Here is a 72089-nt window from a genome sequence, read left to right on the forward strand (position 1 = left end):
ATTAGTACCATCAAAGTAAGGACCTCTACGGTGATAATTTCCCTCGCTAGACGCCATACTCTCCTAGGTTGTGAAACCAAGGCTATGACCACCAAAAGCTATGGAGATCAAAGCAAATGGAGACCAAAGCTCTGATACCACTTGTAGGATCGAAAGTATGTCTAGAGGGGGGGTGATTAGACTACTTGACCAAATCAGATTTTAGCTATTGTAGGACAAGTCAAGCAATCATCACACAATTCAAGCAAGCATGCAAAGAGTATATTAGCAGCGGAAAGTAAAGCATGCAACTTGCAAGAATGTAAAGGGAAGGATTCGGAGAATTCAAACACAATTGGAGACACGGATGTTTTTCCCGTGGTTCGGATAGGTGGTGCTATCCTACATCCACGTTGATGGAGACTTCAACCCACGAAGGGTAACGGTTGCGCGAGTCCACGGAGGGCTCCACCCACGAAGGGTAACGGTTGCGCGAGTCCACAGAGGGCTCCACCCACGAAGGGTCCACGAAGAAGCAACCACCCACAAAGGGTCCACGAAGAAGCAACCTTGTCTATCCCACCATGGCCATCGCCCACGAAGGACTTGCCTCACTAGCGGTAGATCTTCACGAAGTAGGCGATCTCCTTGCCCTTACAAACTCCTTGGTTCAACTCCACAATCTTGTTGGAGGCTCCCAAGTGACACCTAGCCAATCTAGGAGACACCACTCTCCAAGAAGTAACAAATGGTGTGTAGGTAATGAACTCCTTGCTCTTGTGCTTCAAATGATAGTCTCCCCAACACTCAACTCTCTCTCATAGGATTTGGATTTTGTGGAAAGAAGATTTGAGTGGAAAGCAACTTCGGGAAGGCTAGAGATCAAGATTCATATGGTAGGAATGGAATATCTTGGTCTCAACACATGAGTAGGTGGTTCTCTCTCAGAACATATGAGTTGGAATTGTGTATGTGTTCTGATGGCTCTCTCCACGAATGAAGAGGAGGTGGAGGGGTATATATAGCCTCCACACAAAATCCAACCGTTACACACAGTTTTCCAATCTCGGTGGGACCGAATCAACAAACTCGGTCGGACCGAAAAGGTAAACCTAGTGACCGTTAGAGATTTTCGGTGGTACTGACATGCAACTCGGTAGGACCGATATGGTTAGGGTTTGGGCATAACGTAATCTCGGTGAGACCGATTACACAAACTCGGTGAGACCGATTTTGGTAATTAGCTAACCAGAGAGTTGGTCAGGCAAACTCGGTGGGACCGATTTGCTCTTTCGGTGAGACCGAAAAGTTACAAAAAGGAAACACTGAATTTACATTGCAATCTCGGTGGGACCGATCCGCTCTTTCGGTGAGACCGAAAAGTTACGAAAGGGAAACAGAGAGTTTGCAATCCCATCTCGGTGACCGAGATCCCTATCGGTAGAACCGAATTGCTAGGGTTTGGCAGTGGCTTATGACAAGTGAAACTCGGTGGCACCGGATAGAAAGAATCGGTAGGACCGAGTTTGGCTTAGGGTTTAGGTCATATGTGGATATGGGAAAGTAGTTGAGGGTTTTGGAGCATATCACTAAGCACATGAAGCAAGAGGCTCATTAAGCAACACCTCATCCCTCCTTGATAGTATTGGCTTTTCCTAAAGACTCAATGTGATCTTGGATCACTAAAATATAAAATGAAGAGTCTTGAGCTTTTGAGCTTGAGCCAATCCTTTGTCCTTAGCATTTTGAGGGTTCCACTTTCACATCCATGCCATGCCAATCATTGAGCTTTCCTGAAATAGTCATCTTGGAATAGCATTAGCTCAATGAGCTATATGTTGTTATGAATTACCAAAACCACCTAGGGATAGTTGCACTTTCAAGAACCTATTAAAGCTGAATAAGAAACCATTACTTAAAATGTTGATCCGGTTATTCCTACTACTTACATTGAGAAACCACCTTTTCCTGTTAGAATAAAGAACATGCTAAAGCTTCAGCTGTTGTTCATAAGAGTTATACTAGAGCACCTACACGCCCTGAACAAATTAAAGTTGAACCTAGTATTGCTATTGTTAAGGATCTCTTGGTCGATGATATTGATGGGCATGCTATTTATTTCTTTGACGAAGCTGCTAGAATTGTTAAACCCAATGATAAAGATAAACATAGACCTATTGTTGGCATGCCTGCTATTTCTGTTAAGATAGGAGATCATTTCTATCATGGCTTTTGTGATTTGGGTGCTAGTGTGAGTGCAATTCCTTTTACTTTGTCTCAAGAAATTATGAATGATATTTCACCTGCAGAAATAGAAGATATTGATGATACTATTAAGCTTGCGAATAGAGATACTATCTCACCAATTGGGATTATTAGAGATGTTGAAGTCTTGTGTGGGAAAATAAAATACCCTACTGATTTTCTAGTTCTTGGTTCCCCACAAGATGATTTCATCCCATTATATTTGGTAGACGTTTCTTGAAAACTGTTAATGCTAAGATAGATTGTGAGAAATAAACTGTTAGTGTAAGTTTCGGGGATGTGCCTCATGAGTTTAACTTCTCCAAATTTCATACACAACCCCATGATAAGGAATTTCCTAGTACAGATGAAAGTATTGGTCTCGCTTCTATTGTCGTGCCTCCTATAGACCCTTTAGAACAATATTTGATAGACCATGGAAATGATATGTTCATGAATGAAAAACAAAGAATTAGATGAGATTTCTTTAAGCAAATGCCTGTTTTGAAAAACAATTTGCCTATTGAGACTCTTGGAGATCCTCTACCACCCAAGAGTGATCCTTTGTTCGATCTTAAACAATTGCCTGTCACTCTGAAATATGCTTATCTTGGTGAAAAGAAGATATATCCTATTATTATTATTAGTGCTAACCTTTCAGAGCATGAAGAAAAGAAATTATTGAAAACTCTGAGGAAGCACCATGCCGCTATTGGATATAGTCTAGATGATCTTAAGGGCATTAGTCAAACTCTATGTCAGCACAAAATTAACATGGATCCTGATGCTAAACCAGTTGTTGATCACCAGCGACGGTTGAATCCAAATATGAAATAAGTGGTAACAAATGAAATATTAAAGCTTCTAGTAGTAGGTATAATTTATCCTATTGCTGATAGTAGATGGGTAACTCCTATTCATTGTTTCCCTAAGAAGGGAGGTCTTACTGTTGTTCCTAATGATAAAAATGAATTAATCCCACAAAGAATTGTTACAGGTTATAAAATGGTAATTGATTTTATAAAATTAAATAAAGCTACTAGGAAAGATCACTATCCTCTACCTTTTATTGATCAAATGCTAGAAAGACTATCAAAACATACACACTTTTGCTTTCTAGATGGTTACTCTGGTTTTTCTCACATACATGTGTCACAAGAGGATCAAGAAAAAACTACTTTTACATGCCCTTTCGGTACTTTTGCTTATAGGCGTATGCCTTTTGGTTTATCCAATGCACCTGCTACCTTTCAAAGATGTATGACTACTATATTCTCTCACTTTTGTGAAAAGATTGTTGAGGTTTTCATGAATGATTTCTCCGTTTATGGAACTTCTTTTGATGATTGCTTGAGCAACCTTGATGAGTTTTGTAGAGATGTGAAGAAACTAATCTTGTCGTGAATTGGGGGAAGTGCCACTTTATGGTTAATGAAGGTATTGTCTTGGGGCATAAAATCTCTGAAAGAGGTATTGAAGTGGATAAAGCTAAAGCTGATGTTACTGAAAAACTGTCGTGTCCTAAAGATATTAAAGGTATAAGAAGTTTCCTTGGTCATGTTGGTTTCTATATGAGATCTATTAAGGAATTCTCTAAAATTTCTAGGCCTCTTACTTATCTCTTGGAAAAAAGATGTTCCATTAGTTTTTGATGATGATTGTGTAGAAGCATTTGAAATACTTAAGAAAGCCTTAATCTCTGCACCAATTGTTCAACCACTTGATTGGAACCTACCCTTTGAAATTATGTGTGATGCTAGTGATTATGCTGGTGGTGATATTCTAGGTCAAAGAGTTGCTAACAAATTAAATGTTATCTAGTATGCTAGTAAAACTCTAGAAAGTTCTCAAAGAAATTATGCTACTACTGAAAAAGAATTTTTAAGCAGTTGTATTTGCTTGTGACAAGTTCAGATCTTATATTGTTGATTCTAAAGTAACTGTTCACACCGATCATGCTGCTATTAAATATCTTATGGAAAAGAAAGATACTAAACCTAGACTTATTAGATGGGTTCTCTTGCTGCAAGAATTTGATTTACATATTATTGATAGAATGGGAGTTGAGAACCCCGTAGCAGGCAACTTGTCTAGGTTAGAAAATATTCTTGATAACCCACTACCTATTAATGATAGCTTTCATGATGAACAATTAGCTGTCATAAATGCTTCTCGTAGCACTCCATGCTATGCTGATTATGCTAATTACATTGTTGCTAAATTTATAGCATATAGTTTCTCATACCAACAAAAGAAAAAGTTTATCTACGATTTAAGACATTAATTTTGAGATGACCCACACCTTTATAAAGAAGGAGTAGATGGTGTTATTACAAGTTGTGTACCTGAGCATGAATAGGAACAAATCCTACGGAAGTGTCACTCCGAAGCTTATGGAGGACACCATGTTGGAGATAGAACTACACACAAGGTATTACAATCTGGTTTTTATTAGCCTACTCTTTTCAAGGATGCTCGTAAGTTTGTCTTGTCTTGTGATGAATGTCAAAGAAATGTTAATATCAGTAGACGTCGGGAAATGCCTATGGATTATTCACCTATTATTGAACCATTCGATGTTTGGGGATTTGATTATATGGGACCTTTTCTATCCTCCAATGGCTATACACATATTTTGGTTGTTGTTGATTATGTTACTAACTGGGTAGAATTATTCAACCTAGTAGTGTTGATCATAACTGTTGGGGAACATAGCATTCAAAAAAAATCCTACGCTGACGCAAAATCTATCTAGGAGATGCATAGCAACGAGAGGGGGAGAGTTGTTGGGGAACGCAGTATTTCAAATTATTTACCTGTGATCACGCAAGATCTATCTAGGAGATGCATAGCAACGAGCGGGGAGAGTGTGTCCGCGAACCCTCGTAGACTGAAAGCGGAAGCGTTTAGTAATGCAGTTGATGTAGTCGAACGTCTTCGTGATCCAACCGATCTAAGCACCGAACGTATGGTGCATCCGCGTTCAGCACACATTCAGCTCGATGACATCCCTTGATCTATTGATCCAATTGAGGACGCGGGAGAGTTCCATCGGCCCGACGCCATGGCGACAGTGATGATGAAGTTACCGGCATAGGGCTTCGCCTAAGCACTACAATGATATGACCGAGGTGTGTAACTGTGGAGGGGGGCACCGCACACGGCTAAGAGAAGACTTGGTATGCCTTTGGGGTGCCCCCTCCCACGTATATAAAGGGGGGAGGAGAGGTGACCAGCCCAAGGGGGGGCGCCATGGGGGGAGTCCTACTTGGACTCCTGGTCCAAGTAGGATTCGCCCCCCCCCTTTCCTACTCCCTCTAGGAGAAGGAGGGAAGGTGGGGTAGAAGAGAAGGAAAGGGGGCGGCCCCCCAACCCTAGTCCAATTCTAATTTGGCTTGGGGGGGCATGCACCACCACGTGGCCGCCGCTTCCTCTCTTCACTAGGGCCCATGAAGGCCCATTAATTCCCGGGGGGGGGGGGGGGGGGGGGGGGGTTCGGTAATTCCCGGTACTCCGGAAAATGCTCGAACCTTTCAGAAACCATTCCGGTGTCCAAACATAACCTTCCAATATATAAATCTTTATGTCTCGACCATTTTGAGACTCCTCGTCATGTCCGAGATCTCATCCGGGACTCTGAACAAACTTCGGTTCATCAAATCACATAAATCATAATACAAATCGTCATTGAACGTTAAGCGTGCGGACCCTACGGGTTCGAGAACTATGTAGACATGACCGAGATACATCTCCGGTCAATAAAAAATAGCGGGACGTGGATGCTCATATTGGCTCCTACATATTCTACGAAGATTTTTATCGGTCAAACCGCATAACAACACATGTTGTTCCCTTTGTCATCAGTATGTTACTTGCCCGAGATTCGATCGTCGGTATCATCATACCTAGTTCAATATCGTTACCGGCAAGTCTCTTTACTCGTTCTGTAATGCATCATCCCGTGGCTAACTCATTAGACACATTGCTTGCAAGGCTCATAGTGATGTGCATCACCGAGAGGGCCCAGAGATACCTCTCCATTACACGGAGTGACAAATCCTAATCTCGATCTATGCCAACTCAACAAACACCATCGGAGACACCTGTAGAGCATCTTTATAATCACCCAGTTATGTTATGACATTTGATAGCACACAAGGTGTTCCTCCGGTATTCGGGAGTTTCATAATCTCATAGTTAGAGGAACATGTATAAATCATGAAGAAACTAATAGCAATAAAACTAAATGATCATTATGCTAAGCTAACGGATGGGTCTTGTCCATCACACCATTCTCCAATGATGTGATCTCGTTCATCAAATGACAACACATGTCTATGGCTAGGAAACATAACCATCTTTGATTAACGAGCTAGCTAGTCAAGTAGAGGCATACTAGGGACACTCTGTTTGTCTACGTATTCACACATGTACTAAGTTTCCGATTAATACAATTCTAGCATGAATAATAAACATTGATCATGATATAAGGAAATATAAATAACAACTTTATTATTGCCTCTAGGGCATATTTCCTTTAGTCTCCCACTTGCACTAGAGTCAATAATCTAGTTCACATCGCCATGATTTTAACACCCATGGAGTCTTGGTGTTGATCGTGTGTTGCTTGTGAGAGAGGCTTAGTCAACGGGTCTGCAATATTCAAATCCATATGTATCTTCCAAATCTCTATGTCTCCCTCCTTGACTTGATCGCAAACGGAATTGAAGCGTCTCTTGATGTGCTTGGTTCTCTTGTGAAATCTGGATTCCTTTGCCAAGGCAATTGCACTAGTATTGTCACAAAATATTTTCATTGGACCCAATGCACTAGGTATTACACCTAGATCGGATATGAACTCCTTCATCTAGACTTCTTCATTTGCTACTTCCGAAGCAGTTATGTACTCCGCTTCACACGTAGATCCCACCACGACGCTCTGCTTGGAACAACACCAACTGACAGCTCCACCATTCAATATAAATACGTATCCGGTTTGTGACTTAGAGTCATCCGGATCAGTGTCAAAGCTTGCATCGACGTAACCATTTACGATGAGCTCTTTGTCACCTCCATAAACGAGAAAAATATCCTTAGTCCTTTTCAGGTATTTCAGGATGTTCTTGACCGCTATCCAGTGATCCACTCCTGGATTACTTTGGTACCTCCCTGCTAATCTAATAGCAAGGCACACATAAGGTCTGGTACACAACATTGCATACATGATAGATCCTATGGTGAGCCATAGGGAATGACTTTCATTTTCTCTCTATCTTCTGTAGTGGTCGGGCATTGAGTCTGACTCAACTTCACACCTTGTAACACAGACAAGAACCCTTTCTTTGACTGATCCATTTTGAACTTCTTCAAAACTTTATCAAGGTATGTGCTTTGTGAAATTCCAATTAAGCGTCTTGATCTATCTCTATAGATCTTTATACCCAATGTATAAGCAGCTTCACTGAGGTCTTTCATTGAAAAATTCTTACTCAAGTATCCTTTTATGCTATTCAGAAATTCAGTATCATTTCCGATCAATAATATTTCGTCCACATATAATATCAGAAATGCTATAGAGCTCCCACTCACTTTCTTGTAAATACAGGCTTCTCCAAAAGTCTGTATAAAACCATATGCTTTGATCACACTATCAAAGCGTATATTCCAACTCCGAGAGGCTTGCACCAGTCCATAAATGGATCGCTGGAGCTTGCACACTTTGTTAGCACCTTTTGGATCGACAAAACCTTCTAGTTGCATCATATACAACTCTTCTTTAAGATATCCATTAAGGACTGCAGTTTTGACATCCATTTGCCAAATTTCATAATCATAAAATGCGGCAATTGCTAACATGATTCAGACAAACTTAAGCATCGCTACGGGTGAGAAGGTCTCATCGTAGTCAACTCCTTGAACTTGTCGAAAACCTTTCGCAACAAGTCAAGCTTTGTAGACAGTAAAATTACCGTCATCGTCAGTCCTCTTCTTAAAGATCCATTTATGCTCTATTGTTTTCCGATCATCGGGCAAGTCAACCAAAGTCCACACTTTGTTCTCATACATGGATCCCATCTCAGATTTCATGGCCTCAAGCCATTTCGCGGAATCTAGGCTCATCATTTCTTCCTCATAGTTCGTAGGTTCATCATGGTCAAGTAACATGACCTCCAGAACATGATTACTGTACCACTCTAGTACGGATCTTACTCTGGTTGACCTATGAGGTTCAGTAGTAACTTGATCAGAAATTTCATGATATCATCATTAGCTTCCTCACTAATTGGTGTAGGAATCACTGGAACTTATTTCTGTGATGAACTACTTTCCAATTCTAGAGAAGGTACAATTACCTCATCAAGTTCTACTTTCCTCCCACTCACGTCTTTTGAGAGAAACTCCTCTAGAAAGGATTCATTCTTAGCAATGCATATTTTGCATTCGGATCTGTGATAGAAGGTGTACCCAAAAGTCTCCTTTGGGCATCCTATGAAGACATATTGCTCCAATTTGGGTTCGATCTTGTCAGGTTGAAGCTTTTTCACATAAGCATCACAACCCCAAACTTTAAGAAACAACAACTTGGGTTTCTTGCCAAACCATAGTTCATATGGTGTCGTCTCAACAGATTTAGATGGTGCCCTATTTAACCTGAATGCAGCCGTCTCTAAAGCATAACCCCAAAATGATAGCGGTAAATCAGTAAGAGACATCATAGATTGCACCATATCTAATAAAGTGTTGTTACGATGCTCGGACACACCATTACGCTGTGGTGTTCCAGGTGGCGTGAGTTGCGAAACTATTCTGCATTGTTTCAAGTGAAGACCAAACTCATAACTCAAATATTCACCTCCACGCTCATATCATAGAAAATTTATTTTCTTGTTATGATGATTTTCCACTTTACTCTGAAATTCTTTGAACTTTTCAAATGTTTCAGACTTATGTTTCATCAAGTAGATATACCCATATCTGTTCAAATCATTTGTGATGGTCCGAAAATAATGATACCCGCCGCGAGGCTTAACACTCATCGGACCGCATACATCAGTATGTATTATTTCCAATAAGTCAATTGCTCGCTCCAATGTTCCGAAGAACGGAGTTTTAGTCATCTTGCCCATGAGGCATGGTTCACAAGCATCAAGTGATTCCAAAATCCCATCAGCATGAGTTTCTTCATGCGCTTTACACCAATATGACCTAAATGGCAGTGCCACAAATATGTTGCACTATCATTATTAAACTTGTATCTTTTGGCTTCAATACTATGAATATGTGTATCACTACAATCGATATTCAACAAAAATAGACCACTCATCAAGGGTGCATGACCATAAAAGATATTACTCATATAAATAGAATAACAATTATTCTCTGATTTAAATGAATAACCATCTCGCATCAAACAAGATCCAGATATATTGTTCATGCTTAACACTGGCACCAAAAAACAATTATTCAGGTCTAAAACTAATCCCGAAGGTATATGTAGAGGTAGCGTGCCGATGGCGATCACATCGACTTTGGAACCATTTCCCACACACATCGTCACCTCGTCCTTAGCCAATTTTCGTTTAATCCTTAGCCCTTGTTTAGAGTTGAAAATATGAGCAATAGAACCACTATCAAATACCCAGGCACTACTACGAGCATTAGTAAGGTACACATCAATAACATGTATATCAAATATACCTTTCACTTTGCCATCCTTCTTATCCGCCAAATACTTGGGCAGTTCCGCTTCCAGTGACTTGTCCCTTTGTAGTAGAAGCACTCAGTCTCGGGCTTAGGTCCAGACTTGGTCTTCTTCACTTGAGCAGCAACTTGTTTTCCGTTCTTCTTGAAGTTCCCCTTCTTCCCTTTGCCCTTCTTCTTGAAACTAGTGGTTTTGTTAACAATCAACACTTGATGCTCCTTCTTGATTTCTACCTCCGCAACCTTTAGCATTGCGAAGATCTCGGGAATTGTCTTATCCATCCCTTACATATTTGTAACACCCACAATGCGGCTATATCTCCCACGTGTCAGGGCACGACTTAGAGGCATAGCGCATGGTAGTTTTGTCACAAGAGGGGTAATCTTCACACAATCCATGTACTGAATAGAAAGGGATAAAGAGTTGTCTTACAATCGCCACTTCACACAATACATAAATAATACATACATCACCCAATGTACAATCAAAGGTACGACTACGGAACCAAAATAAAGGAAGACAAGCCCAAATGCTAGATCCCCGATCGTCCCAATTGGGCTCCACTACTGATCATCAGGAAACGAAATGTAGTAACGACCCAGATCATCGTCGAACTCCCACTTGAGTTCGGTAGCATCACCTGCATTGGCATCATTGGCACCTGCAACTGTTTGGATGTATCCGTGAGTCACGAGGACTCAGCAATCTCACACCCGTGATATCAAGACTATTTAAGCTTATGGGTAGGAGAAGGTAGTGAGGTGGAGCTGCAGCAAGCAGTAAGCATATATGGTGGCAAATATACGCAAATAAGAGCGAGAAGAGAAGCAACACACGGTCGAGAAGCTAGAAGTGATCCTGGAAACTTACGTTCAAGCATAACACAAGATCATGTTCACTTCCCGGACTCCGTCGAAAAGAGACCATCACGGCTACACACGCGGTTGATGCATTTTATTTAAGCCAAGTGTCAAGTTCTCTACAACCGGATATTAACAAATTCCCATATGCCACATAACCGCGGACACGACTCTCGAAATTTTATACCCTGCAGGGGTGTCCCAACTTAGCCCATCACAAGCTCTCACAGTCAACGAAGGAGATTCCTTCTCCCGGAAAGACCCGATCAGTCTCGGAATCCCGGTTACGAGACATCTCGACAAGGGTAAAACAAGACCGGCAAAGCCGCATGACTGTGCCGACAAATCCCGATAGGAGCTGCACATATCTTGTTCTCAGGGCACACCGGATTGTCCAGGCCAGCCCAGAGTTGCCCCTGGTGGCCACCGGTGGTTGACAGGTTGGACCAACACTCAGAGGAGTACTGGCCCGGGGGTTTAAAATAAAGATGACCCTTGAGTCTGCAGAACCCAAGGGAAAAAGGCTTAGGTGAAAAATGTTAAAACCAAGGTTGGGCCTTACTGGAGGAGTTTTATTCAAAGCGAACTGTCAAGGGGTTACCATAACACCCAACCGCGTAAGGAACGCAAAATCAAGGAACATAACACTGGTATGACGGAAACTAAAGCGGCAACCTTGGAACAAAACACCAGGCAAAAGGATGAGCCTTCCACCCTTTACCAAGTATATAGATGCATTAATTTAAATAAGAGATAATATGATATCCCAACATAACCATGTTCCAACATGGAACAAACTTCAACTTCACCCGCAACTAACAACGCTATAAGAGGGGGCTGAGCAAAGGCGGTAAAATAGCCAAACAACGGTTTGCTTGGAAGGTGGGTGATGGTGTCCTAGACTAGGGGGTACTTACCACATCGTCTCCCGACCAGGTGGATCGGGCCGAGGACCCCCATGGCGGTTCACTCATGGGCCACTTCGGGCGGCCCATGCCGCATACAAGGAGTATTCCACAAGACTTGGTGATCAAGACAAGGACTCCTTTCCACCAACGTATTCGGCTAGGACTCTTGTTATCCTAGGCCTCTGGTGCATTATATAAGCCAAGGCCAGGCTAGTCGATAGATTCATTACCATAGCCATACAAGCTAGATCTCTAGGGTTTAGCAATTACGATCTCGAGATAGATCAACTCTTGTAATACTCATATTCATCAACATCAATCAAGCAGGACCTAGGGTATTACCTCCATAGAGAGGGCCTGAACCAGGGTAAACATCATGTCCCATGTCTCCTGTTACCATCGACCATAGGCGCACAGTTTGGGACCCCGTACCCGAGATCCGCTGGTTTTGACATCGACATTGGTGCTTTCATTGAGAGTTCTGTTGTGTGATCGGCAAAGGATCAATGGCTCGACTGCAGATCAACTGTGATGTCGGCATGTTCGTCACTGGCTCGACTGGTCACCTTGGCTTGATCGAGGACTGCTCCCTACCTCTAATCGTCATGTTCGGATGAGGGCCTTCATCAACATCAACTCCGATCTCTATCAAGATCATGGAGGAATCATCCATGGAGCTCGGGGGCTCAACGTCAACATTGCCCTCGGGTGACCGTGCTATTTTTCTGGACAGCAAACTTGTATCCGCCGCCACCGCCTCCTTGAGTGTCGATTTAATGATTGCTTCGGTGGAATTGCGCGTAATTGAGTCTACAACAACCCTGGAAAATTTTGTCGAGTTCTAATGGAGTAATCTCTGGCAATCTACGATATACCGGAGCCCTGTCAAATCTGGACAAGTTTAGGGCGTGATCACCAGAGCCTAGATCGGAGGTCCTTTGGAAGATCCAACCGTCCATATGTTGCGGAATTACGATATCTACCATCCCTCAAAATTTCAGCTCGATCCTACCGTCCAATCTTCGGGACCTTCCGATTAGTGCATCACTTTTCAGATCTATTTTCTGTGTGAGAACGAATCCGACCCGAGTTCATCTTTTTTATGAATGGGATTTCGGACATCCTTTTTGAAGGAAGTTTTGTATGTGGTATTCTCTTTTGTTCCCAAACACATCCCGCTAAATTTAAAGTCTTTTCCAATATGATCTTCACCATCGCGCCGGTGTCAAACCAGCCCGACAACGTTGCTCTACGGCTGCCGACCTGCGCTAGACACGTTGTCGCTTTGTTACGCCGAGCTCAACTACTTTGGATCATCATCTCTGTGAATTGAACAAGAGTTCGGCATCGCAAAGGATAAATCATCATCAACATCGCCGCCCCACGGACTACACGGAGCGGGCACACCGGCATCGCCGCACAATCACTTCATCATGCCAGCATTGACCATGTCACGAGCTACGGCCTGCATCGGCATGGCCGCACTGTTGCTTCTTCAAGCCGATGTCCATCACGCCGACCTACTTCGACACCTTGGCTGGACCGGGGGCTTCGCTATTTCTTTGTCACCTACTCCGGAGACTTCGGCGTCACCAGTCGACCAGCTTCGTTACGTTAGCTGGGCCGGGGGCTTTGCCTCGGCGAGACAATCTTTGCCAGCATCGCCATGCCATCGCTTCATCACACATCAGCCAATGGGTGTGCGGATCGAGTCCCAATTTTGGGAGTAACCTTTCTCCGGACTGCTACAACAAATAAACCACGTGCTATTAATCGTAGTAATTTTTGTTTGGTTTGTTATCTTTTCCAAGGAATTATTACTCTGGTTTGTTCCATCATCTGTACATAGGTCTATCAAATGGTGGCCGCATTAACGACGGTTGCGTGGTGGTTCGGTCAGTTTCCGTACATAGTTCAGCGAACGTTGCATCCAGAGCTCGGGCCGACCTGTGAATTCGGCTTTGCCATGCCTTTACCGCATCAAGCCGACACCCTACATCGATATTGACTTCGGCGCCAGGCCACATATCTTTAAATAAATTATTTTTGCAAAAAGCAATTACGCAAGGATTATATATATATATTATTCATTTTGGACCACACTATTTTATGTGTGTAGGTGATCGACTTCGACTGCGTCACGTGGTCACTTCGACAAGCCAACGTCATCATCCCAATTGGCATAAATCAGCTCGCATGATCATCTTGTTGGTTGAATTGCCATACCGACATGATCGGTTGCCTCGGGGACTTCGGCATCATCAAGAGGGTCCTACCTCGTCGGGTGTTTGACGCATGGGCCATATTTCTTTTATTACTCACTTTGCATGAATTATTAATCATGCAACCTTTTTTTATTACTGTTATCTCCGGCTTGCACTATCTTCTATGCATAGGTAAATGATCTGGATTGGGCAACACTGTCACCTCGGCTAGACCGGGGGATTCGTCATCACTTCATTAACCCACACCGGGGACTTCAGCGTCACTCTGCCGGCTGGCATTGGCCGAGCCGTGTCACTACCTTGTAGTGCCGAACTCCTTGCTCAGACACCTCGGGCTTGGAGGCTGGGACCTCGGCCATGCCGAGGACTGCGAACCTTATTGGATCTGTCACAGATCAATGGGCATCTTCGTCCCGCCACAAGCCCGAATCGCGTCATCAACACCGAGCACATTAACCAGCTACGTCACTTTCGTGCTAAAAAACTTTCAGTTTTAAATTTTGTTCGGTTCGACCAAGCATTATACTTTTTGGCAAAAAGTTGTTTGTGACAAAATTCCTTGTCAAAACTTTGTTTGTGACACACAAATTCAAATACCCCGTTTATTTAGGGGCTTCCTTTATGAAAACTTTCCTCTTGCATATGATTATACTTGTATGGCTTCGTTCCTTGTTCGTGTATTACGCCACAATATGCACCATGTTGACTTAAGTGTTTCGCAAGCTGGGTTGCCTGGCTCCTGTGTTTACCCCTACGTTCCCGATTGTTCGGCTAGGTGGTAAAGGGAGCACCTCTGTGATTGTTACTACCGGGTCATCCGACTTAGTACCTCAGACTGGGTGAAGCCGAAAGCTAGCGCTCTTATTGTTTTCAATCATGGTCGGCACACAACGGAACTCATGAGTACAAAAATCTGTTCCACAAGTCTCATAGTAACAATAAGCAGCCGAAGAAAGGTATCGGTGAGGGTACTATTTTCTTCGAAGATGCTTCTTACACTTCGTCAGTAATATAGCATAAGTTTCCTGAGCGCGCTTTGTCTGTTACAACCTTATGGCCTAATTGCCTGGTTATCAGAAACATCATCGATATTCTCGACAGGTGGAGTACATAACACTTTTCGGCCCTTGACCGAAGAGGGAGAAGCCGACGGTCGGTTAAGACGCGTTTAAAGTTCGGGTGAACACAGATATGATATATGTACTTCGGTACATACAATCATTATACATAAAATTCTCTTACCCAAGTCACTTGGGGGCTCTTAAAATTTATATAAGTTGTTTTATAGTAAATGTGTTTTCTTCTTGGTCGTTGCAAAGTCTTTTTTCTAAACTAACCTCGGAGAAGTACTCCGCCTTTGGGATAACGAGCTTGAAGCCGTAGGCGGACCCGTGTGAAGTCTCGAGATCGGATGTGGCATGTTAAAGCACGACATAAGCACAATTTTTTCCATTTTTCGGATTGGCACCGAACACTTGATCTTGTTCGGACATCAAGTTTTTACTGACGTTTTTTGGTTTTCCAAGCTTATGGCACTTTTAAACTATTTGTGTGTTTCCAACATAAGTCTCGCAGTGCAACGCCGGACACCTTTAGGGATTCGGCAAAAACATTCTCAGATATTGCTATATATGCATCGGTTTCAAATTGTGTCTTCGGTCAAATAGTTGGGTTGCCCGGCTCCTGTGCTTGCCTCGTACGTTCTGCTTTGTTAGGCTAGGTGTGCCAAGAGAGAACCACTGCGATTGTGCTTCCAGCTCGCATGGTTAAGCACCTCAGTGGAGAAAGCCGAAAACTGACTGCCATAATAAGCGTAAACTGGTCAGCGATCCGATGACTATGTTAAATGATGGGCCGTTCATAACATTGGCCGAAGTGTTTATGGCTTGACCTCGGCTGTCGCTGAACACTAACCGGGGGCTCGTAGCCAGATTCCCCAGTTTAAAGCTCCTATGACTAAGTGAAAGTTATAAAGCCCGCATATCTAATTGCCTCGTTTCCGCTAACACAACTGCCTTTGGGCACCGAGACGCCGGCTAAGGGTTGTCTTGTTATTGCGGAGACACCCTGCGTAGTATCTACAAAGGGGTAGAAGCCGATGATGGGCCACTTTCAACTGATAAATGGTCGCAACGGAGTCAAAATAAACATATCATCGTCATTTGTATTTAATATACAAGGGCTGCCTTCCGTAATCATTGTTATAAAGCCATAAATATGCATCAATTTTACTTAAGATTTTTGCAAAGCTGGGTTGTTGGTACATGTGCTTACCCCTACGTTCCCAATTGTTTGGCTAGGTGGTAAAGGGAGCAACTCTGTGATTGTTACTACCAGGTCATCTGAGTTAGTACCTCGGACTGGGTGAAGCCGAAAGCTAGTGATCTTAAAGGATCACATTGGTCGGCAACGACGGAAGTGAAAATTTTGGTTCATTAATACCATAGAGTTCGGGAACTTTCCCCGAACTAAATCCTCAATATCTTCCTCCCACATTGATCGGAGATGAGGTTTCATGATCATGATAAGCATGATGACCCAAAGAAAGGAACCGATAGCAGGACTATTTTCCTTGGAAGATGTTTCTTAATATAACATATCTCTCCGTGTACCTTTGTTTATCAAGCCGTATGACCGGATTGCCTTGTTTGTCGTAAATCTTTCCTCTCATGAAGGCTTTATAAAGAAGGACAAACACTCCCCGGTTTTTGGCCGAGGAGGTGGAAGCCGATGGTCGGTCAACAAAGTTTTGTACAATGCGGATCCGAGCATTAATGATGTAAAATACTTGGATACATAGGATCATAAATTGCGAGTAAAGTCAATTTATTGCAGCTAATCTTTTAAATACCAAGCGAGCAACTTACACAAAGCTCTCCCAAATCCCAAGTGGCATCGATTTCCTATCTATTAAGCCCCTTGGGGCCAACCTTGGTGAGCCCAGCTTTCGCTGGCTCTAGCTCCTTTAAGAGATCTTTATTCTCTTTTCGAGAAGTTTGTGTTAAACACAACAAAAAAAATTCACACAGATATCGATCCTTAATTCGGCCACCCGTGCCCACATTAAGGCTCAGGGGCTACTGGGCTTCGCGCTCATTATTCATAAATATTAAAGGGGCACACCGATCCCCTAATCTGGTGTTGCCACCCGACCAGTGTCTCGGGGGCTACTGCGTTGCCTGTTCAGTACAGAAAATTCAAAGTGCTTAGTGTTCGGCTTGACCGAACAATGGGCAAATGCGTCTTCAGACAACAATAGGTACCATCTGGACCTATATGGAACCAATCTGATATATTGCGGAAACTTCTCAAAACCCTCTTTCAAGGGCCCATTCACCGATCACTATTATCTTTAATGTATTACACTGTGTTTCTATTCCTACGTATGCTGCCGAGCTAGGAGTTGATCCTCAGGACGATTTCGCAAATCTACTTGAGTATCAGGGGCTACCAGGATCAGTAGTTTTCTGTTTTCCTTTAGGTGCACCTTGGGTTTAGACCGACACACACCTTGAGGGCTACTGGATATACATATATTGGCTATATATCTCGGTAGAGAGTAAATTGCACCAATCAAAAATATTCACAAAAATCAGCCCACGGTCGGGGTGGTGCACCATCTCGGAAGCAGTCCGGCATAAAGCTCGGGCGCCAGTCGCTGGCTCCATAGAGGGCATTTCTGGCATTAAGCTCGGCTGAATTCGTTCAATCTTTTAAAAGACCGGGGTAGTTTAGGACACCTCGGACGCTGACCATCGCTGGAGCTCGGAAGTGGTCCGGCATAAAGCTCGAATTTGAATGGCTCGTTCCATGGAGAACTTTTCAGCATTAAACTCGGATAACCTCCTTCAAACCTTTTCAAGCCAAGGTGATCTATGACACCTCGTACATAGTCCGGTGTTGGAGCTCGGATATAGTCCGGTGTTGGTGCTTGGCTGCAAAAGATATCTCAAATGCAGTCTGGCATTGGAGCTCGGATGCAAGAGGACACCGTCGCACGAGAACAACTTCAAACCAAAGGTGTGGCGTAAAAAATAATCCTAAGGCATTGGTAAAGGCCGAGAACTTAAAGGGGCTCCTCAGATACCCGATGTGTAAACCCTTCGGATTCACTTCGACGATCCTCAAGATCAAAGACGAAAAGATTTGTTGAACCAGTTTTCAAGACCGACGACCGAAGATGAAGAATAGTTCGGGAGGATCGAGGAGCGTCTCCAACTTGAAGAACGGTTCAGGGGGCTACTGACGGTGTCCTGGACTAGGGGGTACTCACCACATCGTCTCCCGACCAGGTGGAACGGGCCGAGGACCCCCATGGAGGTTCACTCATGGGCCACTTTAGGCAGCCCATGCCGCATAGAAGGAGTATTCCACAAGACTTGGTGATAAAGACAAGGACTCCTCTCCACCAACGTATTCGGCTAGGACTCCTATTATCCTAGGCCTCTGGTGCATTATATAAGCCAAGGCCAGGCTAGTCGATAGATTCATTACCATAGCCGTACAAGCTAGACCTCTAGGGTTTAGCCATTACGATCTCGAGGTAGATCAACTCTTGTAATACTCATATTCATTAATATCAATCAAGCAGGATGTAGGGTATTACCTCCATAGAGAGGGCCTGAACCTGGGTAAACATCATGTCCCCTGTCTCCTGTTACCATTGACCTTAGGCGCACAGTTCGGGACCCCCTACCTGAGATCCGCCGGTTTTGACACCGACCATGGGTTAGAGGCTTGACATGGAAATATGGGAGGCAAGATATAACAAGTGGTAGGTAGCGCGACATAACGATAGAGCGAACAACTAGCAAGCAAAGATAGAAGTGATCTCGAGGGTATGGTCATCTTGCCTACAAAGTTCTCAGAGTTGTCGAAAGCTTGATCCTCGTTAGCATACTCAATAGGTTACTCGTTCACGTACTCGTCTCCCGGTTGTACCCAAGGCAAGAACACAAGCAAAGGAACAACAATCAATCACGGTGCAATGCACAAGCAACATGATGCAATACATGGCATGATATGCAAGATATGATATGCAATGCATATGCGTGCTCCAGAAGGGAAATAATGGTCAAGGCATCAACTTGGCAAACCAAGTATGCCGCTGGAAAGATGAGATGATTTCGGTTGAAATCGATATAAAGATCACCGGAAATGGATGACGGTTTGCAAATGGCAAGCAAAACAAGAATGACGCAAGACTGCGATTAACAACACGATCTCACTTAGAATGCAACAAGAAACTAAGCTACTACACTCCAACATAGCAACAAAGCATATGGCAGTGATGTACAAGAGATGCTTGACAAAATATGAACACTTAGCTACGGCTAAATCACACTAGAACAGGTTCAAACAAGCACGGCAAAAGTGCAAAAGATATCAGCTTGACAGACTTAGTGAAAACACTAACATGTCAAAAATAACATCAGGAAGCAACGTTTAGAGCAAGCAAACAACATGCTACAGGAACATATCATAGCAAACAATGGAATGTCATGATTCTACTAAATGCATAGATCAAAACTTCCTTACTGAAAATGAGCCAAAAAGGCACACAAGATATGATGGAACCCATGTAAACATAGCAAGTTTTATTAACAGTTTCAGACTTAGAAGAAAAACAGAGCTTGACATAAAGAGATTTGTGATAGCAACTTTGCAAGCTCATGCCACTCACCACAAACCATTAAATGACAACATAAGCATACCCATAGCAAGAAGCCATGTTCATGAAGCTAACCATGGTAAGGGCAAGTTCATAGGATGCATGGATCACTAGTAGGGGTGGAAACGGATCGGATGCGGATCGGATAGTGCTCTTACCACTTCCATTTTCATATTTTCAAAACGAATACGAATCCGAATACGGATGTTATCGGATACGGATGCGGCTCGGATATTATTCGAATACGGATACGTATCGGATATTTTCTTAATTCGGAATGGATACGAATAATATCAACATATTGCTTAAGTAAATTAGTCCATAGCTATGTGACCTGAAATAATCAACTTGTGACATACAATAAGTCAATGATAAATAGGTTTATGAATAAATACTATTGTAATGCATAATAATTTATAAGTTTAATCATATAAAGAGTAAAATTTGACCAGTTATTTGGCTTTTATGTTGGATAATTGGAATACTGGGTCTAGAATTTTGAAAATTATCTCCCATAATCTTATCCGGATATGGATATATCCACTTCCATATCCATATTTGTGTCAAAATCTCCTACCATATTTTATTTATTATTTGTTTAATAAATTTGGATATGGATAATTTCCATTTCCATTTTGATTCGGATGCGGATGTTTCGGATACGAATAGGCATTTTCTCGAATACGAATATCGGATATTTCGGATTATCCGCTACCACTTTCCACCCCTAATCACTAGCAACAACCATGGCAATATTGATTAACATGTTAACAATATGCTAGGAACATTTTATAGCAAAAGTAGAGGAAGAAAATGACATGCTAGAGCACTCCATAATTTCAAACAGGGGCATGAATGGATAGAGCATAACCACATGTTCAAAAGATCCTCACTGAAGTATCCCAAAATAAGCATAGATCTCAATGTAGCATCAAGTTTACATGGCATCAAAATAACAGCAGGAAAATGACGGCAAAATCCTAAGTCCCTGAAAACAGAAACATCACGGAACCTAGTTTGCATGATTGTGCTAGTCACCACATAGATCACAAAAATACAAGACTTGCACCCCTGTACCCTGTAAATATGGCATCTTGTAGTTCAAAACACATGTAGACCTTATCCTCATATGATGCACACATCAAATGCAACAAAAATGACAAATCACCATGATCTGATAAGTACCAGCAGTTAACATTTTTTAGCACCATTGCATTAATGAAAAAGGCATCATAATGAACAGTGACATGCATGGAAATGCTTCTAAAATGAAGAGCTCAACGAGACAAACATTTTGACATATCATATGCATGATTTGGATCAATGAGCATGGACATATGACATGTTTAACAGGGCATAAAAAATATCAGGGGGGGAAAGACTTGGGCGATTTTATCCCTCCGAAAATAAATCTAGGGTTTCGGTGGCGCGGACTTCGAGGATCGCCGGTGAGCTCGCTGGAGTTGGAGAGGGAGACGGCTGGAGCTGAGGGAGGAGGTCGGAAATGAGGGAGGACTCGTGCTCCGGTGAGCCTCCGCCGGCGCGGCGGAGGAGCGGCGACCGGCGCGGGAAGGCGAGGTGGCGGCGCCCGGTGGCGGGGACGGCGGAGCTCGCCAGATGGCGACGTGGCGAAGGCTCGCAGCGGCGGGGTGGGCGAGGGAGCCAGGGCGGCGCTGCGCGGGATCCGGCGAGGTCCGGCAAGGTAGATGATGGAGAACATGGAGGTTGTTTAGATGGGTTATTGGGCTGTTTTGGAGGGGTGTTGGGCTGTAACACAAAATAGGCTTTTGCGGTTACCCGGTTAACCGTTGGAGCGTCAAACGGCCTCCAAATGGAACTAAATTTGACAGGCGGTCTACCGGTGATGTACCAAGGCCACTTGACAAATCCCGGCCCATTCCAAGAACGTTTAACTCCCGCTCACGAAAAGAGACAAGAGGGGTGCGCCGGGTGCATGTGGGAGTGTCGGATTGCAAAACGGACAACAGGGAAAATGCTCGGATGCATGAGACAAACACGAATGCAAATGTGATGCACATGATGACATGATATGAAATGCATGACATGAACAAAATGCAAAACGAAGACAAAAACCCAACCACGAAGGGAATCTCATAACATAAAGCCGAAAATGGCAAGAGTCGGAGTTACAAATATGGAAAGTTACATCCGGGGTGTTACAATATTATAGTTCATCGCGAAGCTTTTGTAGCTTGGTGATAGTGATTGAAGAACTCTATCAATGACACTATCATCAGGAAGATTAACTCCCAGTTGAGTCAAGTGGTTGTGGTACACAGACATTCTAAGTATATGTTCACTAACAGAACTATTCTCCTCCATTTCGTAGCTGTAGAACTTATTGGAGACTTCATATCTCTCAATCCGGGCATTTGCTTGAAATATTAACTTCAACTCCTGGAACATCTCATATGCTCCATGACATTCAAAACGTCGTTGAACTCCCGGTTCTAAGCCGTAAAGCATGGCACACTGAAATATCGAGTAGTCATCAGCTTTGCTCTGCCAGACGTTCATAACATCTAGAGTAGCTCCTGCAGCGGGTTTTGCACCTAGCGGTGCTTCCACGACGTAATTCTTTTGTGCAGCAATGAGGATAATCCTCAAGTTACGGACCCAGTCCGTGTAATTGCTACCATCATCTTTCAACTTAGCTTTCTCTAGGAACGCATTAAAATTCAAAGGAACGATAGCACGTGCCATTGATCTACAACAACATAGACATGCAAAATACTATCAGGTACTAAGTTCATGATAAATTAAAGTTCAATTAATCATATTACTTAAGAACTCCCACTTAGATAGACATCCCTCTAGTCATCTAAATGATCACGTGATCCATATCAACTAAACCATGTCCGATCATCACGTGAGATGGAGAAGTTTTCAATGGTGAACATCACTATGTTGATCATATCTACTATATGATTCACACTCGACCTTTGGGTCTCAGTGTTCCGAGGCCATATCTTCATATGCTAGGCTCGTCAAGTTTAACCTAAGTATTCTGCTTGTGCAAAACTGGCTTGCACCCGTTGTATGTGACCGTAGAGCATATCACACCCGATCATCACATGGTGTCTCGGCACGACGAACTGTAGCAACGGTGCATACTCGGGGAGAACACTTGTACCTTGAAATTTAGTGAGATATCATCTTATAATGCTACCGCCGTACTAAGCAAGATAAGATGCATAAAGGATAAACATCACATGCAATCAAAATAAGTGGTATGATATGGCCATCATCATCTTGTCCCTTTGATCTCCATCTCTAAAGCACTGTCATGATCACCATCGTCACCAGCTTGACACCTTGATCTCCATCGTAGCATCATTGTCGTCTCGCCAACTATTGCTTCTATGACTATCGCTACCTCTTAGTGATAAAGTAAAGCAATTACATGGCGATTGCATTTCATATAATAAAACGATAACCACATGGCTCCTGCCAGTTGCCCATAACTGTTACAAAACATGATCATCTCATACAACAATTTATATATCGTCATGTCTTGACCATATCACATCACAACATGCCCTGCAAAAACAAGTTAGACATCCTCTACTTTGTTGTTGCAAGTTTTACGTGGCTGCTATGGGCTTCTAGCAAGAACCGTTCTTACCTACGCATCAAAACCACAACGATTTTTCGTCAAGTGTGATGTTTTAACCTTCAACAAGGACCGGGCGTAGTCAAACTCGATTCAACTAAAGTTGGAGAAACAGACGCCCGCTAGCCACCTATGTGCGAAGCACGTCGGTAGAACTAGTCTCATGAAGGTGGTCACATAATGTCGGTTCGGGCTGCATCATCCAACAATACCGTCGAATGAAAGTAAGACGTTGCTGGTAAGTAGTATGACTATTAACGCCCACAACTCTTTGTGTTCTACTCGTGCATATAACATCTACGCATAGACCTGGCTTGGATGTCACTGTCGGGAACACAGTATTTCAAAAAAATTACCTACGATCATGTAAGATATATCTAGGAGATGCATAGAAACGAGCGGGGAGAGTGTGTCCATGTACACTCGTAGACCGAAAGCGGGAGCGTTTAGTAACGCAGTTGATGTAGTCGAACGTCTTCACGATCCAACCGATCCAAGCACCAAACGTACGACACCTCCGCATTCAGCACACGTTCAGCTCGATGACGTCCCTCGATCTCTTGATCCAGTTGAGGACGAGGGAGAGTTCCAGCAGGACGATGGCGTGACGACGGTGATGATGATGTTACCGGTACAGGGCTTCGCCTAAGCACTATGATGATATAACCGAGGTGTGTAACTGTGGAGGGGGGCACCGCACACGGCTAAGAGAAGACTTGGTGTGCCTTTGGGGTGCCCCCTCCCATGTATATAAAGTGGGGAGAGGTGGCCGGCCCAAGGGGGGTGCGCCATGGGGGGAGTCCTACTTGGACTCCCAGTCCAAGTAGGATTCGCCCCCCCTCCTTCATATTCCCACTAGGAGAAGGAGGGAAGGGGGAGGAGAAGAGAATGAAAGGGAGCCGCCCCCCCAACCCTAGTCCAATTCAGATTGGGCTTGGGGGGAGGGCGCGCCACTACGTGGCCGCCGCCTCCTCTCTCTACTCGGGCCCATGAAGTTCGGTAACCCTCGGTACTCTGGAAAATGCTCGAACCTTTTCGAAACCATTCTGGTGTCGAAACATATCCTTCCAATATATCAATCTTTATGTCTCGGCAATTTTGAGACTCCTCGTCATGTCCATGATCTCATCCTGGATCCTGAACAAACTTCGGTTCATCAAATCACATAACTCATAATACAAATCGTCATTGAATGTTAAGCGTGCGGACCCTATGGGTTCGAGAACCATGTAGACATGACCGAGACACATCTCCGGTCAATAACCAATGGCGGAACCTCGATGCACATATTGGCTCCTACATATTCTACGAAGATCTTTATCTATCAAACCGCATAACAACATACGTTGTTCCCTTTTTCATCGGTATGTTACATGCCCGAGATTCGATTGTCGGTATCATCATACCTTGTTCAATCTCATTACCGGCAAGTCTCTTTACTTGTTCCATAATGCATTATCCCATGGCTAACTCATTAGACACATTGCTTGCAAGGCTCATAGTGATGTGCATTACCGAGAGGGCCCAGAAATACTTCTCCGATACACGGAGTGACAAATCCTAATCTCGATCTATGCCATCTCAATAAACACCATCAGAGACACCTGTAGAGCATATTTATAATCACCCAGTTATGTTCTGACGTTTGATAGCACGCAAGGTGTTCCTCTGGTTTTCAGGAGCTGCATAATCTCATAGTCAGAGGAACAAGTATAAGTCATGAAGATAGCAATAGCAATAAAACTAAACGATCATTATGGTAAGTTAACGGATGGGTCCTATCCATCACATCTTTCTCCAATCATGTGATCCCGTTCATCAAATGACAACACATGTCTATGGCTAGGAAACATAACCATCTTTGATCGATGAGCTAGTCAAGTAGAGGCATACTAGGGACACTCTGTTTGTCTGCGTATTCACACATGTACTAAGTTTTCGGTTAATACAATTCTAGCATGAATAATAAAAATTTACCATGATATAAGGAAATATAAATAACAACTTTATTATTGCCTCTAGGGCATATTTCCTTCAAGAGTGTGTCCATGTACCCTCCTAGACCGAAAGCGGAAGCGCTTCACAATGCGGTTGATGTAGTCAAACTTCTTGTTTTGACCGATCAAGCACCGAACGTACGACACCTCTGAGTTCTGCACACGTTCAGCTCGATGATGTCCCTCGAACTCTTGATCCAACAAAGTGTCGAGGGAGAGTTTCATCAGCACGATGGTATGGTGATGGTGATGGTGAAGTGATCCACGCAGGGCTTCGCCTAAGCACTACGACAATATGACCGGAGGCGTAAACTATGGAGGGGAGCGCCGCACATGGCTAACAGATGTTGTTGCGTGTTCTAGCGGTGCCCCCCTCATATATACAGGTTGAGGGGAGGAGAGGCAGCCAAGGGGCGCCCCAAGTAGGAGGAATCCTACTTGGGAGCCTCCCAATTCGGCCTCCCGCCTTCCATATTCATCCGGAGCGAGAAGGAAGGAGGAGGGAGGAGAGAAGGAAGGGGGAGGCCGAATCCCTCCCCTACCTTTCTCCCTTCTCCTCTTTCCTTCCCCTTTATTTCGGCCTACATTGGGCACACCAGCCCTTTAAGGGCTGGTCTGTCCCCCTCTTGGCCCATTAAGGCCCATATAGTTGCCAGGGGGATGCCCGGAACCCCTTCTGGTGACCCGATATGCACCTGGTACTCCCGGAACACTTACGGTGTCTGAATACCATCGTCTTATATATCAATATTTACCTCTCAACTATTTCGAGACTCCTCGTCATGTCTGTGATCTCATCCGGGACTCCAAACAACATTCGGTCACCAAATGACATTACTCATATAATACAAAATCGTCATCGAACGTTAAGCGTGTAGACCCTACGGGTTCGAGAACTATGTATACATGACCGAGACACCTCCCCGGTCAATAACCAATAGCGGAACCTGGATGCTCATATTGGTTCCTACATATTCTACGAAGATCTTTATCGGTCGTACCTAAATGACAATATACATTATTCCCTTTGTCATCGGTATGTTACTTGCCCGAGATTCGATCGTCAGTATCTTCATACCTAGTTCAATCTCGTTACCGGCAAGTCTCTTTACTCATTCTGTAATACATCATCCCACAACTAACTCATTAGTCACATTGCTTGCAAGGTTTATTATGATGTGCATTTCCGAGAGGGCCCAAAGATACCTCTCCGATACTCGGAGTGACAAATCCTAATCTTGATATATGCCAAGCCAACAAACACCTTTGAAGATACCTGTAGAGCATCTTTATAATCACCCAGTTACGTTGTGATTTTTGATAGCACACAAGGCATTCCTCCAGTATCTGGGAGTTGCATAATCTCATAGTCAAAAGAATATGTATCGGCGTCCTGGGAACGGGGGTACCCAGACTTGCCTGCCTGCGGCCCGCGAGCATGGCTCCGTCAACGGCCTGGTATGGCCCAGCTTCAGCAGCAGCAACTCAAGACCCTCATGATGGGCCAAGCCTCATGAGGCGGACGACACCAAGACCGCCCTGGGGGCAGCCTCACTAGGCTGTCTCCCGAGGAGCGGAGATATCTATGCAAGGGGGCACCTCGCGAGGTTCGCGTGATGTGAGTCATGACGACAAAGGCCAGGCGGGCTCTAGCCGGCGTAGTGTACCAGTTTCCTCTTTGGTGCTAAGGAGGCAAGCATAGGCGCGGGGTCCCGAGGCATCAGGCAAAGGTTTCTATATCGGTGCAACAGGACGGCAGGACGGAGGTCATTGCGGAGCCCACAGCAGCGTCACCACCAGCGCCTTTTGTAGGCGAAGACTACTTTTGTCAGGATAGCTTGTACTAGTTGTCCCCCTTCAAACTTGGCCGTTGTGAGATCCCTTCTCGCCTAAACATTTGGGAAGATGACCAAAGCCACTATAAATAGGACCTAGCCACCATTGTAGCAAGGGGGTCATTTAGATCATCCTCACACCCACCAGCTCATCGAGCTCAAGAACACCTCACCTCCTAAGGCTGTTCATCCACTGTACTAGTTTATCCTCAACCCCACGAGGCAATCCACCACACACTGGAGTAGGATATTACACCGCAAGGTGGCCCGAACCATTATAAACCCATGTGTCTCTCTGTTCTTCGGGCTTGTCGAGTTAGGCCGTGGGATCATTTAGCGAGCGAGCTAGGGAGAGAGAGTTCTTCGTGCGTACCCTAGAGTTCGAACCTCTCAAGGGTCTGCGGAATCCGTAATCCTACATTTGGCGCACCAGGTAGGGGTGCGCTGAAACCTCTCTTCCGCCGACCGACGTACCACTGCTCCACCACTTCCATGGCTGATGCTCGTCGAGCCCGTGCCGAGCGCCGAGCCGCCCTCAATGCTCGTGTCGCTCAGACGGTGCCCGTCGGCGGGCCTCCCCATCACTCTCCATCACCCGGAGCCAACGTCGGCACCGGCCCGGCGGGGAACGAGCAGCAAGCCTCGTCGCTGCACCCCTCTATGCGGTGGGACGGACACAGCGCCACCCCGTCACTGACTCCTGCCGGCTCATCGTTGCACGCTCATTGCGGACCCGAGGACGCGTAGGCGGCACTCCTCATGGCACGTGAGCTCCTGTGTTACCGCCCCGTCGACAACGTCTACAAAGACTGGCTGGACCGCATCGTCGAGCTCGTGAGGGCCACAAGGGGGCTCTCCTGCACTGACCCTTTTGCTGCCTCGTCCGCCTCCTGCAGCGGGCGACGTAGCCCATGGAGCACCTCTGCCACCTCCACATCAAGACGTCGCCCTCACACCAAGACGTGCGGCCCCGCGGTGCGACCCATTGCGCAGGGCGCCCGCGCATGAAGAAGGAACCTGCCAGGAAATCCCGCGGCCACAAGAAGATGCTCCTGCACTTCGAGCACCACCACGTCAAGATCCCGCGCTGCACGCGGCGTCGGTGCGTGGGTACCAAGACCAAGCTCCACCTCCATGATGGGCTCCGGTGACCATGGCGGGCTGTCACGCCGTCACCCCCGAGCTATGCAGTGTTGTCTGGCCCGACAAGTTCAAGCCCGACCTGCCTCCGCGCTATGACGGCACACCCGATCCCGCTGAGTTCTTGCACCTCTATGAGCTGAGCTTCCAGGCTGCCAATGGCGACGAGAAGGTCATGGAAAACTGGTTTCCCATGGCTCTCAAAGATGGGGCGCGCTCGTGTCTCCTGAACCTTCCCCTGGGATCGATCTCCTCCTGGGGCGAGATGTGCGAGCGCTTCGTCACCAACTTCCAAGGCACTCGCGACCGCTCGCCTGTCGCTGGTGACCTGCGGCACATCAAGAAGCAGCCGGGGAAACCCTGCAGAAGTACATCCAGCATTTAAACATCGTTCGCGTCAAGATTCCCAAAGTGACGGACGAGGCCATTATCTCAGCATTCTTTGATGGCGTCCGCGATGTCAAGATGAAGGAAGAGCTCGGCATACACGAGGACCTGTGCACAGCTCTGGGGATGTTCAACATGGCGACCAAGTGCGCGAGAGCTGAGGAAGGATGCCTCTCCCTCTTGGAGCTTCCAGCTACCGACCCGGAAGACAAGAAGGCCAAGACCAAGGACGTGAAGTGCAAATGGACTACCATGCTCGTAGCGGAACCAGAGATGAAGCGCGGCTACGACCACCCAGAGTCATCCAAGGCCAACCGCCCGTTCTGCGCCTTCCACGACGTACATAGCCACAACACCAATGACTGTCAGAAGCTCAGGGCCATCCGCAATGGGCACTTCGATCGACGCCCCGAGTGCAACGACCGACGCTATGGCCGCGGAGGAGGAAGAAGTGGAGGACGATGGGACGACCGTGACCCCCGCCAGGAGTGGCGCAACCAACCTCGTGAGGACCCCTGGCAGGACCAACCTCGCGAGGGTGCCTGGAGGGACCAACCTCTTGAGGACCTCCCTTAGGGAAATGTTTGCCTCCCTCCGCTGCCGCCACCACCAAGGAGGAACGACGACCACCACCAGGACGAGGGTGTTGGGGGCTTCCAGGAGCCTCGCGCCATCGCCTGCATCTTGGGTGGCGCTCATGCCCCAGCCTCCCAATGCATTTTCAAGCAGTTCGCTCGTGAGGTGAACGCGGCCCTCCCCAGGCTCGAAGGCACGTGCCCGCCAAGGTGGTCCAAGTACACCATCACCTTCAGCTCGTACGACCAGCTCAAGTGCGCGGCAACTGCCGACACCCTCCCGAAGCTCTGCTCGCCCATCATCGGCAATTTCCTTGTCACCAAGACCCTAATAGACGGCAGTGCAGGGCTCAATGTTCTGTTCGTCGAGACGTTTGACCGCCTCCAAGTGCAATATGATCAGCTGCATCCCGCCAAGCCCTTCTCAGGAGTAACCAATGGCTCCACAACCCCGATAGGGCAAATCCGCCTCCCTGTCACCTTCAGCAAGCGCGACAACTACTGCACTAAGCCCATCGACTTCGACGTCGCCCACATATGCCTTCTGTACAATGCCATCCTCGGGTATCCATCCCTGGCCAAGTTCATGGTAGTGACCCATCATGGTTACAATGTCCTCAAGATACCAGGGAGCTGCGGCATCATCACGGTCGCTTGAGAGCAAAAGGATGCGGTGTGCTCTCTGGAGCGCAGCTACCAGGTTGTAGCGGCCAAAGACCCAGACAACGAAGGTGCCACCTATCCTCCTGAGGTTGTCCCCAAGAAGAAGAAGCAGTTGTGCTATCAAGAGCCTCAGGAGAGCAGTGTCTCTAGTGGCACCACCTCAGGACCTACGCCCACGGCTGGGGTGCCTCCCTCTACCGCATAGGAAGGCGCGCCTGGCGCCCTCCTCATGCTGGGCTCGGAGGCTCTCTTATGGAGGGCCTCTGACTTAGCCAATGTCACGAGGGAGGCACTCGGGCACCACGTGGAGGCATGCTTCACCGCACACTTCCCTCATGAGGGCACAAGGCATGGAGTGCCTGATGCTCAGGAGTTCATCACCAAGGCGACTGTGGCGCTCCAAGAGGAGAGAACCATGCACGGCAACCGCGGCCCACCACCTGGCACAGCTCCTTGTACTAGCGAGGACGACGAGCTGCGTGCCTGCGTCAACATCCCAGGGCTTAACGGGGCCGCATCCCAAGAGAGTTTCTGTCCTTTGCACGTTGGTCCGTGCTAAGGTCCACCTCACAGCTATGTCCGCATGCCATTCGGCCTGCCGAACGCAGCTGTCACCTTCTAGCGCCACCTACGGAGCCTTCTGGCAGCTCAGGAGGCCAGGCACCATGTAGTCCTGGCAGAGATGGCAACGGTTCTTCATGAGCCTCCTGGGCCCCCTGATACGTCCTTTTTGCATCATGCTTTTATATCGATATTTATTGCATTACGGGCTGTTCTTACACATTATGTCACAATACTTATGCCTATTCTCTCTTATTTTACAAGGTTTACATGAAGAGGGAGAATGCCGGCAGCTGGAATCCTGGGCTAGAAAAGGAGCAAATATTAGAGTCCTATTCTGCACAACTCCAAAAGTCCTGAAACTTCACGGGAGAAAGATTCAGAATATATAAAAAATATTGGGCGAAAGAAGTACCAGAGGGGGGCACCCACCATCCATGAGGGTGGAGGCGCGCCCTACCCCCCCTGGGTGCGCCCCTGCCTCGTGGGCCCCCTGGTAGCCCTCTGATGCCCATCTTCTACTATATGAGGTCTTTCGTCCAGGAAAAAATCATAAGCTAGCTCACGGGACGAAACTCTGCCGCCACGAGGCGGAACCTTGGCAGAACCAATCTAGGGCTCCGGCGGAGCTGTTCTGCCGGGGAAACTTCCCTCCGGGAGGGGGAAATCATCACCATCGTCATCACCATCGATCCTATCATTGGGAGGGGGTCAATCTCCATCAACATCTTCACCAGCACCATCTCATCTCAAACCCTAGTTCTTCTCTTGTACCCAATCTTTGTCCCAAAGCCTCAGATTGGTACCTGTGGGTTGCTAGTAGTGTTGATTACTCTTTGTAGTTGGTTTATTCAGTGGAAGATCATATTTTCAGATCCTTTATGCATATTAATATCCCTCTGATTATGAACATGAACATGATTTGTGAGTAGTTACGTTTGTTCCTGAGAACATGGGAGAAGTCTTGCTATAAGTAGTCATGTGAATTTGGTATTCGTTCGATATTTTGATGAGATGAATGTTGTATTTCCTCTAGTGGTGTCATGTGAACATCAACTACATGAAAATTCACCATTGTTTGGCCCTAGGGGGAGGCATTGGGAAATAATAAGTAGATGATGGGTTGCTAGAGTGACAGAAGCTTAAACCCTAGTTTGTGCGTTGCTTCGTAAGGGGCTGATTTGGATCCATATGTTTCATGTTATGGTTAGGTTTACCTTAATACTTGTGTTGTAGTTGCGGATGCTTGCAATAGGGATTAATCATAAGTGGGATGCTTGTCCAAGGCAGGACAGTACCCAAGCACCGGTCCACCCACATATCAAATTATCAAAGTACCGAACGCGAATCATATGAGTGTGATGAAAACTAGCTTGACGATAATTCTCATGTGTCCTCGGGAGTGCTTTCCTTTATATAGGAGGTTGTCCAGGCTTGTACTTTGCTACAAAAAGGATTGGGCCATCTTGCTGCACCTTATTTACTTTTATTACTTGTTACCTGTTACAAATTACCTTGTCACAAACTATCTATTACCGATAATTTTAGTGCTTGCAGAGAATACCTTACTGAAAACTCCATATCATTTCCTTCTGCTCCTCGTTGGGTTCGACATCTTACTTAACGAAAGGACTACAATAGATCCCCTGTACTTGTGGGTCATCAAGACTCTTTTCTGGCGCCGTTGCCGGGGAGTGAAGCGCCTTTAGTAGGTGGAATTTGGTAAGGAAAAATTTATATAGTGTGCTGAAATATACTGCCGCTTGTTACTATGGAACATAATCCTTTGAGGGGCTTGTTCGGGGTATCTTCACCCAGACCAGTAGAGCAAAGAGTTGCTCCTCAACATACTGAACCTACTGAAAAATGTTTACTTTGAAATTCCTTCGGGTATGATAGAGAAACTACTAGTTAATCCTTTTATAGGAGATGGAACATTGCATCCTAATTTGCACCTAATCTATGTGGATGAAGTTTGTGGATTATTTAAGCTTGCAGGTATGCCCGAGGATGTTATCAAGAAGAAGGTCTCCCCTTTATCTTTGAAGGTAAAGGCATTGACATGGTTTAGGCTTTGTGATGATATGGGATCATGGAACTACAACCAATTGAAATTGGAATTTCATCATAAGTTTTATCCTATGCATCTTGTTCATCGTGATCGTAATTATATATATAATTTTTGGCCTCGCGAAGGAGAAAGCATCACTCAAGCTTGGGGGAGGCTTAAGTCAATGTTATATTCATGCCCCAATCATGAGCTCTCAAGACAAATCATTATTCATAATTTTTATGCTCGGCTTTCTCTCGATAATCGCTCCATGCTCGATACTTCTTGTACTGGCTCTTTTATGATGAAGAATATTGAATTCAAATGGGATTTAATGGAAAGAATTAAATGCAACTCTGAAGATTGGGATCTCGACGAAGGTAATTCAGGTATAACCCCAAAGTTCGATTGTGTTAAATATTTTATGGATACCGATGCTTTCCGTGAATTTAGCACTAAATATGGACGTGACTCTGAGATAGCAGCTTCTTTATGTGAATCCTTTGCTACTCATGTTGATCTCCCTAAGGAGAAGTGGTTTAAATATAATCCTCCCATTGAAGTAAAAGTAGTTGCACCTATTAAATTTGAATAAAATATTATCACTTATAATGATCTTGTTGTTCCTACTACTTATATTGAGAAGCCACCATTCCCTGTTAGAATAAAGGATCATGCTAAAGCTTCAACTGTGGTTCGTAAGAGTAATACTAGAACACCTACTCCATCTGAGCAAATTAAAGTTGAACCTAGTATGCTATGGTTAAAGATCTCTTGGGGGATAATATTGATGGACATGTTATTTACTTCTGTGATGAAGCTGCTAGAATTGCTAGACCCGATACTAAAAATAAGCATAGACCTGTTGTAGGCATGCATGTTATTTCTGTTAAAATAGGAGATCATTGCTATCATGGCTTATGTGATATGGGTGCTAGTTCAAGTGCAATACCTCATTCCTTATAAAAATAAATTATGCATGATATTGCACCTGCTGAGATAGAGGAAATTGATGTTACTATTAAACTTGCCAATAGAGACACTATTTCACCAGTTGGGATTGTTAGAGATGTTGAAGTATTGTGTGGGAAAGTTAAATATCCTGCTGATTTTCTTGTTCTTGGTTCCCCACAAGATGACTTTTGTCCCATTATATTTGGTAGACCCTTCTTGAATACTGTTAATGCTAAGATAGACTGCAATAAGGATATTCTTTCTGTTGGTTTGGGGGATATGTCTCATGAGTTTAATTTTGCTAAATTTCGTAGACAACCCCATGATAAATAATTGCCTAGTAAAGATGAAATTATTGGTCTTGCTTCTATTGACGTGCCTCCTAATGATCCTTTAGAACAATATTTGCTAGACCATGAAAATGGTATGTTTATGAATGAAAGAAGGGAAATAGATGAAGTATTCTTTAAACAGGGACCTATTTTAAAACATAACTTGCGTGTTGAGATTTTAGGGGATCCCCCTCCACCCAAGGGCGATCCCGTGTTTGAGCTTAAACCTATACCTGATACTCTCAAATATGCTTATCTTGACGAGAAAGATATATATCATGTTATTATTAGTGCTAACCTTTCAGAGCATGAAGAAAAGAAATTATTGAAAACTCTGAAGAAGCACTGTGCTGCTATTGGATATACTCTTGATGATCTTAAGGGCATTAGAACCACTCTATGCCAGCACAAAATAAAATTGGAGAAAGACGCAAAACCGGTTGTTGATCACCAACGACGGTTAAATCCTAAGATGAAAGAAGTGGTAAGAAAAGAAATACTAAAGCTTCTGGAGGCAGGTATAATTTATCCCGTTGCTGATAGTCAGTGGGTAAGCCATGTCCATTGTGTCCCTAAGAAGGGAGGTATTACTGTGGTTCCTAATGATAAAGATGAACTAATCCCACAAAGAATTGTTACAGGTTATAGAATGGTAATTGATTTCCGCAAGTTAAATGAAGCTACTAAAAAGGATCATTACCATTTACCTTTTATTGATCAAATGCTAGAAAGATTATCCAAACATACACATTTTTTCTTTCCAGATGGTTATTCTGGTTTCCCTCAAATACCTGTGTCCAAAGAGGATCAAGAAAAGACAACTTTCACTTGCCCTTTCGGTACCTTTGCTTATAGACGTATGCCTTTTGGTTTATGCAATGCACCTGCTACTTTTCAAAGATGTATGACTGCTATATTCTCTGACTTTTGTGAAAAGATTGTTGAGGTTTTCATGGATGATTTCTCCGTATATGGAACTTCATTTGATGATTGCTTAAGCAACCTTGATTGAGTTTTGCAAAGATGTGAAGAAACTAATCTTGTCTTGAATTGGGAGAAGTGCCACTTTATGGTTAATGAAGGTATTGTCTTGGGGCATAAAATTTCTAACAGAGGTATTGAAGTTGATAAAGCTAAAGTTGATGCTATTGAAAAGATGCCGTGTCCTAAGGACATTAAAGGTATAAGAAGCTTCCTTGGTCATGCTGGTTTTTATAGGAGGTTCATTAAAGACTTCTCTAAAATTTCTCGGCCTCTGACTAATCTCTTACAAAAAAGATGTTCCTTTTGTTTTTGATGATGATTGTGTAGAAGCATTTCAAATACTTAAGAAAGCTTTGATTTCTGCACCTATTTTTCAGCCTCCTGGTTGGAATTTACCTTTGAAATTATGTGTGATGCTAGTGATTATGCTGGAGGAGCTGTTATAGGATAAAGAGTTGATAAGAAATTAAATGTTATCCAATATGCTAGTAAGACTTTGGACAGTGCCTAGAGAAATTATGCTACTGCTGAAAAAGAATTTTTAGCTGTTGTATTTGCTTGTGATAAGTTCAGACCTTATATTATTGATTCTAAAGTAACTGGTCACACTGATCATGCTACTATTAAATATCTTATGGAAAAGAAATATGCTAAACCTAGACTTATTAGATGGGTTCTCTTTCTACAAGAATTTGATTTGCATATTATTGATAGAAAGGGAGCTGAGAACCCCGTTGCAGACAACTTGTCTAGATTAGAGAATGTTCTTGATGACCCACTACCTATTGATGATAGCTTTCCTGATGAACAACTAGCTGTCATAAATGCTTCTCGTACTGCTCCTTGGTATGCGGATTATGCTAATTACATTGTTGCTAAATTTATACCACCTAGTTTCACATACCAGCAAAAGAAAAAGTTCTTCTATGATTTAAGACATTACTTTTGGGATGACCCACACCTTTATAAAGAAGGAGTAGATGGTGTCATTAGACGTTGTGTACCTGAGCATGAACAAGAACAGATCCTACGCAAGTGTCACTCTGAGGCTTATGGAGGACACCATGCTGGAGATAGAACTGCACATAAGGTATTGCAATCCGGTTTTTATTCTCCTACTCTCTTCAAAGATGCACGTAAGTTTGTGTTGTCTTGTGATGAATGTCAAAGAATTGGTAATATTAGTTGACGTCAAGAAATTCCTATGAATTATTCACTTGTTATTGAACCATTTGATGTTTGGGGCTTTGATTATATAGGGTTGTCTCCTTCCTCTAATGGGTATACACATATTTTAGTTGCTGTTGATTACGTTACTAAGTGGGTAGAAGCTAATCCAACTAGCAGTGCTGATCATAACACCTCTATTAAGATGCTTAAAGAAGTTATTTTTCCGATGTTTGGAATCCCTAGATATTTGATGACTGATGGTGGTTCACATTTTATTCATGGTGCTTTTCGTAAAATGCTTGCTAAGTATGATGTTAATCATAGAATTGCATCTCCATATCATCCATAGTCTAGTGGTCAAGTGGAACTGAGCAATAGAGAGCTTAAATTAGTTTTGCAAAAAATTGTTAATAGTATAGAAAGAATTGGTCCAAGAAACTTGGTGATGCATTATGGGCTCATAGAACGGCATACAAAAATCCTATGGGTATGTCTCCATATAAGATGGTTTATGGAAAAGCATGTCATTTACCTCTCGAACTAGAACATAAGGCATATTGGACCATGAAAGAGCTCAATTATGATTTCAAACTTGCCGGTGAGAAGAGGCTTTTTGACATTAGCTCACTTGATGAATGGAGAACCCAGGCTTATGAGAATGCCAAACTGTTTAAAGAAAAGGTTAAAAGATGGCACGATAAAAGGATACAAAAATGTGAGTTTAATATAGGTGATTATGTATTATTATACATCTCTCATTTATGATTCTTTGCATGAAAACTCCTCTATAAATGGGAAGGCCCTTACGTCATCGAGGAGGTCAATCGTTACGATGCCATAAAAATCAACAACTTCGAAGGCACAAATCCGAGGGTGGTGAATGGTCAAAGAATCAAACATTATATCTCAGGTAATACCATAAATGTTGAAACTAATGTTATTGAAACCGTAACCCCGAAGGAATACATAAGGAACACTTTCCAGAACGTTTCAGACTCCGAAAATGAAGAGGTATGAGGTACGGTAAGTAAACCGACTCCAAAACAGTTCTAATAGCAATTTTTCTCCATTTTGGAATATTTAAGAAAATAGGAAAATAAGAAGCAGTCCGGGAAGGACACGAGGCGTCCATGAGGGTGGAGGGTGCACCCTACCCCACTGGGCGCGCCCCTGCCTTGTGGGCACCTCGTGTGCTCTCCGGACTCAGTTTTCTTGCAAGATACTTCTTTTGGTAGGTAAAAATTCATTATATAATCTCCCGAAGGTTTTGACCATCGTACCACGCAAATATCTCCTGTTTTTGTTCCGAGCTATTTTCTGCCAGGGTTGTCAAGGCTAGGCATCATGTCGTCTCCCTCCTCCTCCAACAATGAGGGCAACGATGCTTGGCTAATGAAGATAGAGCTGAAGAGAGAAGAGCCCGGAGAGATCAGCAAGGATGATGCTATCAAGAAGGCCGTGGAGGATCAAGTTCCAGTAGTAGCACACGAAGACATCCTTCAACCTCATCACAATCTCTTTACCCGAACGGAGATTGAAGCTTTCAAGATGATTGAGTTAGCTCACATTCAAAACAAGTATCTCACCAGTGCAAATATTTTGTTGAAGGAGCATATCATCGCACTCAAGGGCATTATCCGCAAATTGGAGGATCTCCTATGCTCGATGTACGACTATCCATCATCGCCAACACCTTCTTGACCAACAAAGAAGAACTGAGTATTGGGTATGGGCACTCGCCTTGGCAACTGCCAAGCTTGGGGGAGTGCCCCGGTATCGTATCACCATCACACTTTTATCTTTATCTTTTTTCTTACTTCGATCCTTTTGGTAATACCTTGATCTAGTAGAATAAAGATTTAGTATGATCTTGTTTTGAGTTTTGCTTTATGATCCTTCTATGTAGTCGAGTCCGTGAGCTATATATAATAAAGATTAGTGTTGAGTGAAGGGCTTGATTATCTTACTATAATCTTGAGGGAAATAAAAATAAAATAAAAGAGAAAGAATAAATAGAAATAAAGAGATCATATGGATCTTATGGAGAGTAAGGACTTCACATATAAAGAGTATGATGAATAAAAGTTGTTGAGAGTTGACAAACATAGTTTTGGTCATCGTTGCAATTAATAGGAAGTAATAAAGAAAGAGAGGTTTTCACATATAAATATACTATCTTGGACATCTTTTATGATTGTGAGCACTCATTAAAATGTGACATGCTAAAGAGTTGATGTTGGACAAGGAAGACAACATAATGGGTTATGTTTTCTTACATCTGAGATAAATTATATTGTCATGGATCATCCAACATGTTGAGCTTGCCTTTCCCTCTCATGCTAGCCAAGTTCTTTGCACCAAGTAGAGATACTACTTGTGCTTCCAAATATACTTAAACCCAGTTTTGCCATGAGAGTTCACCATATCTACCTATGGATTGAGTAAGATCCTTCAAGTAAGTTGTCATCGTTGCAAGCAATAAAAATTGCTCTCTAAATATGTATGATTTATTAGTGCGGAGAAAATAAGCTTTATACGATCTTGTGATGTGGAGGAAATAAAAGCGACGGACTGCATAATAAAGGTCCATATCACAAGTGGCAATATAAAGTGACGTTCTTTTGCATTAAGACTTTGTGCATCCAACCATAAAAGCACATGACAACCTCTGCTTCCCTCTGTGAAGGGCCTATCTTTTATTATTGTCTTATACTTCATGCAAGAGTCACGGTGATCTTCACCTTTCCTTTTTGCAATTTATCCTTTGGCAAGCACAATGTGTTGGAAAGATCCTGATATATATAGCTGATTGGGTGTGAGTTTTCATGAACTATTATTGTTGACATTACCCTTTTGGTAAAAGGTTGGGAGGCAAAACTATAAGCCCATATCTTTCTCTGTGTCCGATTAAAACTTCATAACCATAAATATCGCATGAGTGTTAGCAATTGTGAAAGACTAAATGATAGTTGACTATGTGGACTTGCTGAAAAGCTCTTATATTGACTCTTTCCTGCGTTATGATAAATTGCAATTGCCTCAATGACTGAGATTATAGTTTGTTGGTTCTCAATGAAGTTTCTGATTCATACTTGAAATTGTGATTGAATTGTTGCTTTAGCATAAGAGATCATATGACAATATATGTATATGTTGCTGTTCTATGAATGGTCATGATGCCCTCATGTGCGTATTTTATTTTATCAGCACCTCTATCTCTAAACATGTGGACATATTTTTCAATGTCGGCTTTTGCTTGAGGACAAGCGAGGTCTAAGCTTGGGGGAGTTGATACGTCCATTTTGCATCATGCTTTTATATCGATATTTATTGCATTACGGGTTGTTATTACACATTATGTCAGAATACTTATGCCTATTCTCTCTTATTTTACAAGGTTTACATGAGGAGGGAGAATGCCGCCAGCTGGAATTCTAGGCTGGAAAAGGAGCAAATATTAGAGACCAATTCTGCACAACTCCAAAAGTCCTGAAACTTCACGGGAGCAAGTTTCAGAATATATAAAAAATATTGGGCGAAAGAAGTACCAGAGGGCGGCCACCCACCATCCATGAGGGTGGGGGGCGCGCCCTACCCCCTGGGCACGCCCCCTGCCTCATGGGCCCCCTGGCAGCCCTCTTATGCCCATCTTCTACTATATGAGATCTTTCGTCCAGGAAAAAAAATCATAAGCTAGCTCACGGGACGAAACTCCGTTGCCATGAGGCGGAACCTTGGCGGAACCAATCTAGGGCTCCGGCGGAGCTCTTCTGTCGGGGAAACTTGACTTCGGGAGGGGGAAATCATCACCATCAATCCTCTCATCGGGAGGGGGTCAATCTCCATCAACTTCTTCACCAGCACCATCTCATCTCAAACCCTAGTTCATCTCTTGTATCCAATCTTTGTCCCAAAGCCTCAGATTGGTACCTGTGGGTTGCTAGTACTGTTGATTACTCTTTGTAGTTGATGCTAGTTGGTTTATTCGGTGGAAGATCATATGTTCAGATCCTTTATGCATATTAATACCCCTCTGATTATGAACATGAACATGATTTGTGAGTAGTTACGTTTGTTCCTGAGGACATGGGATAAGTCTTGCTATAAGTAGTCATGTGAATTTGGTATTCGTTTGATATTTTGATGAGATGTATGTTGTCTTTCCTCTAGTGGTGTCATGTGAACATCGACTACATGACACTTCACCATTGCTTGGGCCTAGGGTAAGGCATTGGGAAGTAATGAGTAGATGATGGGTTGCTATAGTGACAGAAGCTTAAACCCTAGTTTATGTGTTGCTTCGTAAGGGGCTGATTTGGATCCATTTTCATGCTATGGTTAGGTTTACCTTAATACTTCTGTTGTAGTTGCGGATTCTTGCAATAGGGGTTAATCATAAGTGGGATGCTTGTCCAAGGAAGGACAGTACCCAACCACCGGTCCACCCACATATCAAATTATCAAAGTATCGAACACAAATCATATGAGCGTGATGAAAACTAGCTTGACGATAATTCCCATGTGTCCTCGCGAGTTCTTTCCTTTATATAAGATTTTGTCCAGGCTTGTCCTTCAATACAAAAAGGATTGGGCCATCTTGCTGCACCTTATTCACTTTTATTACTTGTTACCCATTACAAATTACCTTATCACAAAACTATCTGTTACCGATAATTTTAGTGCTTGCAGAGAATACCTTACTGAAAACTGCTTATCATTTCCTTCTGCTCCTTGTTGGGTTTGACACTCTTACTTATCGAAAGGACTACGATAGATCCACTATACTTGTGGGTCATCACCCCCTAAGCCTCCCGAGGTTCTGGACTCAGGCAGCTCGTGAGGAGCAACTTCTTCAACATGCGTCTTCATCTGCTTCAACATCCCTCCAGCAACGGTGCCAGGTGATTCTTTCTGATTCATTTAGTTGGGGGCGCTCCTCAAGCAGCATTATCCCCGAGCCGCACGTCACCTCACAAGATCCTCAGTGCCTCCATCTTCTTGCAGAAAGAATAGCGGCAGGGCAGCGGCATGATTAAGAGTCATGCTCTTCTCTCGAACTAACACGCAGGAATCTCCGGAGCTCAACTACAGGTGGCCTCGCCTGCCGCCCCTTTTTCCACGCGATTCGCTTGTGCGTTAAAGAGGGGGACTCATGAGCATCGCGCCTCAGGAGTTCTTACTGACTCTCCAGCCCTCACCCCCTGGCCTTGACTATGGCATCGCGACCTGGCATACCAGTGGCGGCTGAGCCTTGCTCGAGGGTCGGGACTCGAGGATGCAGAGCATACAGATGAGCGGGGAAAGGGGCGACCGGCGTGACCCTGCCTAGTAGTACCACCGCAGAAACACAAGCTGGGCGTTGAGCAAGGGATCACCACCGACATGCCACAAGATAAGTCTCCCATGTGAAACAAAGGAATCTTTCTATCTGAAGCCCACCGCTCTCGTAAACTCTCTCTGGCAGAGCAGCCTTCCTTTTCGGTCTCCAAGGAGCTGCTTGCACGCCAAGGGGGACCTCCTGAGAATCACGCCTCAGGAGCTCTTACCAGACCTCGGGCCACTCACCTCATGGCCTTGACCATGGCATCGCGACCTGGCATACCAGCAACGGCTGGAGCCTGCCTGGGGACTGGGACCTGATGGCGTAGAGAGCCAGAGCTACCACAACGACGAAAAGGGGGAGTAATGCCTAAGCGAGACATGCAGCCACAATCTCATGTTAAGAGTAATAAGCGATGGAACAAAAGCATTACAGGTTCTTTACATACCCCCTTGGGGTTCGTTTCGATTCCTCGCATGGAACAAAAGAAGAACGGCCTCAGGAAGCCCTGACTGCGGGCACCACCGCTGATGCCACCATCAACAGTGGGGCACGTGAGGCCGGCGCCAACCTCATCTAGATCACTGTCGGCGCCGGGCGGAGGCCGCCGCGGCGCTCTGGGCACGGCGGGAGCTCGGGGGCACGTAGCTGTCATTGCTCGACTCCGGAGACTCGCTGGGCTCAGGAGAGTCGCTGGACTCCCAAGAGTCGTCGCTGCTGCTAGAGGAGCCACCGGCAGGACCCACGACCGGCACTGCGCCCGCCGCCTCCCCCTGCTGACGGTCTCCTCCGGGGCAGCACTCCAGGCGACGACCTTTCTCATCGAAGACCTTCAAGAACAGTGTGGAGGCGCCGTCATACTCAAAATGGATGGCGAGGGCCCCCTCCGCGCGACAGGCGCGGGCGACCTCACCCCATCTGCGAGTCATGAAGATCTTGCCAGGGGAGACGACCTCGACCTCTGCTCCCATGGCTAGACTGTAGCACCCAGCGTGCTGCAGCCACAGCTCGAGCGGCCCCCTCGGCGGCATCTCTTCAGCGAAGAACCGCGGGAACCGGATACACGTGCGCAAAGGCATCGCCGCCCACAGCACGGACTCACGCGAGGAGGCCTCGGCGTGGGTTCGCACGGCAGATGGCCGCACGACCTCAACCTGGTTCCGGCGACCGTGGCTTGCACAGCGAGGGCCACTGCCACCTTCTACGGAGCCCTGCGCTTGGGCGTACAAAGGGAGCGGGTAGCCAGGCAGCGGCCACTTGTACCAAGGCCGCATCACCTCTTGCCTTGCCCCGGCGTCGTGACGGTGCCGGGACCTCTTCATCGGCGGAAGCAGCTCCGGCTCCTCAAGGGGGGGGGGGTCTTTCCCTTCTCCGCTGCGAAAAAACTCCTAACCGGCGCCATGGATGTCTCGGTAGGATAGCAAGATGGAAGGACCAAGAGGAGGAAGGAGGAACGAGTAGCGAGAAGGCATAGATAAGCGGGGGGCTCTACCCCTCCCTTGATTTATTGAAAGAGGGAGGCCAACCGTCGGTCACCATGATCGTGCATAATGATGATTTTCCTTTGCAAGCAGCGGTGTCTCATCAAGTCATACGGTTGCCGAGGCAGCACGGGGAAGCGGAGGCGTCCACGTCCCATAAATCGCCACGCGTCAATCAAGGTTGCAAGCGGTTGTGGCTCGCGGCGCTCCGCACTTGCCTCCTGGCTTCACCTCGAAGCCAAGTCCGAGCATGCCTTGGGCCCGGGGGATACTGTTGGCGTCCTGGGAACGGGGGTACCCAGACTTGCCTGCCAGCGGGCCGCGAGCGTGGCTCCGTCAACGGCCCGGTATGGCTCAGCGTCAGCAGTAGCAACTCAAGACCCTCGCGAGGGGCCAATCCTCGTGAGTCGGACGACACCAAGACCGCCCTTGGGGCAGCCTCACTAGGCTGGCTCCCGAGGAGCGGGGATATCTATGCAAGGGGGCACCTCGCAAGGTTTGCATGACATGAGCCATGACGACCAAGGCCACGTGGGCTCTAGAGGGCGCAGTGTGCCAGTTTTCTCTTTGGTGCTAAGGAGGCAAGCGCAAGCGCGGGGTCCGAGGCATCAAAGGTTTCCATATCGGTGCAACAAGACCAAGACCAGCAGGATGGCAAGACGGAGGTCATCGCGGTGCCCACAGCAGTGTCACCACCAGAGCCTTTGGCTGGCGAAGACTACTTTTGTCAGGATAGCGTGTACTAGTTGTCCCCCTTCAAACTTGGCCGTTGTAGGATCCCTTCCCGCCTAAACATTTGGGAAGAGGACCAAAGCCACTATAAATAGGACCTAGCCACCACCGTAGCAAGGGGGATCATTCAGATCATCCTCACACCACTAGCTCATCGAGCTCAAGAACACCTCACCTCCTGACGTTGTTCATCCGCTGTACTAGTTCATCCTTAGCCCCTCGAGGCAATCCACCACACACTGGAGTAGGGTATTACACCGCAAGGTGGCCCGAACCAGTATAAACCCCTGTGTCTCTCTGTTCTTCGGGTTCATCAAGTTAGGCCGTGGGATCGTTTAGCGAGCGAGCTAGGGAGAGAGAGTTCTTCGTTTGCACCCCAGAGTTCGAACCTCTCAAGGTCTGGGAACCTGTAATCCGACAATATGTGTACGACATGAAGAAAGCAATAGCGATAAAATTGAACGATCAATATGCTATGCTAATGTATGGGTCTTGTCCATCACATCATTCTCCTATTGATGTGATCCCATTCATCAAATGACAACACTTGTCTATGGTTAGGAAACTTAACCATCTTTGATTAACGAGCTAGTCTAGTAGAGGCTTACTAGGGACATGGTGTTTTGTCTATGTATCCACACATGTATCAAGTTTCCGGTTAAAACAATTCTAGCATGAATAATAAACATTTATCATGATGTAAGGAAATATAAAACAACAAGTTTATTATTGCCTCTAGGGCATATTTCCTTTAGTCTCCCACATGCACTAGAGTCAATAATCTAGTTCACATCGCCATGTGATTTAACACCAATAGTTCACATATTTATGTAATTAACACCCATAGTTCACATCGACATGTGACCAATACCCAAAGGGTTTACTAGAGTCAATAATCTAGTTCACATTGCTATGTGATTAACACCCAAAGAGTACTAAGGTGTGATCATGTTTTGCTTGTGAGATAAGTTTAGTCAATGGGTCTGCGACATTCAGATCCATATGTAGTTTGCAAACTTCTATGTCTACAATGCTCTGCATGGAGCTACTCTAGCTAATTGCTCCCATGTTCAATCGTATCTAGATTGAGAGTTAGAGTCATCTAGATCAGTGTCAAAGCTTGCATCGACGTAACTCTTTATGACAAACTCTTTATCACCTCCAAAACAAAGAAACATTTCCTTAGTCCTCTTTAGGTACCTAAGGATAATTTTGACCGTTGTCCAGTGATCTACTCCTAGATCACTATTGTACCCCTTGCCAAACTCATGGCAAGGTACACAATAGGTCTGGTATACAGCATGTCATAATTTATAGAACCTATGGCTGAGGCACAGGGAATGACCTTCATTCTCTCTTTATCTTCTGCTATGGTCGGGTTTTGAGTCTTACTCGACTTCATACCTTACAACTCAGGCAAGAACTCCTTCTTTGACTGATCCATTTTGAACTCCTTCAAAATCTTATCAAGGTATGTACTCATCGAAAGTTTTATCAAGCGTCTTGATCTATCTCTATAGATCTTGACGCCCAATATGTAAGCAGCTTTACCGAGGTCTTTCTTTGAAGAACTCCTTTCAAACACTCCTTTATGCTTTCTAGAAAATTATACATCATATCCTATCAACAATATGTCATTCACATATACTCCCTCTGTCCGAAAATACTTGTCATCAAAATGGACAAAAAGGGATGTATCTAGAACTAAAATACATCTAGATACATCTCCTTTTATCCATTTTGATGACAAGTATTTCCGGTCGAATGGAGTATGTACCAGAAAGGTTGTAGTGCTCCCACTCACTTTCTTGTAAATACAGGCTTCACCGCAAGTCTGTATAAAACTATATGCTTTGATCAACTCATCAAAGCGTATATTCCAACTCCGAGATGCTTGCACCAGTCCATAGATGGATCGCTAGAGCTTGCACACTTTGTTAGAACCTTTAGGACCAAAAAAACCTTCCGGTTGCATCATATACAACTCTTCTTTAAGAAATCCATTAAGGAATGCAGTTTTGACGTCCATTTGCCAGATTTCATAATCATAAAATGCGGCAATTGCTAACATGATTCAGACAGACTTAAGCATCACGGGTGAGAAGGTCTCATCATAGTCAACTCTTTGAACTTGTCGAAAACCTTTCGCAACAAGTCGAGCTTTATACACAGTAACATTACCATCAGCGTCAGTCTTCTTCTTGAAGATCCATTTATTCTCTATGGCTCGCCGATCATCGGGCAAGTCAACCAAAGTCCACACTTTGTTCTTATACATGGATCCTATCTCGGATTTCATGGCCTCAAGCCATTTATCGGAATCTGGGCTCATCATCGCTTCTTCACAGTTCGTAGGTTCGTCATGGTCTAGTAACATGACTTCTAGAACAGGATTACCATACCATTTGGTGTGGAACGTGCTCTGGTTGACCTACGAGGTTTGGTAGTAACTTGATCTGAAGTTTCATGATCATTATCATTAGCTTCCTCTCTAGTTGGTGTAGGCATCATGGGAACGATTTTCTGTGATGAGCTACTTTCCAATTCGAGAGAAGGTACAATTACCTCATCAAGTTCTACTTTCCTCCCACTCACTTCTTTCGAGATAAACTCCTCTAGAAAGGATCCATTCTTAGAAACAAATATCTTGCCTTGGGATCTGTGGTAGAAGGTGTACCCAATGGTTTTTTTGGGTATCATATGAAGACACACTTCTTCGATTTGGGTTCGAGCTTATCAGGCTGAAGTTTTTCTCCTAAGCATCGCAACCCCAAACTTTAAGAAACAACAGCTTAGGTTTCTTGCGAAACCACAGTTCATATGGTGTCATCTCAACGGATTTAGATGGTGCCCTATTTAAAGTGAATGCAGTTGTCTCTAATGCATAACCCCAAAATGATAGTGGTAAATCGGTAAGGGAGATCATAGATCGCACCATATCTAATAAAGTACGGTTACGATGTTCGAACACACCATTTGGTGTTCCAGGTGGCGTGAGTTGTGAAACTATTCCACATTCTTTGAAATGAAGGCCAAACTCGTAACACAAATATTTGCCTCCGCGATCAGATCGTAGAAACTTTATTTTCTTATTACAATGATTCTCCACTTCCACTGGTGTGTGTTGGTCCTAAATAAACAGTTTATTACCCCTTTCCGTGACGGCATTTGGAACCGTCGCCAAGTGAGTGTGGGCGATAGGGGGGTCCTTCCCAACATGACCCAGAAACCGCCGGGGATAGGGAGCCTCGTTGCAGACAGTTGTCCCTATATAACCGTTTCCGATATCTCGAATATCCCAAATGCTTCATCCTTGCTACTCGTTTGTGCTCGCATTGCCACCACAGTCGTATTTTTTGTGCTTCTACCTAAATCCAGGCAAATTCTAGGCACGGGAGCTTTCCAGGCAGATTCTAGGCAGATTCCAGGCACGGGAGATTTACGATGCCTGGCACATCACAAACAGTTCATGCTTATAAACCGTGTATGATAGGTAGACAATCACACACATTTAGTTTTCCCGCACCGTATGTGATAGTGTCTGACATCACACACGCTTTGCAAACAGCAACTGTGTGCATACTTGCACATGTTTCCTCTCTGTGAACCGTCTCGGATTATGGTGTATATCAAAAATGCTTGTGTTTTACCAACCGTGTGTGCCGTAATGACCTGCGCAATGTAATTTCGCCCTAATTTAATTGATGCTATTTAAAATTGTACCTAATTTAAACTTGAAACTAGGCTATAGCTTTATTCATATTCATCAGGTTCAAACAACCAATGCATTATTCGATTCACATGTACATATGTTTAAGAATTACAGAAGCGCCAAATAAAGAATGATGTACCGGGGTTCTATACTTGTACTATTATAGATGGTAAAGAAAGAGGCGACAGACATTCCAGGTGTTGAACAAGGTGAAGTGGAATGGCCCTATTGTGCTCTCCTGGATGCAGAAGGCATGCAAGACTCTAGTCCAACCCCTTGTGATGGTCGGCCGCCAATCATGTAGTTTGAGAGGTAATCTTGAGTAAACTACTTCAGGATCCACTTCAAAAGAAAAAAGAATCAGATATTGTCATCTAACACAACTCATTACAGGCAGTAAAAAAAGGCTACAGGGTTCTTACTTACCATCCTGCAGTTCACTTTGTCTTGCATAAAGTGTAAGCAAATAGTTCGATTGACATCTTTTGACCCATTTTAGTAACAATCTTTATCAGTTTCGTCACTTGATGCTGGTTAATGAATATCTCATTGCACCATGTGCAGAAAGGGTCGAAGTGTGGATCTTTGGCAATGATATATGTACCTAAAAGCACTAACTTAATATTAGAAGCTAAACAACAATTGAAAAATGATGTAGTACAACATTCCATCTATCCCATTATATAAGATTTTATTACATGTATATCTAGACATCATCAGAACATTAAGGTAACACTCTTCCTTGTTGCTATGTAGCCTGGGATTGCATATTTAGTCATTCAGTACAATGCATGTTGCTAAACAACAATTGAAAAACGAAAAGGCATGTTAACTGTAATATCCTTAAAATCAACCAAATATCATAATTCATAGTGGTATTGTTGAAACTGTTATTGATGAAATTGAACTGCACAGCAAATAGTTGCACATATAGAGCATCACATTGTGAAGAACTGAAATAAACAAGTCATAAGGACATCTCTAGGCGATCCTTAAAAAGTTAAAGGACTAAAACCCTTAGTGGATATATATATATACTCCAGCAATTTTTGGCCTTTTCTAGTCGATCCCCTAAACTTAAGGTTGTAAACTTCAATTTGATCAGGTTCAAAGCAGTTTCAACCGAAAGTAGCATGCATTCAAACATAAAAATAGATAGTTTTGCATCACCAAACATAAAACATAAATTTAAACTAAGCTAAACTACTTTCGGTCGAAGTAGAGGTCGAGCCAATCCTTCCTTTTCATGTACGGTGTGCCGTGAGCCGGGTCCGGGCCAGTACCGTCATCGGGGTCGTTGGGGAAGGCACTCCTCCACTTGTCGATGTCGATCTGCTCGTCCTGGGGGCCCAGCTCAATGCCCTCCGCGCCGCCATCACTGCCGCCTTCGACTTCATCATCAGAGGAGAGCGCGATAACCTCGCCGCCCTCCGCGCCGCCGTCCTCGCCGCCTTCAACCTCGTCATTGGAGGAGAGTGCGATAACCTCGCCGCCCTCCATGCCGGCAAAGATCGCCCGCTCTACCTCCACGAGCTCCGGGTGCTGCCGACGGAGCTCTTGCATGTAGGCCTCGTCGGCGGCCTCGGCCTCGAGACGCTCCCACTCCTTGCGGTCCTCCCGCGCCATAGCCGAGCTCACCACCCTAGCTCTGGCGGAACAAGGTGGACCGGACATGTGCCGAGTGCGAAATTGAGCCTAGCTACTGCGCCATGGTAGCGGACCTACCAGCGCTCGTACTCCATGGCCGCGAGATCGGCCGTGTGGAAGCTACTGAGCCACCAGCGGGTGTGGGTCTCTCGATCTATAATCTCGGCGACCCACGTCCCCCACCGCCGCTGCCAGACCCCGAGGTAGCACTTCGTCGGTTGCCGGGTCCGGGGGAGGACGGGGAAGTCCTCGAACCGGTGTAGGGGCGCGGCGGCGGGCGGATCGAGGGACCAGCGACGGCGGACCGGTCCGCGGAGGACGACGGGGACACCTCGGCGGCCACCTCGCCGGCGTCGGGCGAAAAGGCCGTGATAAACCTCTTTTTGGCCATTGGCTACTCGAGCTCCCCGGCACACAGGCAGAGGTTGAGGATGGAGACGCCGGTGATGGCGGCGACCTACCAATGGTTTAGAGGGTTGTGTGTGTCTGTGTGAGTGGAGGTTGTGTTTGAGGAAATACTGCAGCAAATGAAAATTTTACTAGGCGGGAGTAACAAGGCGGGGCTACTGAAAATTTGGATCAAGGGTGAGCAGATATTTTTTAGATTGCGAGGGATGCAGAGGCGGGAGTAAAATGCTGGGACTACTGAAAATTTGAATCAAGGGACTGAAGCAGAGAGGGATGCAGAGGCAGGAGTTTTGGGGGAGCGAGCTAGTGTGCTTGACACGTCGGTTGTGGACTATAGCCGACGCACCTTCTCGCGTAAGCCATAGGCATACTATACACCGACGGTGCTCCAAGATATTTTGTACTACATCTCATACGGTTGGTGAGAATAAACTGTGTGGGGTCTACTTGATTTGAATTACAAAATGGGGTCACAGCGGCAATGGACGGTGTTTGAATTGCTAGACCTTTTATCTGCAACGAACATGCAACTGTATGTGTGTCATAAAATAACTGGAATTATTCAGGGTTTGTTTCGACATTTCATACATTAAACTGGTTTTCTAGCCATTTCAGGTGCACAATTCAAAATTAAACAACATGCACATGCTCCGGTGCATACAAATTGGTTCAAAAATCAAACATGTGTCCTTCAGTGCATGCTTAGTTCCCATGGAAGAAATGGGAATGGATTTTTCGGGGTTCATTTGGCCTTTTTTATGAAACTTGGCATGCTATCATGGAGCGGCATCAACATGCCGTGGTGAAAATTTTGTCCCATTTGGGGCAGGTTTGGGTATAAGCTTCTCACAAACCAGAGCTTCTCACAACAAGCATGACGGTTTCGATAGGGAACGTACCACCTTTGGGGACGAGACAATATCCGTTGCCTCTTATTTATTTCAAAAAAAATCTAGTGTCAACATAGAATAACAAGAGTGTTGTGTTCAATCTTGGAATTTTTCGGGGTCCGTCTGGCCTTTCTTATACATTAACTGGGTTTTCTAGGCATTTTATGTTCATAATTCAAATTTGAACTACAAGCACATGCTCCAATAATGCACCGAAGTTGGTTGAATAATCACATGTGTGTCCTTGGGTGAATTTCTAGGTCCCATGCAAGAGATGGGAATGAATTTCAAACACCAGGGCACTGTTGATTGCCGGCAAAACGTTGAGATGCCTGGTTTTTAAATTCTAGTAAATCCAAAACTCGTCTGAAATTCATGAAACATGGCATGCTATCATGGAGCGGCATCAACATGCCGTGGTGAAAATTTTGTCCCATTCTGGGTAGGTTTGGGTATAAGCTTCTCACAAACCAGAGCTTCTCACAACAAGCATGATGGTTTCGATACGGAACATACCACCTTTGGTGACGGGACAATATCCGTTGCCTCTTATTGCTTTCAAAAAATTTCTAGTTTCAACATAGAACAACGGGAGTGTTGTGTTCAATCTTGGAATTTTTCGGGGTTCGTTTGGCCTTTTTATACATTAACTAGGTTTTCTAGCCATTTTATGTGCATAATTCAAATTTGAACTACAAGCACATGCTCCAATGCACTAAAGTTGGTTGAAAAATCACATGTGCGTCCTTGGGTGAATTTCTTGGTCCCATGCAAGAGATGGGAATGAAATTCAAACACCAGGGCACTGTTGATTGCCGGCAAAACATGGAGATGCCTACTTTTTAAATTCTAGTAAATCCAAAACTCGTCGGAAATTCATGAAACTTGGCATTCTATCATGGAGTGGCATCAACATGCCATGGTAAAAAAATTGTCCCGTTTGGGGCAGGTTCGGGTATAAGCTTCTCACAAACCAGAGCTTCTCACAACAAGCATGATGGTTTCGAAAGGGAACGTCCAACCTTTGGGGACGAAACGATATCCATTGTCTCTTATTGCTTTCAAATATTTCCTAGTGTCAACATAGAACAACAGGAGTGTTGTGTCAATTTTTGTGATTTTTCGGGGTTCGTTTGGACATTATTATGCATTAACTGGGTGTTCTAGGCATTTTATGTGCATAATTCAAATTTGAACTACAAGCACATGCTCCAATGCACTAAGGTTGGTTGAAAAATCTAATATGTGTCCTTGGGTGAATTTCTAGGTCCCATGCAAGAGATGGGAATGAAATTCAAACACCAGGGCGCTGTTGATTGCCGACAAAACATTGAGATGCCTGGTTTTAAATTCTAGTAAATCCAAAACCCGTCTGAAATTCATGAAACTTGGTATGCTATCATGGAGTGGCATCAACATGCCGTGTTAAAAAATTTGTCCCATTTGGGGCAGGTTCGGGTATATGCTTCTCACAAACCAGAGCTTCTCACAACAAGCATGATGGTTCCTGTAGGGAACGTCCCACCTTTGGGGATGAAACGATATCCATTGCCTCTTATTGCTTTCAAAAAAAATTCTCATGTCAACATAGAACAAGAGGAGTGTTGCGTCAATTTTTGGGATTTTTCGGGGTTCGTTTGGTCATTTTTATGCATTAACTGAGTTTTCAATGCATTTATGTGCATAATTCAAATTTGAACTACATGCACATGCTCCAGTGCATATAAATTGGTTGAAAAATCAAATCTGTGCCCTTGGGTGCATGCTTAGGTCCCATGCAAGAAATGGGAATGAATTTCAAACACCAGGACGCTGTTGATTGACGGTAAAACATTGAAATGACTCGTTTTTAAATTCTAGTAAATCCAAAACTCGTCTGAAATTCATGAAACTTCGCATGCTTTCATGGAGCGGCATCAACATGATGTGGTAAAAATTTTGTCTCGTTTGGCGCAGGTTTGGGTATATGCTTCTCACAAACCAGAGCTTCTCACAACAAGCATCATGGTTTCGGTAGGGAATGTCCCACCTTTGGAGACGAAACGATATGCACTGCCTCTTATTGCTTCCAAATTTTTTCTCGTGTCAACATAGAACAATAGGAGTATTGTGTCAATTTTTGTGATTTTTCAGGGTTCTTTGGACCTTTTTATGCATTAACTGAGTTTTCAATGCATTTATGTGCATAATTCAAATTTTAACTACATGCACATGCTCCAGTGCATATAAATTGGTTGCAAAATCAAATTTGTCTCCTTGGGTGCATGCTTAGGTCCCGTGCAATAAATGGGAATGAATTTCAAACACCAGGGCAGCGTTGATTGCGGCAAAACATTGAGATGCCTGGTTTTTAAATTCTAGTAAATCCAAAACTCGTCGGAAATTCATGAAACTTAGCATGCTATCATGGAATGGCGCCCGACATGATGTGGTATTTTTCGTGTCCATTTTGAGAGAAGGCGCACACGAATAATGAAAGCCAACAAAGGCATTTTGAAAAAATAGCTGCCACTTAATATCTCAAACGTTTGTATAATTAAAACGTGTGCATTCTGTTAACCACTCACGTGACGCCACGTGTCTTGGTTTTAATGGCTGTAGGAGGTGCCGTGCGGATAACTGCTTGACCTTGACTGAATGGGAGGCGTGCGAGCGCAGTCCAGTGCGCAGGCTGACCGAGAGGTATGTAAGTTGTCCTCCAATGCGCAGGCTCACTGGGAAGCGTGCGATCTTTATGTTGCGCAGGCTCACTGGGAAGCGAGCCCTTTGACTTCCATGGCCGCCCACCTTCCTCTCCATTAATGGCGCCCGAGCCGCTGTTTAATACGGGTGACCTTACTGTTCGCCTCCCATTCCCCTCCCGCTTACAGACCTCCACCGCTATGGCACAGAATGATCATCTGCCACTAGTCTTCAAGTTTTTTCAAGTCGACTCCTAGTCGGAGGAGATAGAAAATAAGGAGGAATGGGGCCTCATGGACATGGCCCAGAATGAGCTGGCCACGGCGATTGCTGCCCCCGCTCCTGTCCCAGCTGCCATCCACGCGCTCGCGCTAGCGACCATCCCCATAGCACTATCGTAGAGCTAGAAGCTATGGGCGTCTGCGAGGTCTTCGCGGACCCGCGTGAGCTCATGTACATGCCAGCGCCAGCGCCCGTGCCCGTGCGCGCCCCTCCACCCATCATGCCACCGGCCCCCGTGCATTTGGCTGCATCCGCTACGCTAGTGCGCGCCCCTCCACCCACCGCGGCGCCGGTCCCGTGCATTTGGTTGCACCCGCCACGCCCGTGCACGTGCCCGTGCGCCCCCCTCAGTGGCATGGGACGCTGCCGTCGACCGCTACCTCTCAGCGGCGCCAATTGCCGTCCTCCCGCGCCCCGCCCATCGATCGCGCGACGACATGATGTTTGATTTACAAGTGAAGAACATTTTGTGCTGCCTTGAAGACTTCAACAATGGCATCCCGGAGGACGACAACGACAACGATGGCGCGGCACGCCGCCTCCGCCGCCGCCAGAAATAGTTTTTTGGGGGTTTAATACTATATCTCGATTTCTCGATCATATGAATATAAATTCGTAGTGTGACTGAATGAAAGATATGGTTTGAACAAACTTGCATTTTTCTCTCTTAATGTACAGACTTATCAAACGATTTCCTTTTGAAAAAACGTCAATGGTTTTTAAATATAAAACACTCATTGCAAACATTTTAGTTAGAACACCGTATGCAAACCGACAGCTTCCCCGAGAAGCCAAGGCAAAATGTGTTGCGCAAGATTTCTGCATCCCTTCAATGCAAACGGTTGTTTTGCATGACCCGTGTGCAACCACATACAAACAATTGGGTAAGATTTGCATATCTGTCATTTTGGGTATGTTGCCATTTCTTAAACTGGAAAGATTGACATTTGTTTATCTAGTAACATTGCCATTTGTCAAGCTTGTAACACTGTGATTTGTCAAAATATGCAGCTACAATTCACTAGCACTATCTAATTTTTGCAACTAAAATCACTAGCACTATTCATATGGACACCACTAGCAGGCGAGAGTTCATGGACACATATGCAAATGTACCATTGATTACATACAAAAAGTCATCAACCCATAAGGACAACGAGGATACACGTTGGATTATAGATCATTTCCAACAAAACATTCTAGTAAAGTTTTTCTCACACGACAAATAACAAAGTGATGAAATGAACTTCAGCTCAACCACTCGTGGCATTGGAAACGCTTGCTTTGAACCAGAAGTGATTCTCTGGGAAGGGCCAGCTACTGTCAATCTCGAGACCAACGCAGGATCGATCATCCAGGCTGAAGCGGCCTATTTCAACACCCATATTGGGACGGTAGGGAAGCATAGTAATATCCAAGGTATAAATACAGTTGCATCTCATAAATGGTAGTAATGTTGTGTAAACAGCAGCTAGATCGCCTTCCACAATCATTGGATAGTTTTGTCCAAGGAAGAGCGAGTTTCCTCCGAGACTTTCAATACTGAACCAGGGAGAAGGTGTTGGCGCTAGTACACTAGTATCCATCGCGAATGCCCTGCAACGGATGTTGGAATAGGTCCGGAGAGTGCGACCATAAGAGACAACACCTGCTTCCTTAGTAACACCAGCAGTGCCCCGTATACAGACAAGAAGAGGTGATCCATCGGAATAAGTTGCCAGGCGCCACTGGGTATATGGGTCCTGCTCGTCCTCATTCTCGTGAATAAAATTTTCAAGTATAGGTGGTGGAATGTTCACAGGACCTTGGAAACACAAGAAGGTTAATTAATTAGTAAAGGGAAACTAGCTAGCCTGCATGCATGTGGATGAAATAATTATAATTACGGTGGAAGACAAACATACCGAAAGCATGATGATTCCATGCAAAAACAGTGCCACGAGTGGTGGCAGCAAACACAAGACCCTCGTATTGAATTGCATCACAGTACTCATCCATGTATGGAAACTGATTTTTGAGCAATATTCATCGAGGCGTGGAAGTAAGGAAGGCAACAAGCTTGTCGAAGATAACAACAACTTCATAGTTCGTGTAATCCCAAGAGCGGTTGAGAACTCGACAAATTGATATCTTTCGTAGATGAAAGTTACCATGATCGTATTTGAACTCATGTAGACCATCTGTGTGCTCAACCTCTGGGCAGTCTGAGATTTTTGGAAGTGGAACCCGGTGATGAGTGTACACATTCACAAGTTCCCACTCGCATTTGTACCCAATATAAACAACCTAATCTTCATTTGCGCTTACCCAAGCCTTTCCCTCAAGCGATGGCATCTTAACATCACACGTATCATTATCAAGCGGCATCAACTTGCACAAGGCGAGGCTTCTGTCATCCTCGCGACAGTCGGCAGGGTCACGACGAACAAGATAGGGGAGGTCAAACCACTCCTGGACCCTTGGGTTCCTTGTAATGATGTTATTAGTTGAGTCGAGAATGGTCTTGAATGAACCTTCCATGCTAGCCGAGGTTATGACGTCGCACTGATCAATGAGGTCCTCCACCGCGTCATCATTCAGATCGGGGCAAGAATAACGGAGTCGTTTCCGGCTTGTTCCCTCCATGGAGAAGATGATCAAACAATGGCAGAAGGAAGGGTGAAGGCAAATGGAGGAGGTAGGAGGAGCTAGCATGTGACAGCAGTTCCAAATCGAGAGGTTAAGGTGAAGAGTTGGTGGACGATTGCCACGGTATGTGAAGAGGCGCCTAGGGAGTGAACGGTTGCCACAGAGGTCACACACTCACGACAAGGGCCGAGTGAACCGCATGAAATCCCATCGCACAACACACACATCTTGTTAAGTTGAACCGTTTCCGTACTCTTGTGTCAATGCAAACAGTTCATCCGAGTGAACCGCATGCCGTATATCCCACACACCTTGATCTGGCTGACCGTTTCTTTTGTGTTGCCTAATCACAAACAGTTCATCCGAGTGAACCGTATGTTGTATATCGCACACACCTTCATCTGGCTGCCCGTTTCTTTTGTGTTGCCTAATCACAAACAGTTCATCCGAGTGAACTGTATGTTGTGTATCGCACATGCCTCCATCTAGCTGCCCGTTTCTTTTGTTCCTCCTCATCGCAAATAGTTCATTAAACTGAACCGTATGCCCTTCATCACAGACGCAACTAAAACCTGAATTGTGTTTGATGCATCCATCATCGCAAACTTACACATTTCTGATGGTTTTCATACAGCACCGTTTGCGATTATGGCAACGCACATAGTTTCTCGAAGGGTCTCTGATCGTAGTGTCGTGTTAGCAGCATCCTGCAGCAGTGTTCACTCCAAAATTCTTTGAACTTTTCAAATGTTTCAGACTTTCTTTTCATTAAGTAGATATACCCATATCTGCTCAAACCATCTGCGAAGGTCAGAAAATAACGGTACTCGCCGTGAGCCTCAACACTCATCGGACCGCATACATCGGTGTGTACTATTTCCAATAAGTCAGTGGCTCGCTCCATTGTTCCGGAGAACCGAGCTTTAGTCATCTTGCCCATGAGACATGGTTCGCAAGCATCAAATGATTCATAATCAAGTGATTCCAAAAGTCCATCCACATGGAGTTTCTTCATGCGATTTACACCATATGACCTAAACAGCAGTGCCACAAATATGTTGCACTATCATTATCAACTTTGCATATTTGAGCATCAGTATTATGAATATGTATATGACAACGATCGAGATTCAATAAACCATTCACCTTGGGTGTATGAACACTGAAGGTTTTATTCATGTAAACTGAACAACAATTATTTTCTAACTTAAATGAATAACTGTATTGCAATAAACATGATCTAATCATATTCATGCTCAACACAAATACCAAATAAAATTTATTTCAGGTTCAACACTAATCCCGGAGGTAGAGGGAGTGTGCGATGGTGATCTTATCAACCTTGGAACCACTTCCAACACACATCGTCACTTCGCTCTTAACTAGTCTTTATACACTCTGCAACTCCATTTTTGAGTTACTAATCTTAGCAACTGAATCAGTATCAAATACCCAGGGGTTGCTAAGAACACTAGTAAAGTACACATCAATAATCTGTATATCAAAATATACCTTTCTTCACTTCTTCCATCCTTCTTATCCGCCAAATATTTGGGGCAGTTCTGCTTCCAGCGACCATTTTCTTTGAAGTAGAAGCACTTAGTTTCAGGATTGGGTCTAGCTTTGGGCTTCTTCATGGGAGTGCCAACTTGCTTGCCATTCATCTTGAAGTTCCCTTTCTTTCCCATGCCCTTTTACTAGAAACTAGTGGTCTTTTCAACCATCAACACTTGATGCTCTTTCTTGATTTCTACCTTCGCCGATTTTAGGATCATGAAGAGCTTGGGAATCCTTTCCGTTATCCCTTGTGCATTATAGTTCATCAAGAAGTTCTAGTAGCTTGGTGATAGTGACTAGAGCACTCTATCAATCACTATCTTATCTGGAAGATTAACTCCCACTTGATTCAAGTGATTGTAGTACCTAGACAATCTAAGCACTTGCTCACTGGTTGAGCTATTATCCTCCATCTTGTAGGCAAAGTACTTGTTAGAGGTCTCATACCTCTCGACATGGGCATGAGTCTGAAGTACCAATTTCAACTCTTGGAACATCTCATATGCTCCGTGGAATTCAAAACAGTTTTGAAGTCCCGGTTCTAAGCCGTAAAGCATGGCGCACTAAACTATCAAGTAGTCATCATATTGAGCTTCAAAATGTTCACAACATCTGCATTAGCACCTGCAACAGGTCTATCACCTAGCGGTGCATCAAGGACATAATTTTTCTGTGCAGCAATGCCGATAATCCTCAAATCACAGACCCAATCCGCATCATTGCTACTATCATCTTTCAACTTAGTTTTCTCTAGGAACATATCAAAAACATAGGGGAGCTACAACGCAAGCTATTGATCTACAACATAGATATGCTAATACTATCAGGACTAAGTTCATGATAAATTAAGTTCAATTAATCATATTACTTAAGAACTCCCACTTAGATAGACATCCCTCGACTCATTTAAATGATTACGTGATCCAAATCAACTAAACCATGTCCGATCATCACGTGAGATGGAGTAGTCTTCAATGGTGAACATATCTATGTTGATCATATCTACTATATGATTCACATTCGACCTTTCGGTCTCCAGTGTTCCGAGGCCATGTCTATACATGCTAGGCTCGTCAAGTTTAACCCGAGTATTCCGCATGTGCAAAACTGTCTTGCACTCGTTGTATGCGAATGTAGAGCTTACCACGCCCGATTATCACGTGGTGTCTCAGCACGACAAACTATCGCCACGGTGCATACTCAAGGAGAACACTTATACCTTGAAATTTTAGTAAGGGATCATCTTATACTACCGGCATACTAAGAAAAATAAGATGCATAAAAGATAAACATCACATGCAATCAAAATATGTGACATCATATGGCCACCATCATCTTGTGCCTTTGATCTCCATCTCCAAAGCATCGTCCTGATTTCCATCATCACCGGCTTGACACCTTGATCTCCATCATAGCATCGTGGTCGTCTCGCCAACTATTGCTTCTACAACTATCGCTAATGCATAGTGATAAAGTAAAGTAATTACATGGTGTTTGCATTTCATACAGTAAAGCGACAACCATAAGGCTCCTGCCAGTTGCCGATAACTTTTACAAAACATCATCATCTCATACATAACGTATATCACATCATGTCTTGACCATATCACATCACCACATGCCCTGCAAAAACAAGTTAGACGTCCTCTACTTTGTTGTTGCAAGTTTTACGTGGCTGCTACGGGCTTCTAGCAAGAACCGTTCTTACCTACGCATCAAAACAACAATGGTGATTTATTAAGTTTGTTGTTTCAACCTTCAACAAGGATCGGCCATAGTCAAATTTGATTCAAATAATGTTGGAGAAACAGACATCCGCCAGCCACCTTTATGCAAAACTAGTTGCATGTCTATCGGTGGAACCGGTCTCATGAACGTGGTCATGTAAAGTTGGTCCGGGCCGCTTCATCCAACAATACCACCGAATCAAAATAAGGCATTGGTGGTAAGCAGTATGATGATCACCGCCCACAACACTTTGTGTTCTACTCGTGCATATCATCTACGCATAGACCTGGCTCGGATGCCACTGTTGGGGAATGTAGCATGCAATTTCAATAAAAATCCTATGCTCACGCAAGATCTATCTAGGAGATGCATAGCAACAAGAGGGGGAGAGTGTGTTCAGGTACCCTCATAGACCGAAAGCAGAAATGTTTCACAACGCAGTTGATGTAGTCGAACTTCTTCTTGTTCTGACCGATCAAGCACCGAACGTACGGCACCTCCGAGTTCTGCACATGTTCAGCTCGATGACATCCCTCGAACTCTTGATCCAGCAAAGTGTCGAGGGAGATTTTCGTCAGCATGATGGCGTGGTGATGGTGATGGTGAAGTGATCCACGCAGGGCTTCGCCTAAGCACTACGACAATATGACCGGAGGCGTAAACTATGGAGGGGGGCGCCACACACGGCTAACAGATGTTGTTATGTGTTCTAGCGGTGCCCCCCTCATATATATATATATAGGGCTGGACTATTCTGTTACCCCCCCCCCCCTATATAGGCGCGACGCGCAGACCACCGTAGAATTCCCCCGACCCAGGCCGAACCCAACCCGCCTTTTTCCGCCGGAGGCAGCCGTCGTGGGCGAGCAAGCGACGGCGGCATCCGGAGCGAGGGAGCCCGCGGCGCCGTGACTGGCCAGCGACGGATCCGCCGCCGTCTCCTGCCTCCTTCCGTCGCCGGATCCATCGACGGGGCCATGATCCCCGCCTCCTGCCTCCCTCCGTTGCCGGATCCATCACGGGGCCATGATCCCCGTCTCCTGCCTCCCTCCTTCGTCGGATCCATCGACGGGGCCGTCATCCCCGAATCCTGCCTCCCTCCGTCGCTGTATCCAATGACAGGGCCGTCATCCCCGCCTCCTGCCTCCCTCCGTCGCTGAGGCTGCTTCTCCGGGGCAGTGATCCCCGCAAGGTGTTGCCTCCCCGGACCTCTTCGCCAGACGTCCACCACAAGCAGGAGCTGCATCAATGGCGCCGCCTCCCAAGAACATGCCAGTACGCCGCCCACGAGAGGAAGAAGACGTCAGTACAGTGGAGGTAATGTCTGCTTCCTACGTTTTTGTGTCAGTACATCAGTTCATCAGTCCTGCTATGAAGAAGAACCTGATCAGTTCATTACACCCCAGCCACTTGATGCACAATTTGGATGCTGAGGTTACTGTCAGTACCTCTAATATGCTAGCTTCAGTTCAAAGCCAAAAAACATAAACTTATCCATCAGTCCAAGTAGCTACTAGGCTTTATATAAGGTTCAACTACCACTTCAACTTGTATGATGTTATTTCTAATAGTACATGCCATGTAGTTGCGTCAGTTCGAACTAGTGAAAGAATGTTGTTGAAAAAATATACACTTGTTACACAGTAAGTTCAATGATACATAAACTAGGAGTACTTCTAGTGTAGTCACATAAGTTATAGATAAACAAAAGAGAAGACATGCGTCAGTTTTATATATATCCATACATCTCTGAAGTTCAATGTTCAGTTTACAAACAGTGCTAAAAAACAGTACATCAGTGTTGAACATGTACGTTCATCAGTTCAACTGAAAACAAAACCAGATACAAAATACAGAACAAAGTTTAAATAACGGCCAGCGATGCAAGTTCAACTTGTACATTGCCTTCAGTGCATGACATGTTACCCATAGCATGTATACGAGAAAAATGCAGAAAAGATTAATCCCAAAACTGTTGAATGTCATTGCAGAATCATGCAAGGTGGCACACGCAGCGAGAGTTTGATGAGCCAAGCAGATATGGGGCACCTCCTGGTTGGGTAACACCAGAAATACCACCTGGATACTTCAACAATATAGGCAGATTTCAAGATACACCGGAATCATAAGAAGCACGGAAAGGTTCTTCTATGCAGCAAACACCAATATCTAGGAATACAAGCTTTGTCACTGCTGGGTTGCAACAAGGCCAACAATATCCCCAACAACAAATATTTTCCTTCCCTAGCGCATGCAGAAAGCCAAGGACAGGAAGCCGTGGATGGGTTGCAACAAGGCTTCCACCAGTCGCTCCGTCAACATCAATCATCTGTGCTGTAAAAGCGGTTGCGACTGGAAGACCATGCCAAAGAGACAGACATTTTGGCCGCTCTAGCAGGTTCCAAAGTACAAGATATGAGCCATATAAACAGGAGCAACCTCACAACGAATCTGAGGGGAGACGGCCATACAATGAGAGACGGAGATCTTCATCAATATTGCTCCCTCCAAGAGATGCATTGCTTTATGTGCCAAGGGTGACACCACCCACGCCCATACACCAGGGTGAACAGCAAACACCGGAGGAAGCATAGAGCTATACACATGTAAGTATAAATATAGAAAAAACATACAAGCACAGTCCATACCATGGTACTGTGACCACCCCATCTAACATTTTCATAACTGCGTTTTTGTTTGCTCACTGTTGCGTGCAGCCACCTAACATTGAAGCTTATGTTCTGCCAAGACTAGAGATGCGCTTTGAAACTTTCGAAGAAACAAAGAACATCTACAACATCTATGCGAAGCACGTGGGTTTTGCTGTCAGGGAAGGCCCCAAGTTTAATACGAGAGCCTACCTTTATTGCATGTGCAATGGAGTCTATGAATCGAAGGTGTCTGAAGCAAATAGACAGCGGAACAAAACGACAGCCAGGACTAACTGCAGGGCTAAAATGAGGCTGAAGAAGGAAAAGGATGGAACATTTGTCGTAAAAGAGATAGTCTGAGAACATAACCACATGCTACAGCTCACCCCCGAAATGCTTGTCTTCTTGCACTCCAACAAAAACTTTGATAAAACAATCTTGGAGTACGTCAAGTACCTGCAGTTCAAAGGCATTGAACACACGCAAATCATGAGCATATTGGGCGGTGATGACCCTGGTAGCTACTTCCTAGAAATGAATGCCAAAGACCTGATTAACCTGTAAGTACAAACTTGTTCTCCTCCCATAAACCGCCTCTATCTTTTGTCCTCTGTTGGTACAAACATATTATGCAACGCATGACCTGACACCAGTTCAACATGCATTTTTGAATGAACTTTTAATATGCAGGAAAGAAAAGAATTCAAGGATGGATGATGTGGACGAGGTCCTAAAGACTACCAACTTCTTTAGGGAGATGAAAGCTATAAGCAGGGAATTCTTCTGTGACATGCAACTCGATGAGTCCGACAGAGTTAAGAACATATTCTGGGCGAACGCAAGCTGTCGAGGGGCCTATTAGGACTTTGGTGACTGTGTAACATTTGACACCACATATAAGACCATCAAGTACCATATGCCACTTGGGGTGTTTGTCAGTACTAACAACCACTTACAGACTACATTCTTTGGTTTCGCCGTGATAAGAGATGAGGATGCAGATTCATTCAGATGGTTGTTCAAGACATTTTTAAGGTGCATGAGAGGGAAGGCTCCTACATGCATCCTAACAGGTACAACCGCTAAAACCACCCCAACCACCCCCTGCCCAAAAAAATAAAAGGAAAATAACATAGTAAAAATGTTGTGTCAGTTCTATTTGTATATATGCACCACCATCTGCTGACCACTCCACGTCTCTTTTCTAATTACCAGACCAGTGCCCTGCAATGGCTTCGGCTATCCCAGATGCTTTCAAGAACACAGTACACAAGTTGTGCCGCTGGCACATTATGAAGAAGTACAGGGAACACCTCGCATACCTATACAACCTGCACGAAGACTTTAAGGATGAATTCACATCAATCCTCAACTGGCCCCTCATGCCAACTGAGTTTGAGGCTGCCTGGAAAAGACTGATGGGTAAGTACAACCTCCACGATGATGCCACAATGGTGGGCATGTGGAATGAGCGTGAGAGATGGATATCAGCCTACTTCAAAGAAATTTTCTGCGCCAAAATGACATCCACACAGTGAAGTGAGAGCATGAACTATGTGCTCAAGAAGAACTTCGTAAGTGAGAGACAAAACCTACACCGGTTTGTCAGCCAGGTAAACTCCTGCATCAAAACCAGGAGGCAGACACAGAATCAGGAGACAATGGGTAACCGGGTATAGCTCTATCACCTGTCGTAAGACAAAAAAATCACATGCTTACTAAAGTAAAACTTTATTAGTTAGACAAGTTTTTTCTGCGAGAAAACTAACAATTTGGTCATCATTCTTGCATGTGCAGAAGGAACAAAACACGCTGACCTTCTATGGGTTAGACACCCAGATGGCAAAGGTTTACTCACGAGCTGTGTACAGCGAGATCAGAAAAAGGCTAAAACTGAGCACACTCTTCACGGCAACAGAGACGGAAGAGCCCACAAAGTACCTCATGCGCTACAACCACCCGTAAAAACTGTCTGCGTGGGCTCAGCACGCGTTCCAGGTGGTTGCAGACCTCGTGGGAGAAACATATGAGTGCGAGTGCAGTCTATGGGACCACACAGGTGAGGACTAAAAAAGATGTTACATACTGTACTACTTTTTCGAATGAAATGACATAAAACATGCACCTCTTCCAAAAAATACAGGTCTTTTCTGCGTGCATGTCCTGTGCATGATGTAGACAATTAAGGCTGCCAGCATTCTAGAGAAATACATCCTCAGGAGATACACCAAACACCCGTACATCCAGCCAACATTCAACAGAAATGACTTGAGGACAGTAGCATCAAACAAGGCATCCCAATACTGCATTGAAAGCTCACTGCTAACGCTGAACATGAGGGTGCACAGAAAAAGCCTGAGAAGCCAAGAGCATATGGCGAGGTTACGGGTCGTCTTGGACAAGCTTGAACAAGAACTCGACTCCATGCACTCTACTGAAAATGGAGGTGTCGCGGACAATGAAGCCATTGAGCAGGATATTGCTACAATGTTATCTGAGATGAACCATATGGAAGCTGTTGACCCGTTCGACAACGAGGAAGAGGAGTAGCAGCAACCAGAGCTTTCCCATGTGCACACTCAAGAGCAGCAACATGCTCACATGCAAGATCATGAGATTGATGGTGCTGTAGGCGAATGACATGACAACAGGACATCCTATCGGCAGCAGCAGGAAAGGGTGATTAAACCACCCATATTCTCAAACACAAAAGGGAGGAAGAGTAAAACGCAAGCAGTGACAGCAGTGAAAGCAGCAGCCAAAAAGCTGCCACGCCCCATCAAGCGCGTGGAATTTGGCCCGGACGACAAACCTCTCGGGATAAGGGCATGCGGATTCTGCAACGTCGTGAGCAACGATAACTACCGCACATGCCCACTCCGCACAGATGCCACTGTCAACAAGCAAACGCTGCACAAGCAGATTGGAGCCACCCAGGTTTCTACCAATGGAGACAACACACGTAACAGCTACACTTGCCGCAAGTGTGGGGGAATTGGCGGGCATAATGCCCGCACGTGCAAAGTGGGCAAGGAGGTCAGTGGCGCTGAACAGAAACAGGGCAAGGTGCAGAGTTCCAAAAAATCAAATGAAGACGATGAAGAAGAAGAGTTTGACGAGAATGATGACCAATCAGACGAAGACAATGAAGATGATAGTGTCGGGGACAAGGAAACTGAAACTGACGATGAAGCTGCCAAGGCTCAACCAGGAAAGGCCACCGGCAAGGCACAACATTCGGGGCCAGTTAGGAGAAGCTCAAGACTGAACAACACATAATAAGCTTGTAGTCTCAGTTGCCTCGGCACACAATGAGGAAAAATTTCAGAAACACTATCGTTACCAAAACTTATTTAGTTTATCGTCTATTTCTCGATCAGTACTATAGTTAAGATATAATTCGTGATTTGTGCCAGCTGGAGCAGTGACATTATTATGTAAACCATTTGATAATCCTTTTGAATGTAGTCACAAATACATTTGAAAACACTTATCTGGATTTATCTGACACAAACGCTACTCTCGACCAGTAACTCAGCAAAAAATATGTTAAAGGAAATTTAAACTCTTATAGTGCATCAGTACTGATAATTCTCAGTCGTCAGTACAAAGGCAGAGTACACATCAGTACTGATATAATTTGTGATTTGTGCCCACTAGAGCAGTGACATTATTATGTAAACCATTTGATAATCCTTTTGAATGCAGTCACAAATACATTTGTACAGACGAAAACACTACTGTCAACCAGTAACTCAGCAAAAATATGTTAAGGAAAATTTAAACTCTTATAGTACATCAGTACTGATAATTCTCACTCGTCAGTACAAAGGCAGAGTAAAACAAACACACCTGTGAACACCTCCAAAAAACATCATTTTGAAAAAACAAAGCTATGTCTGCTTCTGCCAGTCCCAATTCAGAAAGACCATCAGTACATAAAAATAATTACCTCAAGCAAAATGCGAATATAATACATTCTGTACTGATGAAAATCTAATTTATCTGTAAAAAATACTCAGAGATTATCTTGATATAAACAATCCTTTCAAAAATACAAAAAATGTTTTAAAAAACATTAGCATCACACATAGTCTCACTGGTATTTGGTAAGTTCAGTTACATTTCAATCACCAGTCCAAGTACCACAGTAGAGGAGTACAGACCTCCATCCATCACCAACCCTGATGCGTGCAAGTGGGATAAGCAGCCGATAAGTACAGCTTGACAAGACGTATCAGTGCGACAGTAAAATGCCACCATCACCACCCCTGAGACGTGCAAGTGGGATTTAGCAGGTCATAAGTACAGCTTGACAAAACTAGTCAGTGCAGCAGTAAAAACATTTGACTTGGACGGTTAGTTCTCCCAGGCCACCACCCGCGCCACCCACTGAGCGGTTGCCACAAGGGACTACAAATGGCGACCCCACGCCACTACACACACTACACCCACGCCCCCGACGAACCGCCTCCCACAAATCCCCGCCGACGCACTGCAAAAAAACCATTATCTTCCATCTCCCCCTCATTCCCACAAACAACCATTGCCGCTTCCAATTCCACTACACACAAACCACAAACTTCTCTCTCACAAGCCCACAGCCACCGGAGGAGGGCGATGGCGGAGGAACCATCTGCCAAATGTCATAAAGGCAAGCCGTCGGACAAGAGCAACCTCGTCGACGTTCATGTCCTCGGCGAGAAGGGCGAGGACACCACAACACTCACAGGGGTTGAGCTCCATGGCAAGGAGACGATGAAGATCGTCTGCACCAGCGAACCAGACAAGGTCGACGAGGTGATCTCCAGGCTCTGGAGGAAGGCTGGCGGCATGACTCGTAGGATCATCGGCGTTGGTGTCCACTACACCAGAGAAGATGAACCTCCCCAGATGGTAGCAGTCCTGCAGTTGTGCGTCGACGACCTCTGCTTGGTGTACCACATCGCAGCGGCCACAAAATGGTAAGCCATACTACTCATTTGCCCTGTTTGGTTTATCTGTTTTATTAGTACTGTATCCTCAAAATTTCATCAAACTTGTTTCCCAACTAGATGTACTAGTGTGCTTTGTGAAAAGTGGATGCACTACTGCATTTTCTCAAGTAGATACACTATAAATGTATTTTTGAACCTGATGCACCGGATTACTATTTGGAAAATCTTGCGGAAGATTAATTTCTGAAGTTGATCGACTAGTATAGTTTCTGAACTTGATCCAATAGTGTAGTTTATGTACTCGATGTATTAAAAATATGTTTCTGAACTTGATGTAGTGAAGTATTTTCTGAATTTGATCTAATGTTATTTTCAAAATAAAATAAACTAAGGACTTGGTGAAGCACTATTTATGTGTTATCCTATTCAACAAAAGTAAACTGAACTAGTACCAAAGCAGAACATACAACATTGACTGAAACTATGTATAATCCAAAAAGAAGAATAACATGATGTACTTTATTTAATTTCAGAACTTTGTTTACTAGTTTTTGAAGTACATTCATCCATTATTTATGCTACATAAACATCTACTTCATGGATTCATCGCTTGTAAAACAAAAAAATGAATAATTCAAACATCAAAGTAATGCTAATTTTCAAAAATGTCTCTCCCCTTGCAGGCCCAAGCGCCTGAACGAGTTGCTGCAGCATAAGACGTTGTTCACATTTGCCGGTTTCAGCATTGAAAGCGACAAAGAGAAGCTGAAGTTGTCTGGTTTGGAGATCAACCCCAACATGTTTATCGACATTCAGCGCAAGTGGAGAGTTTCATACACCGGAAAAGAGTATGACTCCTTGACTGATGTTGCAGCCAGTGTCATCCACCCATTCTACAAAGGCATGAAGAAGAACTTCAACACGCAGGAAGACTACAAACTATGGGGGACCAGCCCGCTGCTAGACAGCCTCATCGAGTACGCAGGAGTAGATGCATATGCCACGTACAAGGCATGGAGCATGATCGACTACATCGCAGATGGTTCGGAATTTGCAAAAGAGCGGGAGGCTGCGAAATTCTACGACCACCCCTATTGCCCCTTTTAGGGATGAAGATACATCAGAGCCTGCCTTCGTTTTACTTCTGCTTGTGCTTGCCTTTTATCTTGTTGTTTCAAATTACTAGTTTGCTCTTGTTGGGTTGAACCAGTATGATTATGTCGTGCTTGTCATGGTTGAACAAGTTTACTTATGTCATCAAGTACAATGTTTTGCTTATATCATTATATAAGTTTAGTTTGGTAGCTTCGTATGTTGTTAATCCATCATTTCAAATTCAAAAGTAGCTTCTAAATGGAAGTTTGTGGCTGCTCTAAAGTACTAGTTATGATGCAACTAATCACACAACGTTGTTCCATGTCTAGTTTCGATTCAGTATTGTATAGAAAACATAACGTTGAGAACAATCAGCACAATTTGAGTTGCTTAACAACGCTTCAAAAGTTGAAGCAAAAATTCTTAGTACTTCATGTAGTGTTCTCATTTATATGTAGCTGCTAGAAAATTAACATGTACTACAAACAGAAAAAGTTAAGAAGCATCGGCACACACTTATGTTGGTCGCTTGCAGATTAAGAATCACAGTACTAGTACACTTGATCGGACAGTACATACTTACTACAATAAAAAGTACATAGAAGCATCAGTCCGTAAGCGCTACTATGAATGGACTATCAGTACAACTTAGTCTACGCGCAAGTACATCTTAAAATTACACTTACACAAAACTGACAAGAACTAGAACAAAAATTTTCAGTCCAACTTACTGGTGGAGTCAAGTACTAGATTCAAACAAACAAAAAAAGAAAAAACTGACCGCCCAAGGTCAGGCGCAGGCCCTGACGCTGCTAGATACTTGAACTCGAGCCCATAGGCGAATACCTAGTAATCCGCACAACACAGCACCCACCGATCAGGGCCCACAGGTCATGAGAGAGAGCGAGCGCAGTGTATAAGCGCTCAGGTAAGTATTCAGAGGAGTTCGACCAGTGAGCCTCGGCTGCACTTATAAACAGGTCCGGAGCCCCCTTGACTAGCGAGGTGGGACTAAACCCAGAGCGCATGCGCACGCGCACTTCACAGCCGCGCGGACGAGCTATCTGGGCCAGAAAACGGCCCAATAGCCTGCATCGTTTACAAACACCCCACCAATAAGCCCAGTTAAACAAACCAGAGGGCGAGGCAAAGAAATATAAACTTCAAGAAAAATGTTCAAAACTGAAAATATATAAAATCAAATACTAGTTCGCAGGCAATAAATTTAAATACGAAAAATAAAAATAAAAATAATTTTAGCTCTGCACCACGGATGATAAAAAAGGAGAAAATATGATACAAAAACAATGAACCTCTAAAAGGAAGAGAACTTAATAGCCTATCTGTTAAATGTACATAATTTAAAAACTGAATTAAATATTACTTTCAAGTTCAACTACTAAAATGCAAAAGTTTAAACATATAATGTTTGTCAATTATGCTAAATTTCTTATTTACATAAAATCTGATAAGTTCAACTACTAAAATGCAAAAAGTTCAAAACATATAATGTTTGTCAATTATGCTAAATTCTTATTTATATAAATTTTGACAAGTTCAACTACTAAAATAAAAGAAGTTCAAGTATATAATGTTTGTCAATTATGCTAAATTTCTTATTTATATAAATTCTTACTACTTCAACTGCTAAAATGCAAGAAGTTCAAATAGAATTTAAACTTCTATTCTGCTAAATTCTAATTTATATAAAATCAGTACACACCTCAACGAACGATCTGGTCATAAAATAATCTCAATCCCCCAAACCACCCAAAATACAAAAAAAAACTCAGTTCAAACATACATATGACATCAGTACTAAAAAGCAGGATCAGTCAGGCCACTCACACAAACTATGACACCAAATTTCAAAACCACACGCTGTATGAAATTACATTTCAGTTCACATAGCACTAAACCATAAGTGCACTAAAATGAGAATACAAAAACTATAAAGGCCTAACTTAGGTAAGTACAAACGAAAATAAAATAAGTACCAGTTTTGAGCAACAACTCCCAGGGCACTGAAACATGTTTTGAGATAAACTAGTCTATAAGACTTCAGTGGAAAAACAATACTTAACATCCACACGAAAAAACATCACAAAAACATACGTCACCTAAACAGTCCAAAATGCCATCATCACCACCCCTGAGACGTGCAAGTGGGATTTAGCAGGTCATAAGTACAGCTTGACAAGACTAGTCAGTGCAGCACTAAAACCATTTGACTTGGACGGTTTCTTCTTCTAGGCCACCGCCCGCGCCACCCACTGAGCAGTTGCCACAAGGGACTGCAAATGGGGACCCCCACGACCACCACACCCACGCCCCCGACGAACCGCCTCCCACACCTCCCCATCGACGCACTGCAAAATAACCCATTGTCTTCCATCTCTGCCTCATTGCCCGAAACCACCATTGCTGCTTCAATCTCCACTACACACAAACCACAAACTCTCTCTCCCAAGCCCACAGTCGCTGGAGGAAGGCGATGGCAGAGGAACCGTCCGCCAAGCGTCATCATGGCGAGCCGTCGGACAAGAGCAGCAACCTCGTCGACGTTCATGTCCCCGGCGAGAAGCACGAGTACACGAGAACCCTCACAGGGGTTGAGCTTCACGGCAAAGAGACGCTGGAGATCATATGCACCAGCGAACCAGACAAGGCCGACGAGGTGATGAGCAGGCTCAGGATGAAGGGCGGCGGCTTGTATCCGAGCTTGATCGGAGTTGATGTGGAGTTCACCAGCGATGATGAACCTCCACAGATGGCGGTTGTCCTGCAGTTGTGCGTCGAGGAACTCTGCTTGGTGTACCACATCGCAGCAGCCACAAAATGGTAACCCATACTACTGTTCATTCATCTGTTGTACTAGTACTACTCACTAAAAACTTCATTAAACTAGTTTCCCAACTAGATGAACTACTATAGGTTGTGAAGTGGATGCACGAGTACATGTTTCTCAACTTACATGCATTTCTGAAACTATGAAGTGGATTGTTTCACCAGATTAGCATCTGAAAAGATGTTTATAGAATTCTGAACTTGATGCACGAAATTAATTTCTAAACTTGATGTGCTAGCATAGATTCTGATCTTGATGCACTAGTATAGTGTATAGAATTGATGTATTAGAAGATCTTTGGTGAAGTGGTATAGGTCCATATCTTGATGCACATGTTTCCCAAATTAATTTCTGAACTTGATATAGAATTGATGCACAAAGATGTATCAAGCACTGGTATAGGTCTTTTATTCAACAAAAAATAAAACTAAACTTGAATCAACCAACACATATATCATTGAATCTGGTAAAATGATTCTTGAATTTGGTGAAGCACTGAAGATAGCAAAAAAGAAAAATTACATGGTGTACTTGAATTTAATTTTAGGACTTTGTGTACTAGTTTCTGGACTACATTCATCCATGACTTATACTATATAAAGCATCTACCTCATGGATTATCACTTTCAAAACCAAAAAGCAGAAGAATTAAATCTTCAAAAAAGAACACTAACCTGCAATATGTGTCTCCCCCCTTGCAGGCCCAAGCGCCTCAAACAGTTCCTGCAGGAGGAGAACTTGTACACATTTGTCGGTTTCAGCATTGGAGGTGACAAGCGGATGCTGGAAAAGTCTAGTTTGGAGATCAACCCCAACAACTTCATCGACATGAAGCGCAAGTGGAAAGATCCACATACCAGCAAATACTTCAACTCCTTGGCCGATGTTGCAGGAGGCGTCATCCACCCATCCTACAAAGGCACGAAGAAGAAGATGGACAAGGGAGAACACAAACTGTGGGGGACCAGCCCACTGCCAGACAACCTCATCACGTACGCAGGAAGAGATGCATACGCCAAATACAAGTTATGGAAGATAATCGACAACATCGTGACAGGTTGGGATATTTCAAAAGAGCACGAGGCTGACCCCTACTACCACTGCAACTTCGCGGGATGAAGATGCATGGAAGTCTGCATTCGTGTTGCTCGCACTTCTGCCTGTCCTTAATATTGTTGTTTCAGATTTGTAGTTTGCTTTCGTTATGTTGAATCAGCTACCTTATGTTATGTGTGTCAGGGTTTGAACAAGTTTTCCTATGTCTATCATGTACATCATTTGCTTATGTCGTTCAACAAGTTTGCTAGCTTCCTATTTTGTTCATCAATCATTTGATGTTGAAGTAGATTGAAGTTGAGACTTGATGGCTGCCACGCAGCACTAGTCATGCAGAAACAAAAATTACACATGGATATTTTCACAACAAAACAAAAACAGTGGCGGACTAACTAAGGACAACAGCAAATAGTAGAATTGGACGCTCAGTACAGCTTAGACATTTACGGTAGTACTATCACACTAAGAAATCAGTTTTTAGTTTTAGAAGAACACTAAAAAGACTAAGTTTCAGCCGAGGACAACATTCACTACTAACAGCATCGTGCTAATAGTAGTTAGAAA

Source organism: Triticum urartu, chromosome 1 (assembly GCF_003073215.2).
Source record: "Triticum urartu cultivar G1812 chromosome 1, Tu2.1, whole genome shotgun sequence".
Taxonomy (NCBI): Eukaryota; Viridiplantae; Streptophyta; class Magnoliopsida; order Poales; family Poaceae; genus Triticum; species Triticum urartu.